Below are 71,227 nucleotides of genomic sequence, written 5' to 3'. Positions count from 1 at the left end.
AGAAATACACACACACAGAATCCAAAGCAGGCTCCGGGCTCCAAGCCATCAGCACAGAGCCTGACACGGGGCTGGAACTCACGAACCTGTGAGATCATGACTGAGCCACCCAGGCGCCCCTCAACTCCTGCACTGTTGACATTTTGGAGCTGAATAATTCTTTGTGGTGGGGGCTGTCCTGTGTGTTGCTGGATGTTTATGGGTATCCCTGGCCTCTGCCCACCGGATGCCAGTAGCACCTACTCCTGCTTGTAACAACCAAAAAAATGTCTACAGACATTGCAAAATCTAGGGGTGCCTGGTTAGGAACCACTGCTTTATGGAGAAGGCCTTTACCCCCGTTTACCTGGCCACCTCCAACTCATCCTTAAGATTTCAGGTTAAATGCTTCTGTTGTATCCCCAGCGTTAGCACCGCTGCTATATTGAAACACATAGATAATGAATCAAACAGCAGCAGCATTCAGTGCACCGGGACAAGAACAGGACTGAACAGGCAGAGGTGAAGGGAGGCCACATTAAGTGGTAGCAGGGTGGGTGGGAGGGTGAGAGTTATATAGGAAATTGGACGGCTTGTCGGTGAAATGATTGGGTTATAAGGTTGTAAGGAACGAGGAGGGAGCTACAAAAAAGAATGGATTGGAGTGCGGCAGGATGGAAAGAAGGAAGCAATGGGTTCAGACTCTGAAACGGTAGGCTGAGGTGCCTGTGGGACAGCCCTGTGGGGACGCTGGTGAGAGAACAGGAAACAGTTGTACTTTCTTCATATATATATATAATTTTTTTAAAAAAATTAATGTTTGTTTATTTTTGAGAGAGAGAAACAGAGCATTAGCAGGGGAGGGGCAGAGAGGGAGACAGAATCCGAAGTAGGTTCCAGGCTCCGAGCTGTCGGTCAGCACAGAGCTGGACTCCGGGCTAGAACCCACCAACCATGAAATCGACCTGAGCCGAGCCGAAGTCGGAGGCCCAACCCATCCAGCCACCCAGGCGCCCCTGTTGTACCTTCTTTCTTGCCTGGAGTTAAATCTGTGCCTTTAGAGAGACCAGCCAAAGTTCTGGTGGTACCTGCAAACTCCCTCTCCCTCCCGGCTCACCGCCTTTCCATACCAAACACGCACGCACGCACGCACGCGCATACGCACTTGATTCCTCTGCTTCAAAATCACGCATGCAAACGTGCTGCTGGAAGAAGGCAAAATTTTAAATGGGGTAAGGATAGGGCGAGAAGACGGGGAGAGAAGTGAGAGACTGAGATAGAGGGTGGCAGAGCGGAGAAGCCAACTTCAGACCCTGCCTTCTCAGCAAGGACCCGTGGAGCTCCCGAAGGAAAGCGTTGTAATCTGAACAGCGGGCGCCATCTAGTGGCTGATTCTTATAAGGAGTGGAACTGTGTTCGGCGGTGAGGACCAAAGCCCGAAAAGGCAGCCGGTGGGGTGGGGGAAGAGTTAGGAAAGTAGGGAAGGCGAGAGGTAATGATTGAAAAGTCACATATAAGCTGTTCTTCTGGGACCCAGGATTCACACATCCAGCTTGGAACAGGGCACCTGAACTGCATTCAGGCTGCCCGTTGACTGTCCTCCATCGTCAGCAGCCCCTCTCTTGGGAGGCTGGCTTCTCAGAGCCACATCATCGCCCTACGATTGTCTCCAGATCCCTGGTCCCTTTTCTTTGCTTGACCAGAAGATCCCTCACGTCTGGTTGATGCCGTCCCTTGCTGACGTTTTTCTCCTAATTATTAGCAGTCTTTAGTACTAGTGCCTGGATATAGTATTTCTTATTTGGAAATCCAACACGCTTTTAATTAGAGAAGCAACAGGAAGAGATATTAAGCTGTATTAATGCATCTGAAAACCCAGCACAGTTAAAAGAAAGACAATCTCACAGATACCAGCACTGTTGAAAATTACAGGAACAGCTTCCAGTAAATAACTAAATGGAAAATCCCAGAGAGGGTCAATTGTTGTTAGTTAATATTTGTAGCAAAGCACAGCACTTAATAATGAGGCTGTTTCTTATCCTTATGGGAGGCAAATAATCAGAATTGGGATTTCCACTTTAGATGGTAATTCTGGCTCACTTGTAAGGGCCCCAGATTTTGCAATAATGAGCCTCATGAAAGTTTGTCTTAGAAATAATCCCTCCACCATCAACTCTCAGAAGAAGGGCTTCTAAAAATGCCTCTCTTTCCAAAAAATTTCACAAAAATGACCTTAGATCAGGTCATAAGATAGACCCTGAAATAGATTGTTTGTAATAAAATGGCCACAATTACTCCCTTCTCTGTATTTAGTCCTTGAACCTGGGATGAATTTGATTTGTTTTGTCTAATAAAATGCAGTGGAAAACACTTACCAATTCTGATCCCTTACACACTTCAGCCCAATCTCTTGGAACCCTGACAGATGCCAAGTGAACAACCCCAAACCGGCCTCGTGGAACATGCAAGAACATACGGGGCAGAGACACGCCATTGTAGCAAGGCGCTAAGACATGGGGGAGAGCCCAACCAAGGCCAGCAAAGCCATCCACAGATGCATGAAAGGACCCAGCAGAAACTGCAAGCACTACCCAGCTGCTCCCAGCCCAGATTGCTGGTCTTCAGAATCATCACGAGCTAAACAAAATGGAGGCTTGGAGGTGGTTTGTGATACAAGCATTATGGCTAAATTGCATATAGAAAATGTGTATTTCCTGACTGCATAGGAAATCAGGATACAAAAAAAGGGGAGAGGAGCACATTTGAGGGATAAGCCAGATGGAAATAAGGATGTTGGCCCTTCTCATGTTGCCAGTCAGAGGACTCATGATTTCCTTCTGGGCTATCTAACCCCAGCTGAAACTAACTCTGTTCCTCATTGGTACATTCTAGTTAAGCAGACATGAAATTTTAATAAGCTGCTGTTCCTGTCGTTACCACGTTTGCCGAAATCCTCATTTCACATGGAATTTATTGTAGCAGCTGATTTTTCTTATACTAAATTTATTTCTATTCCAATTTATATTGTTGTCTACTATCGGACCAAGTGTTTTTTAATGTCTTTTTCTATATGTTGCTCCCCTCCTCAAAATGTTTTAAAATCTATTTCCTGTTGCATAAACAGGTCTCTTTTAATTTTTTTTTAAATTGATACATGAGACTTCATAAAAATTTCAGAAGTCTGTTCTTCCAAAGATGCTGTTACGAAAATGAGGACAAGCCACAGACTAGGAGAAAATATTTGTAAAACACATCTCTGATGAAAAACTCGTATGAAGATTTTTTTTCGAGAAACGCTCACAACTCAATAACAAGGAAACAGATATCCCAGTTGTTTTGAAAAGTGGGTTATATGAGCAGATATTTAACCAAGGGGATGATGTGAGTAGCAAATAAACAGATGAAAAAATATTCAGTAGTATAATTCACTAGGAAAATGCAGATTAAAACTGCAAGGGATGTCATTACACACCTAGTAGAAAGGCTTTTTAAAAAACTACCAATATCAGGTGCTGGTGAGGTTTCGGAGAAACTGGAACTCTCATATGTTGCTGGTGGAGATGCAAAATGGCACAGCCCCTTTGAAAAACAGACAATTTCTTGCAGACAGTAGGGAGAAATTATGGCCTAACCTGCAGCCCATTTACACCTTAAAATTGTGCACAGCCTTTTAAAATAGCTAATCACAAAAGCTTAAGTGAAACATAAAAAAAATACTGAAGGCAGATGAAGTATAAAAGAGAGAATCCATGATAGTATTCATTTACATAAAACAAGCACAATTTAAGTTGGCTAAAGAGAAGAAAAACTCAACTTGTACTATTTACATTTATTATTATTATTATTATTATTATTATTAGGTAAGGATCAATTTACAGATCCTCCCACGCGTGTCTGATCAAATTATTCAAAGCTACTTACAGCAGCATTTCTCTTCTCTAGTAGTGTTTCATTTTTTAACTTTTTAACAGTTTTATTGAGACACAATGCACATACCAAGCAATTCACCTATTTAAAGTGTACAATTCAATAATTTTTATTGTACAATTCGCCTATTTAAAGTGTACAATTCAATAATTCCAATATTTGCAACCATCTCCACAATTTTAAAACATTTTCATCATTTCAAAACACACACACACACACACACACACACACACACACACACAAAACCTTTTCACTATCATCCCTCTGTATTCACAGTCCTGCCCTAGCCCTAAGCACAAACCTACCTCCTGTCTCCATAGATTTCTCTGTTCTGGACATTTCATATGAAAAGCCATGTAATCTATGGCCTTTTGTGACTGGCTTCTTTCACTTGGCATAGTATTTTCAAGGCCCATCCCTGTTGTAGCCTGTGTCAGTACTTCATGCCGTTGTAAAGCCAAATAATATTCTGTTGTATGGCTGTACCACATTTGTTTATCTATTGATCAGTTGATAGACATTTGGGTGGTTTCTACCTTCTGGGTATTATGAATAATGCTGCAGAAACATTCTTGTATAAGGGTTTCTTTGCTCTTTATTCGTTCTCACTATAGAAATGTATAGCTATAAATTCTCCTCTAAGCTCTGCTTTACCTGCATAATATAAGTTTTTGGTCTGTTATATCTTTGTTTTCACTCATTTCAAAGTAGTTTCTCACTTCTTTTGATTTCTTCTTCAACCTGTAGGTTATTCAGGAGTATGTTGTTGAATTTCCACAAGTTTGTGAATTTCCCAATTATTTTCCTGCTGTTGATTTCTTATTTCATTCCATTGTGACTGGAGAGCATGCTCCGTATTATTTCTATCCTTTTAAATTTATTGAGGTTTACTTTATGGCTTAGCACATGGTCTGTCCTGGAGAATGTTCCATGTGTACCTGGGAAGAATGTGTATTTTCTTGTGGGGAAGAGGGTTCCACACATGTTAGGTCTTTGGTTTACAGTGTTATTCAAGGCTATGAATATTTTCAAGACTATGGCTATTGAACTATTTCCCCCTGCATTTCTGTCAGTTTTACTTCATGTACTTTAGTGCTCTATTATTCGATGCATATACATATGTAATCATTACATCTTCCTGACTGATGGACCCCTTTATCATTATACAATATTTATGTCTATGTGTCTGATATCAACACAGCCCCTCCAGCTTTCCTGTGGTTGCTGTTCACCTGATATACCTTTGCTCATCCTTTTATTTCCCACCTTAGAATCTAAAGTGCATCTCCTGTAGGCAGAATGCAGCTGAATCGTGTTTTTTAATGCAATCTGATAATCTCTACCTTTTGATGGAATTGTTTAATCTAACTTTTCATTGTAAGATAAATACAGATAAAGAAGTTATACAAAAATGTATAGTTTTAATAAGTTATTAGGTAAAACCCTCATAGCCAGCACCCAGAACTTTAATTAGCTCCTTCAGAAGCTACTCCGTGTGGCATTCCAATCACAGTCTTGTCCCTGCTCCCCAAATTAATGACTATCTTGACTTTTATAGTAATCATTTCCTTGACTTCTTTAAAGTTTTATTATACCAGTGTATATCCATAAACACTATAGTTTAGCCCCTCCTGTTTCTTTCTATCTAGTAAGTTTCTTCTTGTAGGCTATATGGTTTGGTTCAAGCTGGCCTATGCAAAATGAGAATGGAAACAGGATTCAGCCTTGTTAAGAAGGTCTAGGAAGTCAATGAGGCACCTGGGTGGCTCAATCAGTTAAGTGTGGGACTCTTGATTTCAGCTCAGGTCATGCCCCACGTTGGGCTCCTCACTGAGAGCTCAGAGCCTGCTTGGGATTCTGTCTCTCCTCTCGCCCTCCCCCAATCACACACGCACTCTCCCCTCTCTCTCTCTCTCTCTCTCTCTCTCTCGCTCTCGCTCTCGCTCTCAAGTGAACTAAAAAAAAGGTCTAGGAAGTAAAAAGAGAATCAAACGTCTTGCAGAACTGCAAAAGCTAAAAGTCTGCCACACGTATACTAAAGCCTGTCTGAACAGAGGCAGAAAGTGGGAATGCGGCTGGACGTAAGATTCAGGCTAGAGAACCAAAGAAATGGGAGACATAAGATCCTCAGCCCCCTCCTGCCCCCTGCTATCTGCCTGAGATAATGCCTGTTGCCATCAAGGAATGCCAGCTGGAAATGGGGTCTGAAGGCAGGAACGGATGGGTTCTACCCTCCCCCACAAAACACAAATGTATTGCTTAACCTTCGGAGGCAGAGGTCAAGAAAGTAGCCACCAGACTGGGATGGAAGTTAGAGTGAGAGCCTGTGCTAGGAGGCACAAACTGTAAAGGCAGGATGCCGACTCCAAGGCCACCATACAACATGGTTTATGACATTGGACAGCAGAGTACAGCGTTTCCAAGAATCAGATTGTCAATCAGCATTTTAGAAAATCCCCCAAACTGGTAAATGGGGGGTCAGAGATTACTAATCCCCAAGACCATCTCCTGGTTCCCAAAACAATGCCCACACTTAGCTGCTGAAGCATAACGGCACTTGGCGGAGCAGAATCCTCCTGGATCTTGCTCTCCAGCATCGCCATGGAAATCAAGGCACGAGGGAAGTCCCTCCAGGGTGAAGCTGAGGTCAGCTGCGTATGGCAAATGGTGGGTTGGGAGAGGAGGGCACAGAGAACCACAAGAATCTGGGAACACCATCCTTTTCAGAAGCAGCTAAGAAACATGTGCTGCCCGCAGTGTGCTCCCATTCCCCATGGACTATTTTCATCTGAGCCAGCCCAGCGCAAGTACCACTATGTCCTGAACCAGGTCTGGGCCATCTAACACTGGGAATAGCGGGAAGGCACTGGGATGCGGTGGAAACCCCAGAGATCCTCCTTGGAGGTGGGGAAATGACTTGCATCATGAGCTCTAACAACCCAGTGAGGAAAAGTTCAGGATGTTCCAGAAACATACCCGGCATTTACGGCGCTGGCCAGCAGGGCATGGCGTACCCAGCCCTCTGCGCACCACTGTGCTGCCCTATATGCCAGTCCTCGTGCTGCCACCAGAGACAGAGTCCTAGAGGACCTGGCCATAGGAGCAATCCTTCAGCGTGTGCTAATAAGAAAAACTCAGCTGAATAGAATCAGCTTTAGAAAATCAGTCCAACAGAGTCAGGAAGCTACTCTTACACATGTCAGTGCTGGGTGGTATTAGGTAACCTGAAGAAGTATAGGGCAGCATCCTTCTTCAGGAAGACTCAAGAGCTTTCAAGGAAGGAAAAGCCCCGTCTCTAAGTTTACTTTGGAAATTTGGGTGGGGGGCATTTTTGGATAATGACAACAATGAGAGCTGGAGCACAACTGGCATCTACTGGGCAGGGGCAAGAACAGTGGACATCCCGCAATACCCAGGGCAGGTCCGCACTCTGAAGAATTGTCCCACATCCTGGACAGCCTTCAATATCCTAAAGGACCTTTGTGTAGGCAAAAACATACAGGTTTTTAACTTAAAACCTGGGCCAGTATAGGTTTACATTCAAACCTGGACCAAGAACTCAATTCCTGTTTATATTTGAAGGCAAAGTATTAGGGGCGTGGTTTTAGAATATTTTACATTTCCCAGCAGAGCAACTGCTTTGTTAATCAGGGGAGGATTAAACTCTTGTCCAAAACTCTACTGGGATGTGTTCCTAATTTTAGATAATTGTGTCAATGACAATAGTTCTGCTGGTGGCGTTTGGGTCACTGGCACATCTCTAAGAGCCTGTCTTTGCAGCGGCTGTATTTATGGTGATACGATAAATATCGTAGATATGTATCGTAGATGGACAAAAGCATCTACTTCTTTATGTCTGCTATAGTGTTGTCAGCTGAGGGCTGACATGTACTTATTGAATAAATATCATTACAGTTTAATGCCCCCATTCTTTTTTATATTGCAGTTAGACCATTATATTGCTTTTTAAAAATTTTAATAAGTACATATGCCTACACATATAGACACATACACACACATATATACTATGTGAATTTCATTTTAGGAAAGTATAATGGATGCATCAATCATAATGAGCTAATTATGCTGCAGAAATTAACAACTCTGTGTTAATCTCTGCGATTTAAAACAGCCAAAGCTTATTTCTGGCACAAATGGCATTTCCGCCTTGATCTTTGCTCCAGCAGAGGGAACAAAAACATGACAGATCTCACATGGCTCTTGAATGCTTCGATAGCAAAGTGGCCCAGCTCACTTCTGTTCACGATTCATTGGCTAGTCCATGTCACGTGGCCATATCCGACTAGGGTGTATGCCATCCAATTGTGTGTCCATGAAGAGAAGGTTCAAAATATTTAGAAAAGCCCTAACAGCCACTCAAAGTGTTATGAGAAAGAAATGTTTCATAGGATTGATAACTGCTGCATTAGGAAGGTCCTATCCTACACAAATTATAGAAAAGAAAAAAGAAAAAAAACGTTGGCTCTAAGGTCACTCTTCCATCCCAGTGATCATGACAGCCTTTGTGGAAGAGGTGAGATTGGAAAGGTGAGTCCTTTTGTTATTGGGAACAAAGAATATTTCAGAAGTGAAGGGGGTGGAAGATGGGAGCTGGGGAACGAAATACGTTGAGCAGTTACTCTGTACAGGCAGGAGTGGGAGACTGTATGCTTAGAAGCCATTTGCTCTAAGTCACAGACTTTGGGATTCCACTGCAGGCTAGCTATCTCAAAAGCCCAGGGGTTTCTTTAAATTCCCCACACAGCCACTGAGCAGGAGAACAGGCTGAGAAAAGGCAGCAAAGGCTGGAAAGGGCATGAGGCTTGTCCAATGGAGAGAGGACTGTGGCCTGGCCTTTGGGGAGCATGAGTAAGGCAAGCAAATGGGGATTAAAAAGCGTCCTGGAAGTCACTCACTTCCACAAACATCACTCGTTAACTCCTGTGCAGTAAAATTGTTTTGTGCCCCATGGGGCATAGAAAGATGAATAAAACACACCCCTACTGCGAGAGCTTACAGACCAGTGAGAAGTTTTAGGTCTTAAGGCCACAGGTCTTCAGAAGGCTTATTAGATCAAAGGACAGCATATTCTCAGGACACTGGCATGGAGAATGGAACTGATAGCCATGCAGAACGAGGACAGCCTGGGCTCTCAGAAGGACCCAAGGTCCACTAGGTCACAAAGGCCACCTGCCTTTGTCACCAGGGCCATTCATCAGGTGACCAGAGGCATTCACTACCAGAAATGGCAGAGACTTGTCTCCTACTGGTTTACACCATCCCTGGTCCTTTAGAGGGACTCTTGGCTCTGAATCCAGAGACTAAATGAAAGACTTCAATGCCTTAAATGTGGAAAGCCTAGAGAATGTTCCGAGAAACCAAATACAGTGCTTGTTTGAAACAGTGTGGAAAACGCTCAGTGGTCAATGCCATGGTTTAAACTAACCATCCATAGCAGGAATTCTGGGAGTTGACACTGACTGAGACCTCAACCACTGGATGAAAAGAATTAGCACATTTGTCCCCATGGGCAAGTTTTTGGAAAATTGTAGGAAAGAAACTTGGTGACATTAACTAGTTGACATATTTTATTTTCACTACAGAACTTACTTCAATTTATCTAATTGTCCATCACTTGTTTTCTTGTTTCTTTCCCTTCCCACTAGACTGTAAATGCCAGTGATAACAAGACTTTACCATATTTGCTGCTGGGTCCCCAAGGCCTGGAAGCCTGCCCAGTTCATAGAAGGCACTCCGTCAATATATGTTTGTGGAATGAATGATCATGTCTAAAGTGCTCAAATCTAACCTAACCTTCCAGGCACATTTTCCTTATCCTAAAACTAGATATGGTCTGTCCTGAGCCTTTTCAATGGCACATGTTTTTATCTGGATTCTGTAGAAGCAGAGCCTGAAATGGAGAATCTGGAGCAAGTAACTTACGGAGGGGGGTGCCCTTGGGAGAAACTGTCGTGGAATGAGGAAAACAGGGAGGGACGGAGGAAAGGGATGGGCAGAGATGTCATTTCAGCAGAATCAGCCCCCTCCTGCCCCTGCACAGTGCCACACAGAGGCAAGGGACTGGACTGTCCTATCCCTCCATCCGTCAGTCCCTGGACACAGGCTTCACCCGATGGGAAGTATGGAGGGAGGGTGGTATCACCCCTTGGGCATCCCTCAGCGACCATCTGGAAAAGGGGGCAGGGACACCATCAGCAGCCCACACCTGCAGCATCTGGGCCTGGGTGGGTACCAATAGTGTCTGTTAAGGCACATCTCCCGGTTTGCCTTCTTAGTTATTTACTTCCTTACAAACAGCAAGCTCCTCAAGATCAGAGTCCTTACCTCTTTCACCTCCGTGTCTCCCACAGCATGGGAGGCAGGACACAGCAAACACCTCAGTGGAAATCTGAGGAACGAATGAATGAATAAACGCGTATATTCATGTTTACAACTGAGTGTGAAAACTCTTAGGCACGTATTTACCTCCTAAATGACACTGAACATATGTTTGTTATATTTTTGTGGTCTTCAGAAATCAGCTTTCTGTATGATGAGAAAAAAAAACATAAGTGTATTCTTGCCAACCAAAAATGCAGAGGGTTAAACCCAATGCAAAATCCTCTCTAGGCCACAGTCTCTCCGCAGGCAATTTAAGATGTAAGTTTTTCATCCCGATGTTAATTATAGTAAATATTTTAACTTGCTCTTGCCCTTCATTATCTCATTTATGAGTCATTGTGTGGAAACAAGTCGGGTTGGCAGAGAAATCCCTGCTGGGAAGGGCTCCTGCGATTTCCAGAAAGGAGCGTGGCGCTGCCTTGTTGATAACTGAGTGACCAGAAGGGGGCAGTGCAGACCCACGCACTAATTTTCCTCCCAAAGAACTCAAGATCAGGAAACGTGCCTCCAGATGTATTGACTGGGGGACAAATGGGCTCTTGGTTCCTGGGCTTTTTATATTTGCTCTTGCCTCACTTGCTCGTTCAGCTTAAATGACAGGTTGGGTCGTGACCTGTTTTAACTATTTCCCTGCTCGTGATGCAGATGAATGAGGAGGCAGGTCCACTCACTAGGCCACTTGCAGAGACCAGGACACCTGTCTTCTGCACTCTCTGTGTTTTCATGGTGCCTGCTTTATGGGCCAAGGCCCAGCCTCAGGTCCTGGTGCTGCTGGGGGGGGGGGGGGGCGGGGTTCAGTGCAGGCTGAGTCTCACTCCTTCAGCCTCTCCAACTGTTCTCTGAGCCTCTAATTCCCCCTATTAAAACTCCTCATACTTGGAATACCCATAATGGCTTCTTTTTTCCTGACTCCTGACTGATAAAGTCAGTGACATTAGAAGTTGACCCTTCTGTAACAGAACTCTTCGAGTCTCCCCCACAGTCTACCCTCCTCCTCTTCATCTACACTAATGGCACCCTCACCCCAGCCATTGTTCAAGAACTTGATCATCTTTCCCTTACCATGCCCAACCCAAGAGCAACTCCCACTGACTTGAGCTCCAAATGCCCCTGATCCAGTAGTTTCTCACCATGTCCACTGCTACAGCTCGACTCCAAGCTGAGAAATCATCTTTCTCATCTGGACAATGGTAGCTGCCTCTGGATGAGCCTACAGTCCATTCTCTACAAGGCTGCCAGAGTGATTTGAACATATAAAGTGCATGACCTCACTTTCTAGCTTAAAACGCTCCCAAGACTTTCTACCGCTCTTGAGAAATATTCCAGATTTCTTATCATGGCCTACAAGGCACTACATGACCTGGTCACTGCCTGCTTCTCAAACATTACGACCTTCCCCAGGACTTGCTGCACTCATTGCTTATTTCCACTCTTCTTATTTCCATCCCCTGGAGATTTCCCTTTCTTGCATTAGTTCTGCTATATTTCTAAACATGTACATATGTATACATATCACTCTTCGCCCATAATTTCTATGCATTTGAAACTAAAGTTTGCTTACCAGCCTTGTTAATCAGACATTCTAGCCACACTGGTCATTTTTCTGTTTCTAGGAACACCACAAAGTCTGTACCTACCTCAGGATCTTTGCACTCTTCAGATCATTGCCCTTTTGATCTTTGAATGGCCATACCCTTGTCTTTTAGCACTCAACTCAAATGTCACCTTCTTGAGAGGCTTGTACAGAGCACCCTATTAAAATCTGCTCTATCCCATTACCCTATTTCGTAGCACTACATATAGCACAACCTGAAACTATGTTATTATTTACCTATATTTTTTCTGCTTTTCTGATTAGAATGTATTCCCTACAAGAAAAAAAAAAATCTTATCCTTAACTCATGGTTTTATCCCAGGCATCTAAAACATATAGAACTTAATAGACATGCCATTAATATTTTTTGCATGAATGCTCGCATTCAGTAGGACTTCAGTACAGAATTCTAGGAGAAAATATCAGAGAGGATTTAGCCAGATTTGGGATCATGGAAAGATTTTCAGAAGAAAGTCAGTAAGTCTTTGCTCATACTACTTTTGCTGCTTTTAATGGTATTTCTTTCCTCTCTTCTTATCCATTTGTTCATTAATACTCAGACTTAAAAAAAATTCTCCTGGAAAAGTTGACTTACCAAACTCCTTCCCCAGCTATTAGCAGGTGTCTCTAACAGTCAAAATACTATATGTTTCAAGAGACTAAAAATGCAGCACCATGTCACATGTTGAGTAGTGTTAGAGATACATCCAGTTTGGGTTACAATTAAGAAATGTACTGTTGCTTCATTATATAGTTAGATTATTACTAAGCCTTCTAGGAATACTATTATATTTCATTCAGCATTACATATAAAAACAGAGGGCTAGAGATCATATCAAAATGTGAAAGTGTCCTACAGTGTCTGGCATTGTGACTCCATTGTTTGCGGGGAAACAAAGTTTGGCATATATGGGGCCAGGCACTGGTCTGTGAAAATAATCGTCCAATCACCAGATATGTAACATTTTAAGTGGAGGATTCTGTTCTTACTGGTACTGAGACCAAATTATCAATAGTAAACTACATATTTTATTAATCGTGTGACTAAATTAGATCTCAATTATCTGTATAGAGAATGATTTAAAAATTATCCAAAATAAGATATAACCAAAGAGTGTATAGCCCAAAAAGTAGACAAAAGTGTCATAGAGTAATTAATATAAATATTATACATTTTGGGGGGATTTTAAAATATTTGTGACAGTTGTCAAATTTTCTCATTCTAAAAAAGAACAGCTCATTGTTATAACTAAATTTGAATTTAAATTTTGCGTTTTTTACTAAAGAGCCTCCCCCCAATTATATGTGTTTCAGGCTCTATAAATCCCAGATTTGCCCTTGATCAAGTTGGATAAATTAGCCACAAAAAGATTTGACTCTCAAGTACTTATAGTATGTTGGAACTGTCTGTGGTGCTGGACCTGAAGTTCACTCAACTCTCTCCATAGTACTTATGGCACAAACCCCTGCCTTTGCCAATAGATTGTGCCTGGAGATGAAGAGTTGGGGTTCAACTCTTCATGACCAACTGAGGTCATGGTTAATTAATAAAAGTGAAAGTTTTCGCCCATGGAGAGAGTGTCTAAGACGAAGAGGGTTGTGGAAAAAATCACAGATGACTCTCAAATATCAGGAAACCCAAAACACAGGGACACAAAAAGGGTATTATCTCAAGGAAAATGTTGACCACCAGCCCATACCTGAATCTAGATTAAAGGCAGAGAGGAGGGACCCAGGGTGCGAGAAAGTAAGTAAAGAGATTGCAATAGACTGGAGGCACGGACTGTCTTGAAAGGAAACGAGAGAGAATGACTGAGAGGGGTAGCCTGAGAGTAAGCCCTGAGGGCCAAAACAAAGATCATTCCCATTGATGTGGTGGGACTTCACTCCTAAATCTCCATGTGAAAGTCTGTATGAGTTGGAATATATGTAAATGATGGTTTTAAACAAGTCTGGCATCCATGAGTATGTGTAGCTGACTGTCATTTTTTTAGTTTGCTTTTGCTTCTGCTTTGGAATGGGCACTCAACTTCTTTGAAAGCTGGGGTTATTTGGACAGTGACACAAGGTCAGTGTCTAGCCTTCCTGAATGAATTTCATCCAGCTTCACCTGTTGAGACTGGGCCCCCTAAGCGTTTTGATGCTGCTGTGGGGGTTGTGATCTGGCAATGGAATCTGAGGAGTTAGTCAATTTTCATGGGAAACATGAGAAATTCTCAGCAAAAGACCAGACCAGGACTGGGTGGGCCAGGGCTGATGCATGTTTTTGTTTTGTTTTTTTACTCGAATGCATTAGTGGTGCTGAGGGATGACTGTGGATGAGAGGAGGCTGTGACACCCACCTTTGCCCCACATTTCCATCATCAATCCCTACCTCTGCCAAATTATCAAAGCAGTGAATTAGCTTAACCAGTGAAGGTTCAAACTTTCTTGACCTTTGCTGTGCATTGAAACATGTCCCCTCAAAAGACACATTGAAATCCTAATTCCAGATACCTGTCAATGTGCCCTTATGTGAAAATAGGGTCTTTGCAGATGTAATTAGTTAATATGGGGTTATATTAGATTAGGGTGGGTTCTAAACCCAATATGACTGGTATCCCTGTAAGAGTGGAAGACACAGATACACAGACAGACATACAGGGAGAAAGCCATGTGATAACTAAGAAAAAGCTGGAGTGATGCCTCTCCAGGCCAAGGAATACAAGAATTGCCAGCAAGACAGGAAGCTAAGAGAAAGGTACAGAACAGATCCTCCTGTAGAGCCTTCAGGGCCTTTAGAGCATTTGGATACCCTGCTGACACCTTAATTTCAGCCTGCTGGCCTCCAGAACTGTGAAAGAATTAATTTCTGTTGTTTTAAGTGACTTGGTTTATGGTAATTTGTTACAACAGCCCTAGGTAAGTAGATGCCCTTCTTTGAATATGCATTTCACACTTTGGTGCATTTTCTCTTGCTGGTTCCTCTACATTGAATGCTTTTCCCTTTGGTGTTGCAGAGATCCACAGGGGATGGGTTAACGAGTCTGAGAGGGGACGAATGTTCAGGTACTTAATGTCTGCATCCTAAATAGGTCTCCCCTGGCTGGCCAATCCCAGTAGTCTCTACTTATCAATAGCTGTTTTCTTTATAACACTTTCTCTCTATCTGAAATCACCTCATCTCTCTCTTTCCTTATTTAGAATGTAAGATCTTGGAGAGCAGGGCCCTCATCTGTGATGATTACCAGTGACAGAATAGTTCCCGGCACACAGTAAGCATTGAGGTGATATTTGCTAAATGAGGAGTTAGATACTCAACAAGTATTTGTTAACTAAACAAATGAAAGGCACATATCCTACTGCCATCATCCATCTTCTAAAAACATTGATACCCATAAGCCTCTCCCATATAGAAATTTAGGAAACAATTATTTCAGAGGCCAAGGAAAACTATCTTTACATGAGCATTTACAAGATAGTATTCTAAAAATTAGAAGAGCTCTTTGTGACTGAGTTTCACACATCAAAATTATAATCTTGCACCTAAAACAGGAGGAATAAGCCATCTGCACACCCAGACCAGAACAGCAGCAATGGGCGTCACCAGGGTGCAGTCCAACAAAGTTGGGAAGCTCAGAAGTACCTCACCTGAGTTCACTTCCGAGCAACCGACAAAAATTCAAAGACAAAAAAAAAAAGTGAAGTATATAACTACATCACTACTCTGATGATCCCCCCAATTAAAAAGATATATAATGTAGAATCCATGGCAGAGCAGATCCACTCAGGAAATGTAGTCATGAGAGAGCAAGCAGGGTGGAGAAAACCAGAAACAATGCAGACATGCCCTTATGCCTCACACCAGAACTTCCTATGTGTGGGCATAAAAAGCTCCCTCAATTATGAGTGGGGCCCTCCAGAGTCCTTCTATGGACAAGGTTGGAGACTGCATCCCTCACTTTGTTCCCACTGTTGGAGAGTGGGACATCAGTGGGATCATTCAGCCTCTGGTTTTTCACAGGTGTGGATGAATTCAGTGACCACCACCTATGCGAGTTTGAGACTAGCACACAAATTACTGTTTGCCAGACGGTATCTACTCTCTGCTTCCAATTTTCTTAGGGGTGCATAATACTGCCTGCCTTGCAGTAAACTATGGCCATGTGATTAATTGTTGGCCAAAAAGATATAAGCAGATGTGAGGCTTCTTAAAACAAAATGAACAAATTAGGAGGAGGGGCATCTTGCCTACTCTGACTGCCCCTGAATCTGGTGATGTCCAGACCTCCAGGAGCCATCTTGAATCATGTGACCTTGAGACTGGAAGTCACACGCTAAGAATGCAGGAGCAGAAAGAGAGAAGTTTGAGTCCTCAGAGAGACCATAACACCACCACACCAACTTTGGAGTGTTTACCACTGGACTTCTTTAACGTGGTAAAAATTAACTTCTTTGTTAAACCACATATTTTATTTTTATGTTTTTATTTTATAGCCCACTGAAATCCATCCTAGTTGGTTCAGAGATGATCTTACACTTTGAGACTAAAAGTACATCTATGGGCTGATTTCCTCTTGGAACTTTCTGCCTCCTTTCCCTAAGACAGTGGCCTGGGAAGAAAAGTTGACTAAAGCTTATGCTGCTGACATCTGCATTTGTCCTCCCCACCTTGGGAAATTAATCATTGTCCAGGCCCAAGGTTCACAAAAAGGGACTGTGATGTCCAGCTGGTGTCCTTGGTAGAGTGTCTAGAACAGTGCTTCCTATAGTCTCCAGACCAAAGCAGCACCTGCACCTGGAAACTTTTTAGAAATGCAGAATATGAGGTAGGTCCTACTTCATACCTGCTGGATGAGAAATTTAGGTCCAGCAATATGCATTTTCACAATACTTCAGGTGATTCTGATGCATGCTAATGCTTGAGAACCACTGGGTACCCAAGAGGAATTTCTCACACTACCAGTAGCAAAGAACATCATCAGGAATAACTGGAGTTGAAGGCATTCTTTTAAGGGGCTTGGCAGAAAAGAGGTCTGGAATAGTTGATAGATTTGGTGAAATGGATAGGACAGGATTTAGTAGTTTGATGATCTTCACGGTTGCCAAGAAATTCAAGTCTAACACAGAATTCAAGGTTCCAGTTACTTCTGGCTCCTTATCTTTGCTTCTGGAATGTGACCTCCAGGAACGAAACATACGGAACCTCATTTTATCAGGGTCACACCAGTGACACTAGACACTAGACTTCTAGGCACTAGAGAAGTCTTCTTTCTGAGTGGTCAACAGAGTCTGACATGCAGAGATTGATTTTCACCCATTGAGGGTAGGTTCCATTTTGAAAGCAGCTCAAGATATCTGCTAAGTAGGTTATAAGACATAAGCCTGGTAATATTTTTTAGGGTTCAAGAAGAGGAAGACCTGGAGAGGAAAAAGGAGGGGCAATCCTAGGAAGCAGAAATAGCTGGGGAACACCCCCACTAAGATACCTGGTGCATTTGGCAAGAGGCCTCTCTGCTTGTAGGGCTCACATGTTATCTGGTTGGGATTTATCTTGTCATTGACTGACTTCTTCAGAGTGGCCCACCCAATCACTACAGGGTGCTAGGGCTTTCTGCCATAGCTGTAGACCTCAGGCCTGCTGTAATGGACATTCGCTATTTCAGGGCTTTTAGAAAATTCCTAGACTGGGGAGCCTGACTTACCCAAGGTAGAATCCAGAAAAGTCAAATTTCCAGCCTCCTTTGCAGCTGGAACACAGCCAATCTAACGGACTCATGTGAGGCTTCAATTCAGAAGTGAGAGACTTAAGAGGCTGCACGTGGAATCTGATTTGCTGGTGAGGATGGCAGCAAAGCTCCCTGCTCAGAACTGGTAACTATGATGAGGGGGGTCGCTGGTACAGAAGAGGCTTCTGGGCTGGCAGCAGCAGCAGCAGTCAACAGCTTTGTCACCAGTTCCATGGCATGCTCCAGCTTGAAACACCTTTGCTGTTTTTCTCCAGCCTCAAGAGAGTTCTAGGAGGTGCCCAACATCTTTCTCCTAAACCCCTTTTCTGAATTATCAGTCAAAATTATCTTCTGTTGCCGGCAACTGTAAATTCTGACTCATATAAAAATGGGCACTGGAAGTTGTGACAATTGGTAGAAATTCAAGGAAATGGAGGTTACCATTCATAATGGAGGTTATTCATTCATAATGAATAATGGAATTCATTAACTGGTCTGGCCTGGAATGATGGTTCTGAATATCCAGATTAGGGGGAGGGACTCTGGCAGCCAATGATGCACCTGTGCTTACCTGGAATGAAATGCTCACTGTAGGCAAGCTTTGAGGGATCTGGTAGCCGTGCTGATAAAACAATATGAAGGCCACGAGGCATCAGAGACCGTAGGGTGAGTTACTTCCATTTCTAGGAACCCAAAACATCCAAGACATCTTCATTCCATTCAGTTTGCATGATCCTAGGACCTGACTCTTCCAAGCCCAACCTAAGCTCATTTATGCTTGTTCTCACACCTCTCCCTTGGAATCCAGAAGGCCACAGGACTGTGTAAACCAGATTACTCTGGATGATCAGATTTCCTCCCCTCCTTACCTCCTCTCCTCCCTGCCCTCCACTTCTGCCAAGTTACAGCCACCAGGAAAAATGATAAGACATTTATTGAGTTATCTACAGCAGGTTGACATCCTTAAAATCCAGGACAAGGTTGTGAGCACAGCATTAATGGCGGCAGCAGTAGCAGTGAGGTCTGCGGGGTTTATCTTTATTGTGGGAGATGAAACACAGGTGAGCCTGGTTCCACAAGCAAGCCTGGAGCCACATCTGGGATGCTGGGGACTGCCCCACTTCAGCCCTCACAGGGCAAACTATAAAACACGGACATAAGACAAGACACAAATGGCCAAGCACAGACGCATCCCAGGACTTCACATTTAGGGAAAGAAGAAAGGGGCACATAGCCCACTTCAGGGATATCCCAGATCCTTGAAGGATTCCCATGCAGGTGACATGGAAATCACCACCCACATGAAATTCTCCCATCCTAACCCCAGGAACAAACTATTCAGTTGTTGGCAGAGATAAGCCTGGAATTCTGTGTCTGTCAGAGCCCACTGGCCTTCCCCTTACCCCCGGTGCTGGTGGTTTTACAAGTGGGGCAAAGGTTAACCCAGGAGGGCTCAAAGTAGTTGACAAACAGCATGGGATCCCTTTCAGGGATCTTCACCCCAGAAACCAGCCCCTACCTGCGTAGTTTCCAAAGCCCTTTTACACACAAGAATGTCTCATTTCAACCTTATCCCTGGCCTGAGGAGCAGACTGCAAATCATGTCCTCCCATGTCTCATATTAGGAAGCAGAGGCTCAAAGAGGCCAAGCCTCGGAGGACAGAGCAGGTGGTAAGGCTTGAACTACAACACAGGTCTCCCCATGCCACACTGACGCCATTGTTCCTCCTGCAATATGGAGTCCTAACAACTTCTGTAGCCAGAGCCCCTCTGCGCAAGGCTGAATGTTTTCTGTACGGACACTTTATTCTGGCTCACGTGCAAGGCTGGGCACATGATGGTGGGCCCACTTTCTCACTCAGGTTTGTAAAGCATATTGGATCCCAACACAATACAGGCACTGTGCTAGGCCTGCTGGTAAGTGATTTCTCATCAGCCCAACGGGGAGGTTTGACCTGCAGATCTCCATTTTCTTTCCCAGATCTAGTGCTTCGTGAGTCTCCCTGAAGATATATGGGGATGGGGTCAAGGCCAGGTCAGTGGCAAAGCTGGGAGAAGCCTGGGTTCCCCGCTCCCTGCTCAGAGCTCTTCTGGCTGGCTTCCATGGTCACTGGGCTCAGGCAGGAATTTACGATGACAAAGCACTCACTGCTTTCACTTTGGAGTGACCTTGAAGGGGTCAAGGGTACTCACAGAATCACAAAGAAAGCCTCTTCTAGCTTTCCTTCCAGGAAGGGAAAGGGTCAGATGAAGGAGGTGAGTGAGCACACTTGGTGAGTGATGATGTGTACTTCGAGCCTTGGGCCCAGCTCCAGCTGCCTGGCCCTGATCCGTGGAGAAGCTGGTTTGGGGAGGGGTAAGGGTCAGAGAAGGAATCACTGCAGGCCACTGGATATGTCAAGGAGGGCCACAGAGCTACCCACTGAGACAGGAAAAGTAGCCCAGCCTCTAGTAGGGGGTTAAGAAGCCTACAGTGCTGGGTACCACCAAAAAGCCACTGAACCCCTCCCACCTGCCCAAATCACACACACTTCCCTCTCAGATTCCCTGACAGCCTCAGCATCCCTGACTTGAAATCCCATTTCCCCTAGGGCTGGAGACTCTCTCCTAACACGGCCTTTCCCATGGCAGGACATTCATGGAAGAGGTTGAAAAATCGCTTCATTCCAAGGAGAATTCAGCCTCCCCTGGGTGACGGTTGCCCTTTAGGATTGCATAAAACAAGAAAAAAAAAAAAAAAAAACCTTCCTGGTAATGATCTTCTAGAGTCAAGGAGTTGGATACCTCTGCTCTTCTCCAACCTAACCATTCCCAAGACCTTCAAACCCCTCCTGGCTGCACAGGATTTCTTATCCTTTCCAGTCAGGCAAATACCACAATCCCTGCCTGGGGCCCATTCCCAGCAACTAGATGGCTGGTATTTAGACAGAGAATTCCAAACATGCACTGGGCTACACAAATCATCTCGTCTTACTTCCCATTTTACAGATTTGAAAACCAAGACTAGAGAGGGAAGGTTTTTACCCAAACCTTATGCTTCTCACCCACTGCCAGTGGCCTTTAAGCCAGCTGCCTAACCTCCTGGAACATTCGAAATACATTGGGTACATCTAGTTCACAAGACTGGCAATAACTCATTCAGACAGAAAAACAAACCACAAACCAACGGGAACCTGGAACCTCTACAAGGATGCAACCCAGGGCTCAGGTGACAGCACAGCACATGGAATTCAGGCCTGATGATGTTTTTGCTGATGACGTGTGTGTGTGTGTGTGTATGTGTATATAAAATCAAAGTCTCTTTTTCCACAGTGAAGCAGATCTGCTGGTGGGGACAGGGGTGAAGAAATGGGGTCCAGTTAAGGGACTGCTCCTAGGATCTGGAGGTGGCTACTATCCAAGCAGCCGTGGCACCCTGCCCTGGCTAGGCACACGGCTGGGTCAGCACATCACGCCCAAGGCACCTGTCCAATTGTCCCTGTCATGACCTTTCCCTCTGGCCCACCAGCTTCCACTGTGGTGTCCCAGTGGAAGAAACAGATGTTTCCTTTCTAAGAGAAAATAAACAGCATCCTCCCTTCCCTCCACATATACACAAACATGTACACTTCAAAACCTTAGATGATACACATAACAATGATGCATGCCCTTTTATCTGCTTACTTTTGAACTGGAGAATTCCTGAAGTACAGAGCCTAGAGAAGCTTTAGAAGTCCCTGCATCCCACAAATGGAGAAACCAAGGCCCAGAACAGGGAGCTGCATGTCCACAATATCAGTAGTCTGAGCCCAACTAGGGCAGATTCTAGGTTTGCCAAAGACCCAGGGACCCACAGTGCTTCACTGGCCACGGACACAGGGCTTGTCTCCAAACAAAGCAACTAAGTCCTTCTCCAGTCACTTTGAAGACCTCTCCAAAAACAGACCCCCAAGCCCCTTCCTCTTTATAAAACCAAGCTAAGCAGTATTTCCTCTCCACGCAAATTCCCCAAGCATTCCAGAACATGATCATGAAACAAGTCCACAAACACACTTGGACAGGACCACCACCAAAAGTTGACATAGAATGAAATGGACCCCCCACATGGGCCGTGGCACTCTAGCACTTCTCTCCATCTTCCCCCAACCCAGTTGCGCCCCATCTTGAATTCCTAGACTGTGGCCAAGCAATTTGCATCTGGAGAACCATAACAGGCATTGGGGATCTGCCATCGCTCCCATTTGCAGCTTCTGCTAACAGGCATGGCACGTGTGGCTTCCCCTCCCAACACTCTAGGACACTCTAGCGTCCGTGGTGATTCAATGTCAAGAATACACAGAGGGAAGTCTTTGCAAAGGTCTCAGAGATATTTCAGTAGCTGAGCCCAAGCCCAAAGAGCTGGTGGCTGGGATCCTCATTGTCCATGGGGGTGGGGTGAGGGGGAAATCTAGGCCCTGGACTCGGGCACATGGAGGCATAAGGTGTTTCAGGATTCACTGACATCACAGGAAGGCGGCTGGTTCATCCTAATCATGGCTTTAACTTAAGAAGAAATGAGGAGGGGGAAGGCTTAGGCATGGGTAGGGAGCAGTGTCTCTGAGGCATCCATCTCTCACAGTCCGCAGCTGATGCCTGGGGATGGGAGGGGCAGAAGGGAGGCTACCAGATGAACCCCCTCTCACCTTGAGTTGGGGGTAAAATAATGGAGCCAGTGAAGGTCTTCTTCCATGGGAGCCCCAAACTCTTTCCATCTCCTTTCCAATCACATCCACATTTCTGGCTCTTGGCAATTTTTCTTCTACCAAACGAAGAGCACCAGAACATTCTGGGACCCTTAGCCCCACACCCAAAATCAAGTCTCTGAATGGAAAAACTCTGGAGCTATCCCACTGCCCTTGTACCCAGGAGCTGGGCACCTAGACACCAAGATGCTGGGGGAGGGTATGAAGGAGTCTCGACTCAGGTCTCGCCTGCACTAAAGGATGCTCTGGGAGCCCAAGTTGGACCTCTGGCAGGCCTCAGACACTGGGCCAGGTCTGAGAAGGACCTCAGGTGGCAAGGAGATTCAAGGAGTCCACGCTGAAAGTCAGACACTTGGTGGGGGGGTGGCTGTTGGACATGCCCACCCCAAGCCCCCAAAGCACGGTCGTCAGCCTCAGTTGACAGGGCCTCACTGACCAGGTCAAGGAGATCACTGAGGCTGGTGGAAACAGGGCAGGGTAAAGCTGGGGACTTGCTTGAGGTGAGCAGGGACAGTGGGCAAAGGGGTAGGGAATGAGACAACTTTTCAAAATTTGGGGCGTATTTACATGTCTGGATCAGGGCCCAGCGGCCCACGGTGGGTGGGGCCAGCGCCAAACAGGGAGAGGAAATAACCCATCTGCGCCCTGCATCCTTCTCCCACCTCAGGGAGCCCAGCCTCCAGCCTCAGGCCTGCCCGAAGTGAGAGAAGAAGCACAACATGCGTGGGCCGGCGCCTGCCCACAAACCCCAGCCTGCGTGTGGAGGAGAGGAGGAGGGGAGTGCGGGCTCAGGTGGCCAGGTTGTCAGCTGGGAGGCCGGACATGCGGATCTGGGAGCTGCTCTTGCTCAGGATGGAGAGCTGGGTGCCCCCGTTCACCCCGCTGCTGGCCAGGGATGGGTGCCGGTGTTTGAAGTCCACGGCAAAGTAGCGGTTCACCTTCCAGCTCCGCCACTTACGCTTGATCTCCGCCTGTACCTGCAGGGAGCAACTTGGACAGTCACTTCCAGACAGACACCTTCTCTAGCCTCATCCACCTGAATGCTCTGCCCGGGACCCCTCCCAGGCTGGCCCTGCCACCTCCTGCAGTACCCAGCAACTCCCAAATGGCACTTGTAGCCCTCAAGGCCACCAATGGGAAAGAAGGCCTCTGAGGAGCTGACCTCAGCCCCTTTCCCAAGTCACTGAGCAAGACCCTCCAGTGGCTTCTTGTTCTCTGTGGGCCTCTGTTCCTGGGCCTTGGTGCTCCATAGTCAGAGACCAGCTCACAGGCCCTTGGGTCAGGGAGATCAGGGCAAGGAGCCCCACTCTCTCACACCATTAACAGTGGGCCGCAGATTAGAATTACCTGGAGAGCTTTAAAAGTCCAGATGCCCATATCATATCCCAGAACAATTACATCAGAATCTCTGCGGTAAGGCATCCATAGGTTGTAAAGCTTCCCAGTGGATTCCAATATGCAGTCAGGGTTGAGGACCACTAAATAATGCACTCTCTGGCTGAACACACCCCCCATGTTGCTGTTAGCATAGTTAAGTACAGGGCATGGCCAGTTTCAGCCTCCATATGCCCCCTCAGTCCAGCACATTTGCTTAGTGCATGAACTGCATGACTAGAAGTGAGTGGTACCAGCATCCAGCCCTCCAATTCCAGCCCCCACCTCCCCCACTAAGCTCCACACACTCCCACTTCCTGTCTCCCCAGCCACCCCCTGCAGGGCTCTGTCTCCTTATCTATCCTCATCTGACCTTCCCATAGATTGTCTTGGCAATCATTGAACCCTAACTTCTGGTTTCTCACATGCAAAAAGAGGGGGAGCCTGCTGAGGTCATGCAGGCAAGATGCCAGCACAGATGCAATGATTCCTGCCCACTCTCTAAACCCATCCCACCCATTCAGTCCCCATCCCTATCCCAGCACCTCTGTTATGGGCTCTATTCAAAAGCATCATCCTGGGAATGGAACAATACAAGAAGGTTCTAGGCCTCTCCCGGGGTCTCTTCCAAGTCCCCAGAGTCCCTCCTCAGCAGCCCTGCTCATCACAGCCTCATAAACTATAGGTCCCATTGTCTGTACCTCACCCTTCCTCACTTTCCATTTTTCTTTACTAAGGTAGTCTTACTATGCAAGCCCTGCCAGGAAGGGCTGTGCTCAGCAGGCAATGCCTTTCCAGGCACAGCTGATGCCTTGCACAGTAGGCAAAGTGGGAGAGATTCTGGCACGGGGTGGAGGCTGTCAGGAGACCCTAGCACCACTGCCTTCCCCCTCGTCCAGGTTCTGGGAGCCTGGCATTGCCCTGGTCTAGGGAATCAGCTCTGGTAGGCAGCAGGCGATGTCCCTACCTGCCTGCTCCCTGGCAATCCCCACCTCCATTGTTAGGAAGTCAGAGGGCCAGAGTCTTACCTCCCCATTCAGAAAACAGTAGAGAACAGCCACCACAAAACCCTAGGGAGAAAGAGCAAAAATAACCTGAGAATGCTAGCAAGGGACCTTGTGCACTGGGAGTATAGGAGGTGGAAGAAAAGGGGAATGACCCTAGAAGGCAGAAAAATATAATGAACTGGATAGGAGGCCATCTGCCCAGGAACCTGCAGTAAGATGGGTAAGTTCTGCTGAACCAAGATGGCCGTCCCCATGAGGCCAAATGGCTACACCCCGACTTTGGATCTCACATTTCCTAGGTCAGATCCTTCCCATTCCCAAGGGCCAGCTCTATCCTACTTTCTACAAGAAGCTTGTCCTAGATGTCCGTTGGATGTTCTCTGGGCCCCCTAACCAGTTTGTAGGACCCTGAGGACGGCACTACTCCAGGATAGAACAGACCTATGTCTCTATCCCTGATACCTCCCCATCCCACCCCACCTTGGCCAGATCCTCTTGTACACAGCACACACAACACACACGAGTAAATGCCCGGCACAGAGCAGGCAGCTGTCTATTCTTCCTACCTTTACGCATATTCTTTGCATTTAGAATTTTCTGTGCTTAGACAGAAGCCCTGGGTTCTGACTCCCAAGCTGGGGCTGTGTCTGTACAACTCCCAGCCTCACCAGGCTAAGAACTCTAACAGGTGAAGTGGCCTTGGGTTAAAATGGGGGCGGGGTGGGGGAAGAGATTAAGTCAGATACACAGAGTAACCTTCTGTGTTAGACCATCAAGAAGCTGGGTTAAACAGCTGGCTTAGGGAGAGGTGCTCAGTCCTGGGGACCCAAGGTTGCCACTGCTACTTTCACTGGCCACCTGGGCTGCCATCTGTTAATGCAGTCACTGTGCATCCTCATACCAACTCGCTCACTCCTTCCCTCACATACTGAAAACCCCACCTACCTATGCCTCCATGCATGGATTCATGGCTCCCCACTTGCTAGTCCCTGGATCATTTATGCATCTCTTTGCTCATCTACCTGTTCAGCTCATTCTGCTCTCTGTGGCCAGGTCCTGTGCTGGGGACCCCAACCGGGGTAAGACCGAGCTCCAGCGCTCAGAAGAGACATGGTCTGTAGACTGCAGTCAGGCTGTGGACACAGAGGTCTCTGGAGAGCACTGTGCTCACGTCCCAGGCTGAAGGTGAGGGATGGGCACCCAAGGGAGGCCTTGCTCAGAACGCCCAGATGCGGCAACAAGACATCAGTGTGTGTTCTCTTGGGAGCCCACAGGGTACACGGCAGAAGGGGCTCGCCCAGCTCCCCTCTCTTCTAGGACTCATTTCAGAGACAGAAACACGAGGCTGAGACTGGGTTAAAGAAGTCAGAACCGCTGGCAGGTCAGGGGCCAGGACCCTCCCTGGCTCTCCACGAGTTCCACCTGCCATTTCTGCCACACCTACCTGGAAGGAGCCCAGCCCCAGCTCAAACACAAGCCTCTCCCTCTTGCTGACGTTCTCCGGGGAGAAGGCGAATACCGTGTAGTGGATTCCAAATAGCGGGATGAGCAGCAGGGTGGACCGGGCTAGCCGTCTGTCGGGAGAGAACAAGATATTGTTCTGGGGAACTGCCAAGTCTTGATGCTGGAACCAGGGAGGGCAGAGACGCCGGTCCGAGCTCCCTGCTCTCTCCCAGGGCTGGGGCTGCTGTCCACAGACCCTCTTGGGATTCTTTCCTAGAAAGAATGGGGCCTGGGACGAATGGTGGCCAACAGAGCAGGCCTTCCAGAACTCCCTGGGAGGTTCTCGGGGAACATCCCATCCCTCTAGGCCATGTCCGTATCCTGTAGAGCCACTAAAAATGCACATGGGAGTGTGTGATTTACAGACACCCCTTGTGGGAGGTGCAAACCCCCTGGGAAAAGTGAAGTCGGTGCAAATAGAGGGATTGGATTCAGAAGGCTTGAATGATATCATGGACCCTCAAGCAAAGCAAACCCTCTCCTGCTCTGGAAGAAAGTTCCACGTGCCTAAAAAGACAACCCCCTAAGGGGCCACAGAGGCAGTGGGCTTTTCTGAGTCTGGGGTTGCCAGGACACTCATGGAGAGTGATGGGGAAGTGCAGCCCAGGGTGGGGCGGGGGGGGGGGTTGGGGGGACAGGTGCGGTGCACAGTGGGTGAGACCTAGGAGGGATCTTAGGAAGGATTTACTGACACTGGGAATAAACAAGCACCAACTAAGCCAGAGGAACCTGCCACCAGGGAAACAGTCAAGAGAGAGGAGGCTATCTGCTTGGAGCTTGTGGGTTAAAGAGAGACAGGACCAAAGGGACTTCCATGCCCCCTGAGGCTGCTGGCCATTGGCTGCTAAGCCCAGTGGGTGGGGCTCTGCTCTGATGGGCGGGGGCACAGAGCCATGGTATGACATCTGGAGGGTAAATATTGCATATCCTTGTGGGTCCTCTTCTATCAGAAGGGGTACTCCCAGGGAGTCTCCAAGAGTAGCACCCCATCTTCACCCACCCCAGTGTACTGGCTCCCTCTGGATCTTCTGGAAGAGCCAGCCCTGCCCTGCAGGTGCAGTCTGCCCCCTGGGCCATCGGAGTTGGGGATAAGTGGGAGGTTCGGCTCCCCTCCCTCTCAGTTATTGTCCACAGGGATGGACAACCGGGTGTGGGATGGCCCTTTGAGTTGGGACAGTTACATATGTACCCTGTCCTCTTCCCCATCCCAGCCTTTGTGGGAGAGAATGTTCTGTTGCATGTGGGGGCTCCAGATTTTAGGAGAAGGTGAATCCATGGAGTCTGAGTGAGGCCCTTGGCTTCCCAGTTTCAAATGAGAGGGAAGGAAGGAGGGAGGGGGAAGGGAAAAAAGAAAAGCAGAGAAGGCGACACAAAGGAAAGAGGAGGGGTAGCCTAAGAAGACCTTCAGGTGGACCACCACTCAGCCCTGGAAGGAAGAAGCCCCCCAGAGAGCCAGTGCCCATGCCTTCCGTCCCTGCTCACAGGCAGCCCGTTCTGTAGGACCCAGGTGCCCCAGAACCAGGGCTGGAGCCAACAGGATGTGAGGAGGTCCCACTCTGAGCCCAGGTGTGGTTCTTGAGTGGTCTATCCTCTCAGACTGTGGCTCCTTGGAGGTAAGCATGGTGCTTATCAGTTACCTTCCCTGGCCAGCACCCAGCACACGCCAGGCTGGGGGCTTCCCGCTCAGAAGGCACCTGCCTGCCCGTGAAAGGGTAAACGAATGTCCAGACCATACGAAAGCCTCAGAGCTCTGAAACCTGACCACGACCCGGGGTTCGGGTCCTACTCATCTCTGCGCATCCAGTGGCTAGCACCAGAGGCAACAGGGAGTGATGGCTGAAAAATGAAGGTCCAAAAAGGAGAGGCAAGTGGCCTGGAACTGAGGTATGTGGGCGCCTGGGGAACCACTCTGCAACCCTGCCTAAAGTGGTTACTTTACAAGTGAAGCTTAATTGAAGGGACTCAGGAGGGAAGGCAGCCCTGGGGCGTGCCTGTTGTCCCTGCCCTCCTCCTTCCCTGCCTCCTCTACACGTGTGGGCCTGTTTGCAGGGACTTGACCCTACAGTTCCAAAGTGTCTTGGAAACCAAAAGGCCAAGCCTCTCCAGCTTTCATGGTGGCAGTGGATGGATGGGCCCATCGTGTGAGAAGCAGGGCCCTTTCAGACACGAGCTCAAGTCCTTCCAACTTCCTGGCCATGTGGCAAATGGCAGCAAGGGCAACACTTTTCCTCCCTGGTGGTCCTGTAGCCGTCCCCTGGAATGGACGGGGACTTCTGTCAGGGACCCAGGGCATCTCGGTGACCCCTTTGGTAGACAGGGCAGAGAGGGCAGATGAGGAGGCCACTAGGGCCCATATTTCTGGGACCTCTCTACTTCAGAGCTGACCAGAGGCCATGGAATAGGGACATATGGTGTGAGCCTTGGGACCCCTTGGAGGTCAGTCACAGAATCACCCTATGATCTGGTTAAGCCACAGAGACAGTGACACAGGCCTTGGCCTCTGTCCTGCCCGAAAGAGGCATGAATGGGCAGAGAGCCTAAAAAATACCAAGAAGACCTTCCAATTTGGTCAGAGCTGCCCAAATTAGAGTGGGTTCCTCCACTTCAAGCAATTTCCAAGTTAAGACTGAGCTTCACTTAGAGACACCAACTATGTGACCTTGAGTGAGTACTTCACCTCTCTGTGTTCCGTTTTCTTATCTGTAAAATGGCGTTTCTACAAGAACCCATCTCACAGGGTCAGTGTGGGGATTAAGCCACTTGGCACATGAAGCGTGAGTGAGGTTCCTCAGGGTGAGGGTCCTGTCCCGTGCAGGGGGACAGTCTCTGAGAATTCAAGCTCTAAGGGTCTTAGAACTTGATTTGGCAGCTGCAAAGACGAGCCCAGGGAAGTGGGGGATTCTGGGAAGACCACACGTCGGGGCGGCTGCAGGAGAGGCTTCCAGGCCTCAGCCCTGCCACTCCATCCCCACAACCTCCCCCCACCCCACCCCACCCCGCCCCGAGGGCCTCGAGGCTGCAGAGAACTCACAAGACACACAGACAACAACATGCAACAGTGCAGAAAGGGCCAGGCTGGAGGCACAGGCTCGCTCTCCGCTCTCGTCCAGCCGGCGGGATGCAAGCTCCGGGCAGCGGCAGCAGCATGCGGCCCCCTCCCCTCCGGGCCTCCCGGCCACAGCCACGCCACGCACACTTACAGAGTTATGGTGGACAGTTCTGACATCTTGCAAGGGTGCTGCTGAGCCCGCTGTGGCTTGCAGTAGCATTTCTGCACGCAGCTGCTGGGTGTGACAAGATCAGCACTTCTGTCAGCTGGGGGCATCGGGCAATGAAGAAACTGAGGTGGACCTGGAGCGCCAAGGCTCAGGGGAGGGCAGAGGAGCCCAGGGATGGAGACAGGGCTGGGGCAGTGACATGGAAGAGGATGAGGAAGCCAGGGGCCAAGACATGGTCAGCTCTGGACATAGAAATGCATGCCCATACGTGTACAGGTGTGTGCACGGACACACGTGCACGCAACGAGCGCTCACGCTGGGTCCACAGACAGGTAAGGGGAGCTGGCGGGAACGTGTGTTCCGAAGGTGGGGGCGGGGCTGGGTCTCAAGCAGGGGCCCCAGAAATTGGCTGAGTCAGGTCCAGGCTCAGAGCACGGCCTTGTCGGAGGTCACTCAGCCAGGTGGGCAGCTGGAAACACAGCCCGTGGACCTCGTGCTGCCTAGCCCGGGCCCACCCAGCCTGAATCAGGCCAGTCCTGGGCTTGGGTGTCCACTGGTCTTTCTCCTCTACACCTCTCACTCTTCTGCCTGCACCTCGTCCTCTCTGAGCCCCCAGGCAGTTCAGTGTGGGCATACGGGGCGGGGGCGGGAGGGGGAAAGGCAGGATGGCTGGAAGAGATTGTTAATTGGTCTCGATCTGCACTGTCCAATAGGACAGCCACTACCCATCGGCAGCTATTGGAATGAAAATTAAATCAAATTAGAACTCCGCTTTCCTCCGTTCCCCTAGCCACCTTGCCAGGACTCAACGGCCACGTGCAGCTAGTGGCTCTCATACTGGAGAGCACAGGCTAGGACATTGTTGTCCCTGCTGAGAGGTCTACAGCACAGCACTGGGCTAGACTTTCTGAAGTTCAAAGGGCAGGGGCTGAAGGCTGAGAAAGTCCCCTTTTGGGTACCGCCCCACTGCCTGCAGAAACACCGAGGCATCCACAGGTGAGCCCCGGGTTAGCCCTACTAGCCTGGGTGAGGCACTGAGAAATTCCACCCCCTCAGAGAGGTCAGGCGGAATTTCCATCTGTTCTAGCTCATCACGGTCCTGCTTCTGCATGGGTGGGGACAAGCCACAGACACTTCTTCTCCTTCTCTGATAAGCGTGTAAGACATGGATGAAAAGCTGTGTTCTCTCATCAGACCTCAAAAGAGCAGCCTCCCTCACGAACCCTCCTCAGGCACCATGAGGTACCGAGCTCCTGGCACCTGCTGGTGAACGGATCTATCTGCAGGGATCTGATACACATGAGAACAAATACACATGAAGAGACCAGACCTTGGACATTCACTGATTTGTAATCTGTGATTCCTGATCTTTGAGAGGAAGTCTGAAGGTCCTTGACATGTGGAGACATGTCATTTTGCTGAGGCACGAATGTGAATCACACACTTCAAAGAGGAGGCAAGCCGAGGTCCACCCAGGACCCTTGCCACAGTCAAGCGTGGTGTTCCCACTTAAAAAATGGCACCTCTCAGCTCACACCCCTCTGTGAGGGCACTACTGGCCCACTTTACAGACATGGGATGTGAGGTCCTGCGTGAGGCTCTGCTATCCAGATCAGCGGCATCAGTACCACCTGAGAGCTTCTTAGAGATGCAGAATCTTAGGTGCCGCCCCAGCCCTGCTGGCTCCAGATCTGCATTTTAACAAGGTCCCTAGGTGATCCACATACAACTCGAAGCTCGAAACACACTGTCATGAGGAAGTCCCATATTTGAGAAGTTTTTTCATGTGTCCTCAGTGAATGTCAAAGGTCTGTTTCATACACATACGAAGAGACAGATGGACACATAAGTATGCTTTTTCTCACAAATTAAAACAACTTAATTGGGTATTCGGGAATGGGAACCATTGTAGCCTCTAAATTTATTCTCTACCTGGTCCAGATTGAATGGCTGGCTACTTTCTCCTACAGCCAGTGGCCTGATCCCTCAACCATGGCCTAGCTGAGGGCCCAGGAACCCAAACTTCAGATGCCGCCCCATCCCCACCAGGCTTAAGCCCTCACCCTGAATTCTAAAGCTTCAGCTGCTCTCTTCTGAGACTGTTCCGTCTCTGAGCTCCCAAGTTGTCCCTGATGTTCCTGGGCCCTGGACACAGTAAATACAAACTCCTCTGATTTCCTTAGAGGCCACTTAGTTAGCTGGGAGATCAGGCCCCTCATAAAGATGTGGGTCTCGGACAGGGAAGGGTAAACAAAGTGGGGGGACCTGATGCCTGGGAGGCCTCTCGGGAGAAGGATCTGGGCAAAGAGGTAAGTGGCCTTCTTCCCAAATACTCCATTTCTCCCAAACCTTCAATGGCTCTGTGCAAAGGGACCCACTGAAATGACACAAGAGAGGGGCAGAAAAGCCAGATATAGATGTGAGAAAGGAAGAGATGTCATGACCTCTAAAAAGTCACTACAATTAGTGAAAGGAATTTAATCAAAAGGAAGACATAAACCCAGACTGGCTGGTGAACTCAGTTCTGATTTGGACCCAAGGGAGGATAAGACATTCAGACAAGGGTGCTGGGCGGGAACTGACTCAGAAGGTAGAGATCCCCATGGCAGGTGCAGGGCCCACGGCTGCATTTGGAAACCAGGAAGCCCTGGCTCCCGGGTCTGGTTCTGCCAAGGCTTTGCTGTGTATCTGCAGGAAGGTCAAAGCCACTTCCAGGTCTCAGCACTTCAGTGTGTAACCCAGGGAGGCAGCACACGGTTTCTTCGACCCCTGTTTTGGTCACAGGCTAAACTCCATGGAAGCTTTGGAGCTTTGGTGACTTTTGTGTGCAAAGCTGCTGTAGCCCCAGGAAATGCCGGACCGAATGTTAGACCCCCATCCTGTGGTGGTGGGGGCGGCTTTGAGGCAGCACCCCTGTCTATTTCACCTTGTTCCTAGTGATCACTGAAGCACTGGGATAGTTGGCAGGCCTACAGAAGGTCTCAGTCTGAACCGAACATTCTCCATAGGGTCCCTCATGATGGCAAGATGCTGTAAAGCCCCAGAACCCTGGCCCAGCCCCCAGGCAAGCACTGCACACCGTGCTGGTACTCTGGCCGGAAGCTCAGCTCAGCTCAGCAGATCTTGGAGCTTCTCTGCCCACCTCTCCCTCCTCGCCCACCACTGAGGACAAGCTCACCCTCTGTGCCCCCTCCCCAGCCTGGGGGGTCAGGGCACCTGAGCTCAAGGCTTTGTCTAGACACTGACTTGCTGGGTGGTCTCAGGTGGTGTCACTTTCCTTCTCTGGGCCTCAGTTTCTTCATCTGCAAAACAGGAGTAACCATTCCCCCGCTGCTGATCCCTAACAGGAGTTGTGAGGACGGGGCCCTCCTAGACAGAGGAGGGGTGCTTTGGAAGTGGGAAATGAAGCCCCATGTGAACTGGAAGCCTTAGGCTGTGGGCTGAGCTCCTGGACTGATGGCTTCCTGGCTGCATTTCTGCCACCACAGAGCCTGTCTGTGGAGTCGAGGTCACCCTTCAGACGCTGGGTATGTCACAGCCCTGCTATCTACATCATGGTATCTGCTCTCATCTCCTTCCTTCACCCAAGGGGCTGTGCAGACCTGCTCTGCAAGGTCCCTGAGGGAAATACAGATGGGGGTTCTCTCCCCGAGCCCAGACCCAGCTTCCAATGTCCATCCTGTAATGGAGAGACAGCTGGGAGTAAAGCCAGCTCCTGGAGACGGTCTCAGCACAGTCCATGTCTGTGTGGGAACTCACCCTCCCTTTTCTGAGCCAGCCGGCTTCTCGCAAAGCTAAGGGCAGGAAAGAGCAGACTAACCCTGATCCCAGCCTCAGGCTGAGCCCTAACCCCCACCCCAGACGACAGTGAGCCAGAGCACATGCCAAGCCCTGACCCAGGCCCACACTCCACACCTGGCCCCTGCCCAAGTCCTGGTGCCAGCGACTCATTTCATCAGGAGCACCAGGTGAAAGAGTGTGGGTGGCTCAGTGCTACCACCCCCTGCGGGGATCCAAGCCTCCAACAGAAGCGCCATCTCAAACCCTTATCATCTAAGCAGCTGGAACCAACCTACAGGAAAGGGAGTGAATGCTGGTCTGAGGGCACAGGCAGGGGGTCCTCTCGGGCTTTCTTGGGGACTCCCAGGCTTAAATTTGTTCTGGAAACAGAGGAAAAAATCGGAAAGCTGTTGTGGGCAGATCTGAAGGGGCCTCTCTGCCCCACACATAACTCTGGTGGCCCAAGGGGACTCAGGCACAGCCCTGAAATCTCCTCTCCCACCAGGTCCTGCCCCTTCCCATCCCCCCGATAGTCTCCCCTCCCCCCACAGCAGACACCTCCCAGCCCAAAGCACTCTGGGAGGGGGGCAGTTCTCTACAAGGCTGGATCCCATTGGGGCTGTTTCTTCCAGGAAGCCTTGCTTATACACTTATTGAACACCATCTCTCATCTGTCATTTCCTCGAGGACAGGAAAGATGGTGTAGTCAAGCTTAGAGCCAAGGGCTGGCGGCACCACAGCTATGGCTTCACTTGCTCCTACTGGATTCATTGCACTACACTGACAACTAGCTCCCTCAGCTGTAAAAAGGGACGCTTACTCAGCCCACCAGATCACTGGGTGTTCGTGGGCACTAAATGTGCGTGGACGGAGTTGCAAGTGTTGGCAAAAAGCCTGCAGTCCTCAGCAGCACCGTCTCCTTGATTATCCCTCACTTTCCACCAACAGGGTCTCCTTGACCCTGGAAACACTCATGTAGGTTGCTAAATGTCAGGGGATCAAGGGCCCCTCATCCTGTGTTAGCCCTCCCACCTGGCTTGCCAACCGCACCTGAGTTTTTTGTCTTTGGGGCTTGAGACTAGCACCAAAGAGGATTTTCTGAGATTGCAAGGGGATTTTTTTGTCCACAGCAGAAGCAAACCAACCAGCTGGTTCTTAAATGTACTTAAATGTATAAATCACTCTTACAAATGGTTGTCTATGCATTAGGAAGGCCGGACAGGATCCTACAGCTCCCAGTCTGGGAATATTTCGGAAACCCTGACCCCACACTTCCCTCCCACCAGACCTGGGGAGCTTCCGGCTGCCTACCACAAGATGTCTAAGCTGGTGAAGTGTGCGTTGGGGTCAGTAGAGTGTCCTTATTAGGTTGCAGTTGGACCCCTGTGTGTGTCCCTGTGGGAGGGAAGGAAGGGGAAGCCTCCCAGAGAAGAGATCCCAGAAACCCCAGAAGAAGAAACCCTTCCCAGCAGCAAGCAGAGAGTAGGGGGACCAAGGCTGGAGCTCAAAGGAAAGAAAAGGGCAATTTAGCTGCCAGTAGCTTCAGATGTCAGAAACAACTGCATGGGAGGCATTCGGCCCTAGAGCAGTCCACCGTGTGGCTAGACATAGGACGTGAGAGCTGACGCCAGACAGGGAGGTGAAGGGAGCGGCAGGGCTCTGTTTTGTGGGTGCTAGAGACTAAGGTAGGAATGATCCCTCTAGGAAAGTTAGTCAGTCACAGGGAGCCAGTCCCACTGGTCCCCCAGTGCAAGGCCTTAGAGACTTTATGACTTATATGCATGACAAATTTTTGACTACATAAACACATACAGATAAGCAGGGGTTGGTAAAAAAACAAAAACAAAAAACACTTGCAAAAACATGAAAAAAAAAAAAAGACAGTAAATGAACAGCAAAAAAAAAAAAAAAAAAAAAGGTAGGGGGTCTTTTCCAATGAAATGTAATCATCCTTAAATGCAGGGAAAACAAGGCTGACCAAGCCAGGCCCTATGCAGATCCCCCAGCCCCACGGGAAGGACTTCTACAAGGCAGGCGCCCAAGCTGACCACACAGACCCAGGGCAAGTTCTGCATCTCTGGGGAAGCCCTAAGGATCTGGGATGGGTCTCTGGGTAGTTCCTGCCACACCGTCTATCCAGGAGAATGGCCGGTGAGGAGAACCCTCTGGTGGGGTCTCTCTGCTGCTCTACTTGTCCACTGGCAGCCATCAAGGTTCTGAGCCCCACTGGGTTGGAGTCTCCAATGAAAACAGGACCAAGCCCCCACTGACGCCATGCGAATACCTCAGCTCCTTCTAATCTGCTCTTTTCTTTAAAAACTAAAGAGGCAACACATATGGCTTCCATCTTGCCCATGGACAGACCCCAGAGAATGCCCTCAGACTTTCTGTGCCCATCTGACCCCACCAGCCAACCACAGGGGTTCGACCTTCCCCCCCGGCAGCAGCAGTGTCCCCACACCCCACACACCCAGCTGGTCATTCTCCTGATCATGAGGCAAGAAGGGTGAAATGGAAGCTTCCCGGTCTGATTCAGAATAAGTGGAAGGCTGGGAGAGGGGTGGCAGAGCAAGTGGGGCAAGCTGTTAGGGACGTTACTGCGAAAAGATTTGTAGGAAGCAAAGCCAAACAGCCATGGAGGTGGAGAAAACCCTACACTCAATGGTAAGTGTTGCCTGAGGAACCCCAGCTATGTCAAACATATCAGCTGTCCCTCTGGTCAGGGAGGAGGGAGTTATAGGAGGAAGACCAGGCCCGAAGATAGAGCTTCCCTGAAAGAAGGTGGAGAAGAGAAAAAATCCCCTCTTCCAATAGCCAGCAAGAATGTCCACCTGGTTCGCTAGTCGGGGCTGAGCAACTTGCTCAGCCCCACTGGGCTGGGGTGGGGACATCAGGCAACAGTGCATCCAGTGGCATTCATGAACTTCCCACAGAACCAAGATCCCCAAAGGAAATCCAACTGTGAAACAACTAAGACCCTAACTACCCTAAGGAATCTGGTGTCTTCCATATTGCTTTTCCTCATGTGACACAGGGTCTGACCATCTCTTCCTCTCTCTCTCTTTTCCCTTCCATGTAATCACCATGTGGATTAGCTCCTGGGCTGGCTAAAGGACAGGCAAGGCAACTACATTTTAAAGGCACTTTAATCAGAAAGAAGTCTTGCAAATGCCGCTGCTGGTTTACCCTGTCAGCAAAACCTAGGCCTTCTCCTGTGACCTCAGTGCAGGGCCCACATAGCTGTTGGAAGTGACTATGGCATTCACACAATGGTACTTACAAGTAGATGCTGGACTCGTTGCCTCCCATGTCTGGAGACTGAAGTTTCTGCACGAGGATGACGATGATGCCAATGAAGAGCACAAAGTTAACCTGAAGAGCAAAGAAAAGACAGAAATGATTCTGGGCAAAGACTTGCCACAGCTCTCGCTTCTGCATGGACTGTTGCTGCCCCAGGAGGACCCTCTCTGATCAGTCAAAATCCCATCTAGACTTAGAATCCAAGATGGCAACGTGAGAACACTTGTTTGCCTCCCATTTACTATTGCTGAAATGACAGAAGAGATAGAAGAAAAAGAGTTTCATAAGAGCACTGAGAAAAACTGAGTATTTCTGGCTCATGACTGAGCCAGAAAAGTAGGCAATTTCTAGAAGAGAAAGCAAATCGGATCGGGGTGATGGAAAACAATGCTAAACAAACAGAGAAGAGGCTCCTGCCGAGGTGAGAGCTGTCCTCTGGAGAAACTCCAAGCTCAGAGTAACTGAACATGGGGAACCAGAAAGGACAACCATAAGTATTATTAATTAAAAAGCTGCCTGGGAATGACAATGACAGCATTTACCTTCAGATGAAGATCAGGGACAAAATCTCTCTAAACAGAAAGGGGAGGACAGGGAGCAAACTAATAGAAACAAGGTGCAATGAAAGGACCATACAGTGACATCATCTGGATGGAGCCAAAGCAGTGCCTGGAGAAAAGAAAAATGCAGAACTTGACACTAACTTACTAAAAACATAGTAAATATCGACTATAATATAATGAAGCATTCAAATCAAAAGCTAGGGGGAAGTGCCACAGTTTTAACTTACACAAGAGGGAAATTAATAAAGATAAAAATGCATTATAAAGAAATAGGAAAAAGGTAGACGATCAATAAAAACTTTATTTGGGGGCTTTGTTTTTTTGTTTGTTTGTTTCCACAGATCAATTAGAAAGATAAAGCATGCTCTATGAAGTCAGGGTTCTCTCAATGATCTCCACTACAAGCCCAGCGTCTACACAGTACCTGGAATTCAGCACAGAACACTGCTCACTGCAAATGTTAGTCGATCCAAAAGGAGAAAATACAACTAAACAAATTTAGGGATCAGAAGGAGGACAAGACAACAGATGTATAGAATATTTTAAATCACAAGGGAAAATCAAACAAAATGGGAAAATAGAAATTAACAAAATCGAATCAAGAAGATATAGAGGGGGGCGCCTGGGTGGCTCAGTTGGTTAAGCGGCCGACTTCGGCTCAGGTCATGATCTCACGGTCCATGAGTTCGAGCCCCGCGTCAGGCTCTGTGCTGACAGCTCAGAGCCTGGAGCCTGTTTCGGATTCTGTGTCTCCCTCTCTCTCTGTTCCTCCCCCATTCATGCTGTCTCTCTCTGTCTCAAAAAATAAATAAATTTAAAAAATAAAAATAAAAAAAAAAAAAGATATAGAGGGTGCCCGAGTGGCTCAGTCAATTGAGGGTCTGATTCAAGTTTCTGCTCAGGTCATGATCTCGTGGTTCATGAATTTGAGCCTTGTGTGGGGCCCTGTGCTGGTGGCATGGAGCCTGCATGGGATTCTCTTTCTCCCTCTCTCTCTGCCCCTCCCCTGCTCTCTCTCTCTCAATAAATAAACTTAAAAAAAGTTAAAAGAAGATGTGGAAAATCTGAGTAGAGCAATGTCCTTAGGAGAAATTGAAATAAACTAATCAAAGATGCATGCACTAAAAGGCATTAAAATGCAGATAACTTTACAGACCAGTCTCTTAATACCTTCAGGGAAGATGTAACTTACAAACTACCTCATTTGCTTTTGTTTAAAAGCAAATAAAAAGAAAACCTCACAAATTACTTATTAGGCTAACAAAACTCTACTCCAAATCCCGGACAATGAAGAAAGCATATAAATACACACACATACACACACACACACACACACACACACACACACACACACACACACCACACACCTAACACTAGAGAACATACAAAGAACAATGCAAAAACTACAAACAAAATGTTAACAAATAGAATTTAGCAGTGTATTAAAAGAACAAACAGATCGTGTCCATAAAGGTTCTACACCGGAAGTTCAGGGGGAAAAAAACAAATCTACTAATATTTGTCACATTAACAGATTAAAACAATAAACTACCCTTCTCCCCCATAAGATTGGTGAATAGTTCAGTAATCAAAACATCAACAAAGACATGAGAAATGAGCACTCTTGTATTCTGTTCATTTGATATCTATGAAAATGTTAAATGTACGTACCCTTTGTCCCAGAAATTCCACTCCTAGAGATTAATTCTAAAAGATATATTCACACATATTCAAAGACACACACAAATATATCCATTGTAGCATTGTTCATTAGGAAGACAAATTGGAATATTATAAACGTCCATCACGAAGAGAAGGGATCACTCCAGAAAATGTTTCCAAAACATATTGGATTTCCTGATTTTTAAAAAATACACACTAAAACAAGCCAGGAATAGGAACTTTCCTAGCTCAATGAAGAATAACTTCCCAAAACTATATAGCAAACACCATCCTCATCAAAACCTAGGAATAAATGATATAAATACTAGAAAGAGTAAAATTATTTTCATTTACAGATTATGTAATATTCTACCTAGAAAACCCATGAAAACCAACTGAAAAGGGACAGGAACTAATAAGAGAGTTTAAAAAGGTAACCGAGAAAAGGTAACCAAAAATACACAATAACTAATAGTTTCCCTATTAGTAGCCCACTAGAACATACAATGACAGAATGAGTCCCAGATTCAATACAAGCACAGAATGGAAAATACCTTGCAGGTAAATTGGACAAGACAACTAAAAAGCTATACAAATGACTCTATGAGAAAGGCTGAATAAATGGAGAATCATGCCATGTTCTTGGAGAGGAAGATTACAAATTTTTAAGAAAATCACTTCTCCAAATTAATTTATAAATTCAATGCAATTTCTCTAAAACTCTTGACCAGACTCTTTTTTTTTTTTTGCAATTTGACAAGGATATTTGAAAGTTCACTTGAACAAGTAAGTGTGCAAGAAAATTTTGAAGGAAAAAACAATAAAGAAAGGGATATTAACATACCAGATCTCAAAACCTGCTACCAGGTTAATAATAACAAACACAAGAGGGCATTCACCATGGAAATAGCCTAATAGATTAGTAATATAACATAGAAAGTCTGGAACTAAATACAAGAAGAATGTATTGAATGTTCATGATAAAGTAACATTTTAACATAATAGAGAAATAATGGTCTATTTAATAAAAAATTAAAAGGGTGGAATGTCTATCCAACTGGGGGAAAAAAACTAAGGAAGATTAGATATCATTTTAGATTAGACAAAGAAATAAAAATTTAGCTTGACTGGGGTGCCTCAGTGGCTCAGTCCGTTGAGTGTCCGACTCCTGATCATGGCTGAGATCATGACCTCACAGTTTCATGGGCTAATGTCGAGCTCTGTGCTGACAGCATGAAGCCTGCTTGGATTCTCTCTCTCTCTCTCTCTCTCTCTCTCTCTCTCTCTCTCTCCCCCTCCCCCACTTGTGCTCTCTCTCTCTCTCTCTCTCAAAATAAATAAGCTTTAAAAAATTAGCTAAATTAAGGACATATATATAATAATCCAACCCATAAAATTGTTATAAAACAGTTAAAAATACTTTTATATCCTAGGATGGGAAAAGACTTCCACAAACAAGAAATAAGTTTCAGAATTCATGAAGACAAAACCTGATAGTTTGACTGTAATAAAATTATGCAGTCTTGTAAACACACTTACAACGTGTTTAACCGACAAAGCATTACTATCTTTCAAACAGTTAGACAAGTGATCAAAGCAAGCAAAAGAAAAACGAGCAAAAGAAATAAACAGGTAATGACCAGAATAAAAACAAATTTTCAATAAGTGCTTGGAAAAAAAATACTTCACTGCACCAGCAATGTGGAGAGATTCACGTTAAAACGATGAGCTACCATTATTCCCCAGAAGAGTATGCAAAAATGTAAATGTTTGATATTTTAAGTGCAGACAGTGATAAGAGGTACTCGTTCCGACCCAGCAATTCCATTTCTAGAGATTTATTCTAAAGAAATACTCATGCTCAAAATTATGCACACAACTGCTCCAAGTAGCATATTTTGTTATGAGGAAAAATGAGATAATCCAAATGTCCAACACTAGTGGGATAGCTAAATAACTTGTGTATCCATGTTCCAGAATATAATGTAGCCATGAAAAGGAAAGAGGATGGTTTGTAAAGCAACCTCTGTATTTCTCCTCTTCTCCTGTTTTCTGCCCAGGCCCTGTCTCTTCCCCCCTCCTTGTCTCAAGGATACTCACCATTATGGAACCAACCACAGGGCCTTTGATCACCCACCACAGAGCTGTGTTGTCATTCATATCCCAGCAGCTGAAAGACAGAGAGAAAGAAGAGAGATTAAGCTCAGGGCTGGGATGCCCACAGGACAATGCCCCTGGCCCCACTGTGGCACTTTTCCCCTACAGCTCTCTGAGGAGGGGCTGGCTGGAAAGAAAGTGCTCAGGCATGCTTGCAGACCCAAGCCCAGTTCTGGTTCTTCTAGTGCCCCGGGACTTCCCTCTGCTCCCTGTCAAGGCAGGAAGTGGAGCACAAGAGTTGGAGTCACCAATGGGCTCCTGGGCAAGGGCCCTGTTCCCCCTTCAGGCCCAGGGCTTGTGGAGGGGTGATCTCACCCCCAACACTCTTCCTCCTCTCCCTGAAAGGAAAAAAGACACTCAGAGCTGGGCCCAAAAGTAGAAAGGGACTCCGAAGCCCTGCACATTCTCACTAGGTTCTGGCTGAGATGTGACCATGTGGTCCATCTGTGGTAGGGTCAGGGTGTGGGGGTGGGCAGTCAATGTTAGGTCGGAGCAGCCACTGAGGCCCGTCGGGGCTCTCGCCCTGGCCCTCGGGTATGTACTCACCCTGTGTTGTCGAGGTAGAGCCTCAGCACAGCCCACACAGACACACACACGGTTGGGGTCCCTGGGAGAGCAAGAAAAGAAGCTCGGTGATAACAGGAAAACCCACGGGCCCTGGGTTCCCCTCAGATTTGGGGCTCCCAGAAGCCGCTGTCCCCACTCAGACAGGGGGTTCTGACCCATGGGGCAGGTCTCCCTTTTAGATCTGGAGTCTTGGGGACCCTAAGTGCCTCCTGGGGGTTCATGTACCCGTAAGACCCTGGGCTATCTCACTTCTCAGAAGGACTCCTGAGCCTATCACCTCTTTCTGATGGTGGGTTTCTATGGGCAGGAAGAGCAAGAAAGGGTCCAAGAACCAGAAGCACACCATCAGCTGCAGGGCAGGACAGGGCCTCCCTCCTCTGACCTAACACACCCTGACCGCGGGACCAAGGACGTACCTGGCCATGAGGCCTGAGCCTGTCCAGGCCACAGCCAGTGACCTACCCCAGCCTATAATGGTGTACCAGTAGAAGTATCTCCTCTCAGGGAAGAAGGTCTCCACCAGCAGGGTGAAGAGGTATAGGCCCTCGATGAATAGCCAGAAGTAGTTGGACACGACACAGTAGTGGAAGAAAACCATTATGGCCTTGCATTCCACCTGCAAAGAGGGCAGGGAGGGTGAGGGAGGCATGAAGCTCCCACTGCTGGCCCCCACCCAGCCCTGGAAATCCAGCCCAACAGGACCGGGTAGAATCCTGAAGGCCCTACAGCTCTGACATGCTGGGATTCAAACACCCCATGGGGCTGAAAGACTCAACATTCCTGGATTCGAAGAGTTAAAAATGTAGCATCCTATGATTCTGAGTCGAAGCTGCCCATGGAGGCAACTCTACACATGCCAGAAAAGAGTTGGGCTGGGGGCGAGCACAGGACCCTCTCCCCTCCCCAGGCTCATTCGCCCAGGTCTTTCCTGCTCCTTCTCCAGCCCCTCCAGGTAAGGTGGATATAGAGGACCCTGCAGGAGGCTCCTTGGTAAAATAAAGGTTTTGGACATCAAGGGGGAATGTTCTTGGCCCCCAGAAATCTCAGAGAGACACTGCCCCCCCCACCCCCGGCTCCAAGTATGCCCTCCTGTGCTCAAGACCCTGTGCTCTGGGATGTTCTTTCCATCTTATTCCATCAAAGCCTGTATTTTCTGCTTACCTCCAAAAGGTATGACAATTGGGGAGGTAGTCTGGAGAAAATCCAAGCCAAGCAGCCCCTTGGCTCTGTCATGGGTTAGTTAAATGCCCAGGGGCCAGGCCAGCCCTCTCTCTGAACCTAGTTTCCTTCTTGGGCAAGTGGGACTTGGCATTTCCACTCTCCCTTCCACATCTGTTCTGCCAAGTACATGTACAGAGAGAGGGACAGGAAACGACATCATACGGGGATCTCACTGGCTACTAGCAACCTCACGGTCATTCCCGGATTTCCGCATTCACTGGGGACAATGCCTTAACCTGCAGAAAAACACCTGGATGACCGGGTGCCGCAGGGAAGGGAGTCCTGGGAGGGCAGGAAGCCTTCCTGCCAGGGCCCAGCTCACTCACGGTGGAGATGAAGCAGTGGTTGCTGTCCTGCTCCGCATAGAGGATCCAGTCTTTGATGAAAACGGAGATGGCCCTCAGCATGAATGACACGAACAGGTTCATGTGGATGAAATTGCGGGTGCAGTGCAGCTTCCTACGCCAGCAAGCCAGGGGAGGAAGAGGCCTTGAAGCAAGGAACCCGTTCCACCCCTCCACTCTGTGGTCTGCTTTGGGCCAACTCCACGGTTTTGTCTCAGGGGGGTCCCCACCTTGCCACCTCCTTCCCACCTCTCTAAATCCTCATTCGCTGCCAGACTTTGTTGCCTGGCTCCACTATTCCGAGAGGCCAGACTTTCCCCTCCTGTGAGCTCTGTCTATCTAGGATAAAAGTGAGGAACATAGGTCTACCTTGCTGGTGGCCCTGAACACGTCAGTGGCTGTCTCTGGGGTCAAGTTTCCCATCTGTTAGCCTAGGGGTGGAGGAAATGTCCTTGCCCTCTAAGGGACCTCCAGGGCTGATATCCAGGGGCAGGGGTGGGGGGTGGGTGGGACAGAGAAAGGGCTCTGAGCTAGGGTGGGCTGCACTAGCTCAAACACTGCTGGGGGAGGGTCTTACCGGAAACGACACAGGATGACCATGGCAGTGGTGAGGGTGACAAGGGATGTGCTGTAGCCAACTGTGTACAGGGCCTTGACCGACAGGTAGTAATAGTCCTGGAGCAAAGCATAAAACACTCAGCGTTCCACACGGGGCTTGCCCCAATCCCCCAGCCCCCTCAGGTCAGGGCTTTCCCACCTCGGGGACCACTACCCAGCTCCTCCTTTCTTTCTTGCCTCCTCCTCTCCCTCTACTACTCTGCCCCTCACCCCATCCCCCATGAGTTTTTTACTCCCCTCTGCAGTGTCTGTATTGTGCTGACATTCAGTAAACACTGGCTAAATAGAGGGACACCAACCAATCAGAATAGCCTTAGCCTGGAGAAGTGTCCAGGAGGTCCCCTGCTGAGCCCAGCATCAACCTTTCAGTTGTCGGGCCACAGGAAGGATGAGCACCCTAGAAGAGTAGCCAGAGAGGTAGGGGACATGTGGTGGGGGCTGGAGGAACTCAGACAGCAAACCAGATGCTTCTTGGCCCAGAATAAATGAATAAAAGTCTTGCCCTCTGTGTATCTGCCTTGGGTACACAGCAGGTGCTCGTGGGCTGCCTGGGGACCTGAGCTTCCTGGAGTCCCAATAGGAGCCAAGGCCTTTGCTGGGAACACCCTGCCACGGGCCTCCTCGGCTCCACCCCTACCACCTCCAGGTGGGGACAGATACTCACCTGGTCCCCGGTCTCTGATTCATATTCATCGAACCCACAAGCATCCACATAATGAGGGAACGGCTCCGACCATCCATCCTCAGTGCAGTTCCGGCTCACCACCCTCATGTCTGCAGTAGAACAAAAACTCAGTGAGGCATGGAAATGATTTAAAAGGACCCTGAAATTCTCACTTGAAAATTACTTCTTCAGTGGGAATTTCTGGAAACCCATATGCCCATCCGGGAAGCATGGTGACTGAAGGTTCACAAAATCTTCCACTGTCTGAGGGAAAATAGGGATTGCTGGTGCCCTTAAGCCTTTACACAAAGGACACTGGGGAGGACCAGGCACTGCAGATCTCTTAACAAGCGGTGAGGGGACTGAGCCAGGATGAGTCCAGCCTCCTCCTCTTCTGGAACTGGCAAATGCTCACCCGGGAAAGGCCTGAGCCCCTTGCCTAGGCCCTGCATCAGCACTTGTCAAATTGCAATGGGCAGAAAAGAATGATGTGAGGTCATCATTGCAAACCCCGCTGCGTTCCAACCCCCAGATTCTGGTCCAGTAACCACCTCAGGTGTCTGTGATGTAGGAGCTCCTGTCATACATGGGGAGCTGCGAGCCTTCCAGCAGCAATATCCGCACAAAGGGGACACACGGCTTGCTTAATTAACAAGGACCAGACCTCCATTAACCTAGCGCCAGATCTTATTAAGATATGTATTTAAGTTTAAAAAAAAAAAAAAACAAACTTTTGTCTTCCCAGGTTTAGAGGTCTGTTTTCTGTCACTAATGCGCTTTAATTTTCTTTTGATAGACTTTAAAGGCCATTTTGTAGGACACCAAAGCAGAGGGAGTCATTTCCTGTCTACAGAGTGGAATCTAGATTGGTTTTTGCCCTGCCTGGGGCCTTTTAGCCTTTAATGATTGCTCATTTCATCCTCCCCTCTCCTGACTGTCTGTAAGGGTGAACCACAGACACCCCATGGAGGGGGAGAAGGCAAGCAGCCCCCTCCACCTCCATCCCTGCACTTGAGTGTGGCCCCAGGCTGTCCCCTGTCCCCAGACTGGCTTTCTGGGAGCTTACCTGGTGTATTAGGACACATGGGAATGTTTTTTTTCTTTTACAGGATTCAGGGGCCAGAAAATTGTGTACAACAGGTAACATCCATGGAAAAGGGGCCTCCAGAACCCATGTTTCTGGAAGGATCCCCCTGCTGTGGCCAAGGCCACCTCTGGGGAGCTCAGGAAGCAGGAAAGGGCAGAGACCAAGACCAGAAACCCCTCCGCACTTTTCCAACCTCATGTCCTTGCCAGTTGAGTTGGAAGAGCTGGGGCCAATTCTTTTTTACCAAGAGAGTCAGAAACATACTTCCTGGGACTCTGGGAAGCAGCAGAGGGTGGGTGACCCCTTCCATAGAAGACAGCTCTGCCCCGAGTGGGGGATTACTGGTTTCCATTGCTTCTCGAGTTTGGAGTCCTGTGACACAGGATGAGGAGGACGTCTGCCAGGCCCAGGGAAAGAAGGAGTCACTTCTGTCCCACATTTTGATGCCAAATTCTTTCTTCCAGCAAATCCATGTCAGGCTGTTACTGGCTGGCGACCTCCTTCCAAGTCCCACTGAAAGTCTGCATGTCCTGGGGGAATCAGGGCCTTGGCCAAGTCCCTTCTCATTTCTGGACCTCATCTCCTCTCTGCTTTGCCCACATCAGGGTGGTGGGAAGAGGAAAGGGAAGCTGCTTTGAAAAGCAATTTTGTAAAAGTGTCCTAGAGGTAGAAGCCATTTCCTTTCTTTTATTTTCCTTCTTTCTCTGTTTCTTTTTATAAGACAGTGTGGGCACAGAAGCGTATAAACCATTTTGTTAAGAACTATTCCACGAATTTGCCACTCTATTGTTCTGATGGAAATCTCCAGAAGATGGAGTACTCTCCAGAATGTCAAAAACTTGTAGTGGCTGTGCCTACTTCACTAGGCTATTTTGCCCCAGCAATTTCATAGGAGCACAGAATTTTAGGGCAGTAGTTCTCAAAGTGGGCACCCTTCCCAGACCAGCCCATCAAGCAGCAACTGGGAGACTGGCTAGAAATGAACATTCTCAGGCCTCACCCCAGGCCTACTAAATCAGAGACTCTGGGGGTGGCGTCCAGGAATCTGAGTTTTAATAAGCTCACTAGGTGACAGATCACAGTGAAAGTTCAAGAACCACCACCGCACCTTCGGAAGTTCCAAACTATCAGGGGCCATCTGATCTAGGGGATCTGTACTTGGGAGTCCACAATGAGGCTTCGAGAGATCAGCACTCTCGGAAATTATATGCACAATGTTCTATCTGAGCACACGAGTGCAAGTTTCCCTGGAGAAAATCCACAGCTTTTTCAGAGAAGGAGAGCGACCTGTCAAAGATCACACAGCCACAGAAAGGCACTGACTGCCCTGGAATAGGGGCCCCCAAGCTCACGTGTCAGCAGGTGCCCTCCCTCCAGCCAGCCCCTGGTTGGCCCCAGCTTACCCATAACCTCACCTGAGAGATCCAAGGAGTTACTGTCAGGGAAATCGAACTCTCCTGCAAAGCACAAAAGTGGGCATGAGTCAGCACACACAGCCATCCACGTGTGGAGCCATGCATGGTACACTCTCCACCCTGGTAGCCCAAGGCCATCCCTGGTCCAGATGACAGAGGTGGGGTCTTGGCCAAAAGGCCTCAGCGCACATGGCAGCCACACACCGCTCTGACACACCATGCCTTCTAGCATCAATCTCATTTGCTTTGTATTTCCGTGATGCTAATGATGGCCCATGACTCAGTTCTCCCCACTGGGCAACAGGAAGTGGAAACGGGATATTGTCAGGAAGGTGGGAGGGCCTCTGGACTGGGAGGGGAATGGAAAAGGATGACCGGCCCTTTTCCAGAAAAAGGCAAGGAGCAGCAACATGGGTCCTGGCCTTGGGTCTCTTCTTTGGTCTGCAAGCCTCCATCTCAGCCCCAAACCTATCTCATCCTGGATGAGCCCAGGACTTCATCCTCAGACATTTTTTTTCTTTCTCCTGACTCTTTATTCTCACCTCCATCCTTTCTTATCAAGAATCCCCTGCTGGCAATGAACCCTCGTTTCCTTTCCACTTCTCAAAGTCCTGCTTTTAACACGTAGCTGACATGCCACCCTCTCCAGGAAGCCTCTCCGGACCTACTCATTATCCCACCTGCATGCTGCATAGCGAGGTCTCCCATGCTCTCAAGCCTGCCCTACATTTCAACTTCACAGCCACCGAGGATGTCAGTATCTACGTGGGCTCACACACATTCAGGCCTGTATGTATGCTTGGGCACACGGGTAGGCTCATTTTCCAACCCCTCCATGAGTGTGTCTCATACTCCCAAATCAGCCCATGAGCACCCAACACCAAGGCACCTGTGCCTTCCATCTGCCTGTGTCCCCCACCTCCCGGATGGCCAAAGGTGGCTGGTGTGGGGAGAACCTGGTCTCTGATAAGCCTCTGCTTCCGCCCCCACCCATTCCCAGAAGTCAGAACTGGGCTCTCGCTGGATGGACAGATGGACAGACAGATGATCAGCAGCCTGTCTTCTCCAAGGTTCCTCTTACCAATGGTTTCCATCTCCCACACTGAAACAGAGAAAGAGAGACAACACAGAGGTGAACAAGGGGGCTAATGGTGAGTCTGCTCTCACTGGGTCCTGTCGATTTCCTCCCTCTCCCGCTCCCTACTCCCAGACTCTGCTGGGGATCCAAGGCCATGAGGACTACAGGCTGGGGGTGGGCCAGACACGGGACCCAGTTAAGGAAAAATGAGAGGAGGAGAGAGATCAGTGCTCTTGTATCTTCAATAACCTGCAAAGCAACAACTACTACAGCGAACAGATTCAGCCTTGGAAACCGCAAAACAAAAGGAGAAATGCCATTCTCAACTTTCTAAGTATTTAAGGCAAATCTCACTGATCCAGCTTTGTGAACAGAGATGCTAAAAGGCCCTGCCTTAATGAGCCATTAAGAATCAGGTGTAAATAACACATTCATCGTGCAATTGCCAGAGGGAGGGATATAGTGCGTAGGTCTTAAATCTTAAAATTTTAATTTACTGCTGATTCATGTTGCCTTTTTTGTTGTTGAAAAGCAGCAGTCTTGCCATGGTACCTGACTCAAAGTGGATGTGTTAGAAACTTCAAGTAAATGATGAATGAGAGGAATACGTGCACGGAGGAAGTGATGAAGGTGGTTTCCATAGGCATGCATCAGAGATGCGGCTGAGTCACCTGCGGTCACCACACCTGATGCCCCGCCATGCACATGGTACCCCTCACCCCAGCGCTTCCTGAGTTTGTCTCCTCTTTCAAATTCATTTCCTGTCCTGCTCTGGGTCACGCCCAGTCCCCCAGTTTTCAGGATGAGACAGCCCAACTGCCACCCTCCCCCTGGGCTGGCAGGTCTGGAGGTGGGAGGTGTGGCTGAAAGCTCCACAAGGGGAAGTGGGGCAGGGGGGAGGTGGGGCATTGTAGCTAAACCCTGCTTCCGTGGTCTTTGCATGGGGCCTTGCACCCCAACATACTGCCACCTTCTGCAAGCCCCTTCCCCTCTGGGCAGGGTCAGGGGTGTTGTAGAGTAAAAGTCCCAAGAGTAAAAGAAAATATGCCTCTGCCTCTCACAGACAGGGTGGGGGACGGAGGTAGGCAAGACTCCCTAGTGGACTGGAACTTGGAACTCTCCAGTTCTAGAAGGACATTGGCCTAAGCCTTAGGCAGGTGAAACAGGAAGCTGAGGGCCAGGTGGCAAGGTCCTGTGCATGACCACACAAGTGACTCAGATCCCTCTAATCCCTCCATCCTCCTCTAAACAAGGTTCCAACCCAGGGCTCAGCAGTCAGTGGGCCAGTTCTCAGGATATCACCTGCCTAGAGTCCAGCCCTGCTTCTTCTCCCTGCCCCTACTACCTTGGTGCCCTGCTTCCCTTGATGGCCACAAGGAGTAGGGTGAGGACCAAGGTCCGGCTATAGGCCCCTCCCAGAGTCAGTGTGGACTGGCTGGACAGCAGCCTTTCTTAGGAGCTACAAGGTCCCAGCTGAAAGGTGGGAACTGGCCTGGAAAGCCCAGCAGACTCACCCCCAAAGAAGAGATCTGCATGATCCCCTTTTCCTCAGACCCCCGCCCTTGGAGATGTAGTCATTAAGGCCTTGTGCCTTTAGGCAGAGCACTGCCCCCTCCCCTCTGCCTCCTGTCCTTACATCTTTTTTTTTTTAAGTTTATTTACTTTGAGAGAGACAGAGACAGCGTGAGCAGAGGAGGAGCAGGGAGGGAGGGAGGGAGGGAGAGAGAGGGAGAGAGAGAGAGAGAGAGAGAGAGAGAGAGAGAACCCCAAGCAGGCTCCACATTATCAGCGCAGAGCCCGACGTGGGGCTCAAATTCACAAACTGTGAGATCATGACCTGAGCCAAAATCAAGAGTTGGATGCTTAACCGACTGAGCCACCCAGGCACCCCTCCTGTCCCTGTGTCTTGAGTCATACAACTCAGCCACTGCCCACCCCTAGGACTCTCAAATTGGTCTGGGGCCCCTGAGTATCTCCATAGCATATCAATGGCCCCCCAAGACCTGAAACACAGACATGTCCCAAACTGAGCTCTTTGTGACAACATACCCAGTATCTAAGTGGGTATGTGAGTGTGGACATGGGCGAGAGTCTTACATCCAGCTGCCTAAGGGTGTCTTGTTGTGTGTCCATATCTGGGTGTCTCTCTGAGCCTCTGAGCATCCGTGCATGAAGTATATTGATAGTAACACCAACTAACATTATTGACCATTAAAATGTGTCAAGGCCTGGACTGAGTGACTACCACATGCGTTCCTCCACTGATTCACCAGTCACTATGCCACATTCCCATTTGACAGCCTAGGGACAGAGGGGTGAATTGCTTTGCTCCAGGCCCCACTTGGGTAAGTGATGGAGCCCACATCTGAGAGCACATTGCCTCACGCATACGGCACATCTCCACGTCGACCTGGGGGCCCGGTCTGCAGGTGCCTCCGTGGCCCCGTGTGGACCAGGGTCTGTGGTTTCACCCTCCCACCAGTATGGGAGCTCTGGAGTGGGGAATATCGGCCTTCAGGGTGTCCCAGGTAGGTCGGGGGCCCAAGTGTGGGGAGCAGACTAGACCAATCGAGGCCTAAAGAGGTCCCAGGGGAAAACTCACCTTGGTCTGGGTTGAAGATTCGGAAGAGTTCAGGGCAGCTGACGAGGACCATCTCCCCTACACGGGCAGGCTTCCAACACGTGAGGTTGTCCCACATCCCGGGGCAGCCTGTGCGGAAGAGAGCCGTGGTGAGGGGGGCCCAGCCCCACACATGCACATGCACCACACACACGCACACGTGCAGGAGTTCACATGTGCACACATACACCCTCGTGAGCCAGGCCCTTGCAGTGGGAGGGAAGAGTTTCCTGGAGGGAAGGTGAGGCTTACTGTGTGAGGCAGGGCTCAGCCTCATCCCTGAACACCCCTCAAAGAGGAGCTGGGACATTTAGGAGTTCCTGGGGTGGGGAGGGAGCTCTCATCTGACTTTGCATCTCCCACAGCCCCACGGTGCTGGCAGGACTGCAGGGAAGAGAGAAACAGAGCAGCAACAGGACAGGGCGGGATCAGTAAGCATGAGAGGCCGGGGGTCTTTACAGCAACCTCCCATCATCCCGCACCAGCTCCCCCCAGTCCTCCAGGCCTCCACTATCACTCTGGGGGCCAGCTTCAGCTCAGCCTCCTTGGTGGGCCTTCCCTGCCCCTAAGGGGAGGGCTGGGAACTGGCTGGCCTGAGGGTGCTGCTCCAGGGCCGCACCTGCCTTCCAGATGGCAAGGCTCTGACACCTGAAGGAGGAGGGCAGAGGCATCCAGGCAGAGGCCTGCGTGGCCACGGCCCGGGACTGTGAAGGGACGCAGTGTGGGGGCAGGGGGGACACAGGCCCAGTTCAGGCAAATACTGAGAGCTGGAAAGGGAGGAGGGAGCAAGGACAGGCTGAGGGGTGTCTGGGAATCATCCAGATTTGGGTCTCACTAGACATGCACTGCTGGGAGCAAGAGAAAGATGACGAACTTGACGACCAGATATTATTTGGGGGCTCAGCAGACCCTCCTGCCCCTCTGCCCACCACGCATCCTCTCTCTCCTTCCAGCTCCCGCACTCCCTGTGGCCGCTTTCTCACCTCCCTTCATGCCCCACCCTTTCCTGACTCTACCTCCCTCTCCACTGAAATGTCTCCGGCCTGGGCCACCAGCCGCCCACAGCCCACCTCGTCACCCTGGCAGGGCTTGCCCTGCTGACCCTGTGTGAATGCAGGTGCTGGCGGCCACCCTGGCCCTGGCCTCTCCCCTCTCACCCTGGACAAGACCACTGGTTCATGGACTTAAGGACAGAGCTACACACAGACAACCTCCCCGTCCCGAGTCCTGCACTCCCTGAAAGCAGCCTCCCGTGGCTGGATATCCCCAGCATAAAGGGTCCGGGGCAATCCAAACCCAGCATGTCCAAGACTCAACTCAGCATCTCCTACTAAAGCCTGATCTCCTGTCTCAGCCCCAGCTAGACACCTAGACTTGACGTCGCCTCGGTTGACCCTCTGGCTAACCTAGTCGTCTTCAGACTTTAGCAAGCACCCTTAGCCCGCATAATTAGCTAAATCTCTCTTTGTAAATCTGTAGATCACGCATTCTTTCTTAGAAAAGAACAGAGCCCTTCTGCATGTCACCAACCTGGCCAACCTCCGAGCACCATAATGTTGTCTTTATAGCTGGCACCATCCAGTGGGCATGTAATCAAGAAATGTAACAGACCAGTGCACTCCCTTAACTGATTAACTGCCCTATACCCATTTAAACAAATCCCTGTTGGTGGTGGGGGTGGGGGGGGGTTGCCTCGGAGGCTCAGCTGGTTGAGTGTGTGACCTCGGCTCCGGTCATGATCTCACAGTTCTGCGAGTTCGAGCCCCACATCGGGCTCTCTGCTGTCAGTGCAGAGCCCGCCTCAGATCCTCTGTCCCTCTCTCAGCCCCTCCCCACTCATTTTCTCTCTCTCAAAAATGAATAACCATTAAAATTAATTAATTTAAAAAATAAAAAAAATCTCTGGGCCAGGCAGAAACCTCAGAGTTGGCCTTTGGACAAGGCTGCCTTCACCCCAGTGGCCTTTGGACAAGGCTGCCTTCTCCCCAGTGGCCAGCTTCCTGAACAAAGCCTATATTCCTTTCCAATCAAAATTCATCTCTCGACCATTGGCTTTTTGAGCAGAGGGTAGCTGAAGTTGGGTTTCGGTAACAGACCACCCTTGCTGTGTCTCCCTCTCCTTCTTGTTCCAGGTCTAACTGAACACCGTATCCTGTCGGTTTGACTTCCAAATATTTGTGGAATCCATGCCCTATTCTCCATCCCCCTACCCCCTCCTAGTTAAGGGGCAACCTACCTTTCATTGGGGCCATAGTCTCCTCCACCCCACACAGCTGTGACAGTGATCTTTCCAAAAGGAAGATCCAGCCTGGTCATACAGCCCACCCCACCTCAAGTCCTTAATATGGCCCCCAAGGCCCGGCCCTCCCTTTCCCCTCACTTTTCCCCTGGCAGTTCACCCAGGGAAGAGGCATGAAGTGAGAAGGGCATGGAGGAGGGAGCCCCAGGGAATCCCACATTTACCAGGTGGTCAGTAGAGGTACATGTGGTGATGTAATTACTACGAGGGGACAAAGGTGGAGGAGAGAGGTGGCTGCATGGGGGGGGGGTCTGACAGAATACAGTTTCAGGAAGAGACCCACATCCTGCTGAGGGGTCTATAAATAAGGGCTTTGGAGAGGGCTTCTCTACCAGATAAGAGACAGCCAGTGGATGACCCACAGTGTCCCACCCCACAGAGCTGTTGTGACGACTCATGAGTTCATACATGTAAAGCTCTTAGAACTCCAGGCTCACTCAATGCACGTTCACCGTTGTTACTGTCATTAATATCATTATTTCAATTAGGTGTCCCTGAGAATCAGTCCCCTGAGACAGGCCCAGGCAGGGAGAAGCAGCAGAGCCCTGCAAGGTGAGGAGAAATGCCAGTGGGGTGCCACCAACAGGTCACAGAGGATGCCTGGGCAGGCACTATCCAGGACAAGGGTTCTAGGACTGGCCTCATGTGCTCCCAGCCTCTCTGTTGGGGCCCATGACAGACTTATGGGAGGCGTTTGGACAAGAAGGCACCCAAAGCTTCCAAGTGCAGAAAACCCAGTCTCTCAGAATTCAGATCTGACTGTTTTGGAATTCACACCCAGTCACGTTGGCATATAGTCTCCTGCTCCTGGAATGACCAAGCTTGGGAGCTGGAAGCACCATAGAAAACTCTGAAAGGTAACAAACCAAGAAGACAAGGACACTGGGGCCAGAGGGGAGCAGGGTCCCAGGCCTCACTGGGACCACCGATAATATCCAGTGATCGCCGATTCCTGTCCACCCTTCACAGCAGGACATCCAGCCGGCATGTGGCTGCTTATGACATCATGTCCTTGAAAGAGACCCAACAGCACATCTTTGGCTGCCACGGTCCATGCTGATGGTGGAATGGCTGTGGAGTGTGGCTGTGTCTGGCCCATGCCCTAGAAGCCCCAGCCAACAGATGTTCCCTTAATGTGGAACATTAGGCCCTGGCAGTGCCAGCTGCTACTGCCAGCTGACATTCCCAAGGTCTCAGACCACTCTAATTTCTCTTTTTGTTTTGTGTGTGTGTGTTTATTTATTTATTTTGATAGAGAGCAAGCATGTGCAGGAGGGGCAGAGAGAGAGAGAGAGAGAATTCCAAGCAGGCTCTGCACTGTCAGGGCGAGGAGCCCAATGAAGGGCTCAAACTCACGAACCCGAGAGATCATGACCTCAGCCAAAATCGAGAGTTGAATGCCTAACTGACGGAGCCACCCATGCGCCCCTCAAGCCACTTTCAATAGAGGGAGCATAGTCCTGAGGGCTGAAGGGCAGGGAAGGATACAGGGCTCAGGCAGAGGTGCCAGGAGGGGAGAAGGGGACCCCCAGGTTGGAGGCCAGAGGTGCACAGGCATGGTGGGAAATGCATTCTCAGTCCGGGACTGCCCTCCCTGGCCCCATTGCCCCGACAAACATCTACCAAGGGGTATCTGCCAAGGTGTGCAACCCTTCCCTGTGGCCTGCCACACTATCAAAGCCCTCCTCATGCCTCCTTAGGCTCCCAGCATGGTTCCCCTCCAGGGACTAAGGGTCCTAGGAGCAATTCCTACAGCGTCAGGGCAGATGGAAAGACTAGAACTAAAATCCGTAACTCGATTTTAGTGACAGAGCCAGACACGCTCCACAAACTGGGCCCAATCCCAGTACCTGGACTTAGAAGACTGTAATATCATGATATAATAAGAACTATATGTTTGGTCTTCGTCCCAGGTCCCAGGCAGAGCTCCTAAGTCCTTGGAATTTCCTCAAGAGGATGAGACTGTCTTTTGTTATTCATAAGCCCCTTTCAACAACTCCTGAGTTTATGCTAATGAGGTGACTCTTGGCTGCTGTGGCTGGTTGCCAGGGGAACCAACCACGTGATTTCAGCCGCGCCCACCAACCTCAGAGGAGGAGGGGCTAATCACCAATGGCCAAGGGTGTAGTCAATCATACCTACATTACAGAACTTCCATAAAAACCCTAAACAATGGGGTTCCAAGAGTTTCTGGGTTGGTGAACACATCCACATACTAGGAAGGTGGTGCACCCCAAACTGCACAGGGACAGAAGCTCCTGCGCCTGGGATCCTTCTGGACTTTGCTCTGTGAACCCCTTAGTCTGGCTGTTCATTTATATCCCTTACAGTAAACTGGTAAACATGTTTCCCTGAGTTCTGTGAGCCATTACCACAAATTATTGAACCTGACAAGGGGGTCATGGGAACCCCCAATTTGTAGTCAAGTCATACAGAAGAGTGTGTAACATGGGGACTCATGATTTGCAAAATTGGTGTGTGAAGTGGCAGGGGTGGGGTGGGGGGGCAGTCTTGAGACTAAGACCCTTAAACAGTAGGGTCCGTGCTAACTCCAGGTAGTTAATATCAGAAGTGAATTAAATTGTAGGGAGACCACCTGGGGCCCACAGAAAACTGGAGAAGGAAAACTCACATATTCAATGTCAGAAATGCTCTGAATAGAGACACAGTTCTCCTTTAGGGGAGAATGTCTCTGACCCCATCGGGAGCTCACAGACCTCTGCCCACTGGGGGCAGGAGGAAACTCCAGTGGCCACATCAAGGCTTCCCAGAATGCCCATGCACACTTCTACAGCTCCCCCTCTCAGCCCGTCCCTGAGGGAGGTGGTGTGGGCTCTGATGGGGCCTGCTCTGAATCCCCCCCAGAAACCCTTTCTGGGGAGATGAGGACGATAGGATCTGGGCTCTGGAAAGAGCCTTGAGTTTCTCTAAGTAAGGACAGCAACTCGTTTTCCTCCCACCCCCACAGAATATATCCAGCTTCTCTATCCCCATCTGTTCGGGATACCGAAACACCTTTTCTCCTTCTCTTCTCCCTCCTCCTTTTACCCTTTTTTTTTCTTCGCATTCTCCCCTTACCTTCCCTTTTATTCTCTCGTTTATTCAAGAAACTCTGTGTCTGTTAAGAGTCAGACGCTGCAGAGCAATACAGGAGTGAATAAAACAGCCCTAGTCTCTGCCTGCACAGAGCTTATAGTCTGGGGGTCATGACAAACATTTTGCATTTTATGCTAAATGCTAAGAAGAAGGCTCAGATGATGAATTACCTTCCTATGCTACTGCAACAAAGCAGACTCGGTGACCTAACTGCCCCAATTTCTTACAGTTCCGGAGGTCAGAAAGTCCAATATAGGCGTCACTGGACTGCAATGGAGATGTCTGCAGGGCTGCGTTTCTTCTGGAGGCTCTAGGGTGAGTCCATCTACTTGTCATTCCACATTCAAGACATTCTTTGCCCTGTGGCCCCTTTCACCATCTTCAAAGCCAGTAGCAAAGCATCCTCAAATCTCTCCTTCTCTGACCCTCCCGCCTCCTTCCTTCCCTTATAAGGACCTTGTGATTATATTGGATCCACCTGAATAATCCAGGTAACTCTCCCCATCTTAAGATCCCTAACTTAATTACACCTGCCAAGTTCCTTTTGCCATGTAAGGTAATACATTCACAGGCTTTGGGGATCACGACGTGGACATCGTTGGTGGGGGCATTGTTTTGCCTCCCACAGAGGCACAAGGAGTCACATGGTCTGATTCAGCTGCGTGGGAAGGTAATACATTTCAAGAGCAGCAAATCAAACATGGAGACATGTCTGTTAGGATATGGCAGAAGTCCAGGGGATGGCGGAGGGACTTGATGTGGAGCCAGGACAGCGGAGATGGAAAGGCATTCTGTGTAGGTGAGCTGGGAGGCAGAACGGATGGGCTTGGTGACAGACAGGCCAGACACGGCTGGCAAGTGCACTCATCCACATTATGCGGCTGAGTTCTCACCAACAGTATGTGGAGGTGACGAACTGCTCTCAAAGGCTCCCCTCACATAGTCCGCGCCCTTTCTCTCCCTCTCCCTTCTCTGTAGCATCCTTGGAGGCCACACGTTGAGGGTGGCAGTGTCCTGAGATGGAAGGAACCCAGATCTCTGAACGACTGTGCAGAGTCAAGCCCCACCTCCCACCTCTGCCAATCACACCGGCCTATGACGTGTGCAAGCAATCGAGACTGGTGTGCTGAGTCTCTGCAACTTTCAGGTTTTTTTTTTTTCAGTTGGTTGGTTTTTGGTTTTTGTTACTGCAGCAAGAAGTCTAGGCTACCTTGACTAATGCAGTGAAAGAGAAGGAGGTACCAAGGATGCTACGTGGATTTCTGGCTTGAGGGTCTGCGTGGCTAGAGAGGTTCGCCATTCCCCACAGGGGAGAGAACCGAGTGAGAAGCAAACGGTGGAGGGTATTGGGCTGCGGCTCAGGAGTCCCGTTTGGAGCGCGTTCAGTTTGAGGTGGTGCCAAGAGCCAAGTGGAGGTAGATTTCAAATAGGCGGTTAGATAAAAGTCCAGAGTGCAGAGGGGAAGTCGGAACTGGAAGCAGGGAACAGGGAGCGGTTGGCACAGGGGTGCGTGGTAGGGCCACGGACCTGGATGACAGGTCCCGTGAGGCGGTGTGCATTAGAGAAGAAAAGGGAAGACAATAGGGCCTGGCCTCAACAGAAGAAGGCATGCCAGCATTCAGAGGAGGGGCTGGCAAAGAAGATGGAGGAGGGGTGGCCAGAAACATAGGGAAAACCAGACGTTAGTGACATAGCAGCCAGGAAAGCAGGCTCCAAGGAGGACACGGTCAAGTACATCATACACTGCTTCCCTCCCCTCCTCCCCCGTGCAGAAGAAGTCAAAAATCAGAATGGCTCCTATCCCCTGCGAGAGTTCTTTGCTTTGACGCCCCCAAGCCTCCCGCTTCACCTTTCCTCTGGTTCCCCAATTCTACGAAGTCCACCTGTGCCCTCCTGGCTCAGTCTGCCCGCCCCCACCCCCCGCCCCAACTCAAAGTCTCTATGGCACCACGTCAGAGGAATTCAGACACCTCAAGTTTCCTGCTCCAGGGGATAGCCCTGTGCACTCTTGGGGAGCTGCTCCCACTAAGACACTGCACAAAGCAGCCAACGAGAGGAAGTGCCTTGCAACAGCAGGAGGGGAAAAGACCACTTGGGCACACTGAACAGAGAGAGAACACAGGGCCATTAGCCTCAACTGGAACAAAATAAGGAGCTAATCGCAGGTTGTCATGGTGATGATTTCGTCCAGTTCCCCACAGTGCTCAAAACCCATGAGACCAGGGGCACCAAAGGGACTCAGACAAAGACGCCGTCCTCCCTTTGAGGATGCTTGGGTATTGTTAGAACAAGCCCCTCATTTTAGCACACAATTCAAGGGTAAAAAATGATTCAATTTACTGCAATTTACTTTACAGCCAATATTTCTGATCCGTAAAATGGGGACCAGCTGTGATCTCAGTGCAAGGGGCATCGGGGGTTGGAGACTGAAGATGCAGCCCTCCCCTCTGGAAGTCAGTGGTTCTCGAAGTAGGGACCCCAGACCAGGAACACCATAGAGAACTTGCCAGAAATACAGATGTTCAGGCCCCACCCAGCCCCACTGAGTCAGAAATTCTGGGGCTGGGTCCAGTAATTCTGTGTTTTAACAGCCTTCCAGGAAGTTCTGATGCAGGCTCAAGTGTGAGAACTACAAGACTAAAGAAAAACCAGTTTGGACAGAAACGGAACACTTTGTCAGACAGGGGCAGTAATTTCCTCCGGGTGAGGGTCCCTGTAGACTCCACTTCTCATGCTGGGGGCCCGTTCAGTCTCAGAGCGGCAGGGAGGTGCAGTCAAGAAGCTGATATTGCTCCTGGGGTGAGGAGCCTGGGCCCAGCCCTGAAGTGGCCCCCCTTCCTCCGGGCCTCTCCTCTTCTGGTGAGAGTGGAGGTGGGGGCTGGGACGCAACACTTTGCACCCAGGACAGGCCTCAGGGACTGGATCAGAATAGCAACAAGCAGGCTTTCTCATCTTCCCTCCAAGCCTCCTCCCTCCTGCCCCAGCCATGGCCACCGTAGGCCTCTTCCATCTTTTCCAGAGTAGGGGGGACCCCCGAGGAGGACCACACCCAAAAAGCCCACGGAAATGTAGAGAGGGCCTCCAGGCTGTGGAAGCCCACAGCCCTGCAAAGGGGAGGTGCTGGCTGGACTCACCCTGCACAGGCAGGCCACTTGGGCTGAGCAAGGAGAACAAAGCCACCAACCCAGCAGGCTGCGCCTGTGACCTGTGTGGGTCCCGGGGACTGTCAAGAGTGGAGACACCGTTCCCACGCACAGGAGTCCTTTCTCCTTCTCTCTGGGCACAAGAGCACTGCGGCACAAAGGGCACCCCCCGGCTAGAAGGGCAGACCTGGGTCCTGTCCCAGAGCTGGCTCCAGCCTTCTGTGTGACTCAGCCAGTGACTGCCACCTCCAGCCTCGACCTCTCCCTGGGTCACGTGACAGAGCTGGACTCAGTGCTGTCTCAAGCCCCATTGAGCTTTCAGGGCTTAGGATGAGGTACAAAACCATTAAATATAGCTCCTCAATAACAGTCTCAATAAACATCTTTAAAACACACCAAGGACGCTGTGAACAAAACCACGTAGTGGTCCGTGGCCTGACCTGTATTTTCTACCCTCTTCAGCTGTCTGCTGAGCTCCGGTACCTTTCCCCGCTACCCCAATCCCACCCCTACATCTCTCTGTCCCTTGGCTTCTACTCCGAAGGCCACTCTGTGCATTACCATGTCCTCTTTGGGGTGTCCCAGGGACAGACAAGGATTTGACCAGAAACAGCTGCCTTCGTGGGAGCTGCCCACAGCCCCAACCACACACGCACGGTAGCATGGAACAACCTCACCTCCAGCAGACCAGTGTCTTCCTTCCAATGCACTCACTTCACTGGATTTACAAGATGATGGGGAAACATACGAAATACATATAAATATATTTCTAAAACAGGTCAGTGCATTACTGTGAGTTCACAACTCACAGTTACTGGAACAAGCCGACAGATCTTCTTTTTCCATTTGCAAGTGCATCGTGCGCTTAGGGACAGAAGGGGCAGGGGAGGGGCAAAGAAGGAGTGCAGCGAGAGGGCTGGCCTCTCTCAGTTCACCCAAGCACGGACTGGCAACCCCATGCCAACTGCCAATTCTCCGTTACATCTGACTCTTGGCTAAGAATGAGCTCCCAGCCTGGCTTGCTTGTGCTCTGGGACCTGTTCCCTCATCCAAGAAGACATGGGCACCCCGTGGATGCTATCCTCTGCCCACACCAATGGTTCTCAAACTTGGATATCCTGTAGAATCATCTGAAGGCTTTTAACACATACTTTTGATAACTTCCCTCCCCTGCCCTGTCCCCAAATGCTGATCACATGGGCCCGGGAAGGGCCTGGATATCAGCATCTTTAAGTGCCCCCCGGGGTTTCTAACGCACTGCACACAGCACAGAGACGAACTGCTGCCTGTATTTCACAAGCAGGCTGAATCGGAAGGTCCAGCAGCCTGGCTCGGCTGCACAACAACAAGGATGCCGCAAGGACCCAAGGCTCAAATGGAACACACTGGGGAAATGAAGGGGCTAGCAAACTCTCCCCTGTCTGCTGACAGCAAGACCGGTGCTCTCCCAAAACTTCGACACTAGAAAGATGCCCAGAGGCCACATGCTCTGAAGCCCCCTGAGGAGGGGTTCTCCCAACCTCAGCTTGTAGGGGAAAACCCCTGCTGACCACGGGCCTGCAGTGAACCGGGCTGGACACTCCTGGGTCTCTCCTTCCACGGCACTGGCGCTGGGGCCTGGACAACCCGGCCAAGCGGGTCACTGGAAGCTGAGGCCTCATGCTATCCTGGCCCCTAGAAACACAAATGCCCTTTAGCCTTTTTGTAGCCAAGTGAAGTACAGGCCTCTGGGGGCACGTTGAAGGCCCTCCTCACCTACCTCTCTCTCCAGCCTCATTACAACTTCCTCTTGCCAAGTGATATTTCACTGCACAAGGCAGGGTGTGGTTCCGCACCTCTTCTGAGCCACAGAACAATGTAGAGGTTAAGAGCAAGGACTCCAGAACTACCAAAGGCACACGCCGGCCCCTCCTTCCCTGGCTGCGGGACTTACCAGGTAATGGGCTAACAAGCTCACTTCTGTGAGTCTGTGGAGCCTCAGCTGTAAAATGGGAGGGAAAACTCTGCCCAGCCCATGGGTGGCTGAGGTTACGTGAGCTACACCATGCAACGATGTGCGAGGGAAGATTCAGAAGCTGCCCCTGGTATTTAAGTGCCAGCTGTTACGGTCCCCACCCACCCTACTCACTGTTCCCTTCCTACCTTTATCGGGTCATCCCCCACCTGGAGGTCTCTCTCCCCTTCCCATGCTTCTCCATCGGCCTTCTGCAGCCTGGATCTGGTTCCCAGCCCCTCCTCTGGTCTTCCAGAAAACCTTTCCAGATTGTTCCAAAATGCACTGCCCTGTTTGCTGCAGAGACTTCCACACTTCCCCAGAACTCAGATCTAGCAGAAGATGGGAGGGACACCCTAGAGGCAGTCCACACTGTAAGATGACAACTCTAAGTAACTATAACATACATCTCTGCCGAGTACTCAGCAAATGTCACATGTCACCCTTAGCACTTTCCACGATTGGCACTAAGTGCAATAATCTTATTTGATAGGTATTATTTTCTCCTCCATTTTGCAGACCGAAAAATGAAGGTGTTAAGTGCCCTTCACAAGGTTACTTGGCTGGTGATGGGGGCTAAGGCCTCAGGGTATCCTATCCTTCTTCCGAGGCAGTGTATCCCAGTGGTTGAGGGCACAGAATGCCTGGATATAAGTTTCACTTCTGCATCTTATTGAACTGTCTCTAAGCAAGGTATAAAACCTCCTTGTGCCTCAGTTTTCTCATCTATAAAATAGGGGTAATAATAGGCCCTACCTCCTCGGCTGCTGCAGAGGGAGAAGAAAAGCACTAGCACAGTGAACAACACAGGGTAAGTCTATATAAGTATTGACTATTAACATGATCCATCCCACCCCCACGTTTTAATAGAGAATGTTCTAAGCCACAGAGAAAGAAAGGGCCACAGAGATGGTGGTCCAGCTGGGCCCTCAGCCTCCTTTTCTTTTCCACCTGTTGGCTGCCTTTTGACTTTGCTTAATAAGGTTTCAGCTTATCATGTGAGTTGAAAGAATGAGTGAGTGAATGAGTGGGTGAACGAAATAAACGAGAGTGACTGAGAGTGAATGAGTGAGTGAATTAGTGAGTGAATGAATGAGTGAGTGAATGAATGAGTGAGTGAATGAATGAGTGAGTAAGCAAGTAAGTGAGCAAATGAGTAACTGCCTGAATAAGAGAATGGGTGAGTGAATGAATGAGTGAGTGAATGAATGAATGAATGAATGAATAAACAAATGAGCAAGTGAAGGAATGAATGAATGAGTCAATGAATGAGTGTGTGGGTGGATGAGTGAATTTCTTCCACAGACCTGGGGTCCCTCACCCAAGTCCAGTTTTGAGGGTGACCTGTGGTGGGTCCTGACTCACAGGGCCCCTAGGACTCTCAGCCAGACCCTCTCTGTAGCCCACCCCCAGCCACCCCCTCTCTGTAGCCCACCCCTCCAATTCAGGGTTCCAGATACAGGAAGTTACCAATTCCCCTCCCCCTCCTCTTGCTGCTGGGGTCCCCTCAGCCTATAATGTTCTTGCCACTCATCCATCCCTGGGCTTTCACCTGCCATCACGTGTCTGCTCCTCCCTAAGCCTAGCTTACAGGTTTCAACCTCAGGAATCACCTGAGGAGCCTTTAAAAATCATGACTATAATGAGCTGTGGTTCTGATTTAATTGGTTTGGATTGTGGCTTGGGTACATTTTTCTAAAAGCTCCTGGTGATTCTGATGTGCAGCAAGGTTTGAGAACCAAGAATCTGGTTTAAATACCCCCTTTTCCATAAATCCTTCCCTACCTTCCCCACAGAGAACTCCTTTCCCCCTCTTCTGAGCATCACTGTGTGGGGGACAGTGAGACCCCCTCCCCCCACTGCCCCTGGGGAGGGAGTCCATCGCTACATCTGTCTCACTCATGCTTCTTCTTCAAGAACACCCCTGTGGGTAGGCCTTCATGTCCTTTCCTAACCCAGGGCTCCCCAAATTGCTGTACAATTAACCTGCACCCCACCCCACCTCCACCTCTACTCTTCCCTCCTGGATGCTTCTCATTGTTCAACCCCAAGTGTATCTGAGACCTGCCCTGGGCTGGGAAGCAGGGCACCTCAGCCTGATACCCACTCCCACCCCTGTGTGGTCTAAAGAGTCCCTGCCCCCAGGGCTCCCCGCCTCCCATCTCCTGGACTAAAGGCTTGGACCAGATATTCATTTGGTTTCCTGCAACTGTTGTGCCCATCTGGGCCCCCTGCTTCAGCCTCCCTGGATGGCGGGGCCTAGAATACACTTTCGGCCTTGGTTAGGGCTAAGCCAGAGCCCGGCCCAGAGGGAAAGGCCAGCATGGCCAGGAGCAGCTTCATTACCAGTTAATGTTCACTGACTGTACAGGGAGCTCAGCCCAGAGGGACCGTTACATTTAACTGGGCTGCCGATTAATCAAGTATTTAAACAGATGGTGCTCAGAAGAGCTCCTCATAAATGGGGAGGATCCAGAGGGAAAAGTGGAGCCCTCTAGTCTGGGCAGAGAGCCCAGCCTCCAGCAACTGAGGTGCAAGTGAGGCCGGCAAGACCTCCAGGGATGCCCCCACCCCCAAATCCCCAAGCTCCCACAAAGACCCTCTTCCTGGCCCCACTGGGACTCAGGAAGCTGAGGGTGCCTCGGCCCCATGGGCCTCAGTGTCCCATCTGCAATGGGGAGCTGGGAAGGGAGGGTTACACAGACCCCTGGTTCTCAGCCAGGGGTCATGCCACGCCCTCAGGACACTTGGAAAAGGTGCAAGGGATTTTGGGTTGTCACTGGCATCTAACGGAGAGAGTTCTGGCTGCTAAGCGTCCCGCAGCGCACAGCCCCATCCAGCACCAGAAAGCAGTACCCACCCCCCCCACCCCCACCCCACCACAATGCTAACGGCAGCCCCAGGAGAAGGACTGCAGCCAGCAGTGGGGCTCCTCCTGCAGCCTTGTTCTCTGGCTTCTGATGGAGTGAGCAGAGGAAGAGGGAAATGACCCCACATTGCCTGCCCTGGGCTGCCCAGGTGCTCTCTGGCTCAGCCACTGGCAACAGCTGTGTCCCTGCTGCCACCAGGCCCGGGCTGCTTGCTAATGAGCTCTCTAACGGCAGCTTCCCAGCTCAGACACCAGCCCCCATGGGAAAGAAGTGGCCACAGCCAGCCACCCAGAACAGCCTCCTCCAGAATGAGACATCCAGGGCAGGCTGTCCCCGAGGAGGGAAACCTGAGGGTCCTGCCCAGAGCAGATCCAGGACTCCTCGCCCCGAAGGGTTTTCAGAAGGACCCAGGTGCCTGAACCTTCCACAGTTCTCTACAAAATGGCCAGAGGCTGGGACGCCAGTTTCCAAAGGTTGGGCTGGATACGCTGGGGACGCCAAGCCTTCCTCACCACCCTACTCACCTGGGAAGGAGTCATTCAAGCCCATCAGGTCGTTCACCCTCTGGATCTTCTCCAGGCACATGGCTTGCTCCTTCTTGAAGATGCAGTCAGAGTGCATGGCAGTGACCTGCAAGGGACACATGGGATGGATGGTAGGAGCGAGCCGGGAGGTTCATGTACAAGCCCTTTTACCTAAGCCCCAGGGGCAGTGTGTGAGGGATGGGGAGCAGAAGCAGGAATAGTGCCAAAGAGATTTCCAGGCCAGCAGGGGCCCTGGACTCCACTTTACCACAGATTCCCTGAGGCTCTTCTTCACCAATTCAATGTGTGGCCTTCAGTGGACTCCACCCCACCCTGGGTCTCAGTTTCCATGTGTTATAATAATATTAACAAACACATAACATTATATTATGCACATGCGTTATTCTGTCATATGCATGTACACCTCAAGAACACTACAGAGTAGGTACTATTTTCATCATTCTCCATTTGACAGATGTGAATCTAAGCACAGAGACATTAAGTAACTTTCTCGAAGTCACACAACTTAGTAGACCATACAGCAAGGATCTGAACCTAGAGCAGTCTGGCTCCCGAGACCACTGAGGCTATTGGTGTGCCTTAGGGAAGCAAGTAGGGGGTGGGAGAGAGAAGGGGCTAAGAAAGCGCATCCTCTCTCTCCTCTGGGGACTCAGAAAGGAGGTGCACTCCCAGGGGCGGCAGGCAAGGGAGCAGTGGTTGCATTCAGCGGGACCTACTAGCTGCTCTCATTTAGTCCTGCCCACATTTTACAAAAGCAGAAACCAAGACTCAGAATATTAAAAAGTTCCTGCCCAAGGTCATACAGCCAGCTAGCGGCAGGTACTACATTTAAGCATAGGACCAAGTAACTTCAAAGCCCATGCATTACTATCATGACAGCTGTGTTCTAATGCTATCACTTTAACTTAAAACTCTGGGGCAGGGATGGTTCTTCAAAGGGATGTCTGCAAATACGGAGGCAGGCACAAGGCATGTTGAAGGATCCAGTCTAGTCTTGACTATTCACAGATGTTTTGGCTTCCGGGGAGAGGGGCAAGCTTCTCCGTGGTCACGCAGTAAGGCAGGAAAGAGGCAGGATTGGCATCCAGGGCTCCGAAAACAGCGCATCCACTGCTGGTCTAAATTCCCAGGTTGAGAGGCAGAAGCCAATGCCTAGGAACCCTCCTCCCTGACCCTTCCCGTGTTCAGGAAGAGGCATGAGCAAAGAGCAGGCTTCTGAGCTCTAACCTAGCAGAGACTCATGGGCTGGGGACTGGGATCAAAATACTTTCTGCCGCTGTGACTAGGGCTCCTGCATACAGTCAAGCAGGTTGTATACTGCACAACTCTAAAGGTTGCCACACATGTCACCAACATAATAGATTTATAAATTATGTCACAATTTCTGGCCAAATGAGTACAGGGTCTTGAGGAAGGGGCACCCTTTGTAATTCACACAAAGGCACTGAATGGCCCAGTGGGGGTTCAGGCAGAGATACCAGCCAGGTGAACTGAGCTTGGCTAAGGGTATACAAAAGACGCAGCTTCTTCTCTGGGATGAGGGTTCAGATGAGCCTGGGGCTCCAAATGATCACAGAGGGGAGGGTCCTGGGCTCTTACCACAGGCAGCAGGAGGAAGGCAGCCAGAGAGGCCTGCAAGATGCTGGCCATGACGCTTCTCAATCTGGAAGGAGGCTCAGGCCAGCACTGCTCGCCTCCCACTCAGAGCAGCGCTGGGCAGCCCCAAGGTGTCTACAGGCTAGAGAGAAAGGAAGGCATGAGTCCCGTGGGTCCAGTGGCAGAGGAGGGGCAGGGACAGCCCTTCTTCTTGACACCCCCCCCCTTACCTGTAGCAAGGCTCTCAGTCTCCAAGGGTAACCCACCCCCCGCCTTTGTCCATGCATTCTTTATTCTTCTATCAAACAAACACCTGCTGGGCTCCTACTCAGTGCTAGGCTCTGGGGATGCAGTGGGAACATACCGGCTCGGGCCCCCATCAGACTACCAGAATGGTCTGGATGGCTTTCCCCTCTGCAGGGGACGACTGTCTCCCCCTATCTCCCTCCACTGAGAGTTTTAGTTGGCACATGTGTGCCCACCCAGCAGGGTCATTTCTTGGTCCCTCTTGCTCTCAGGTGCAGGCATGCGGTGAAGCTCCCACCTATGGAATACAGCTGGCAGGGCCACGTGTCACCTCTGTACCACCTGTCCATAATGCAGCACGAGCTCTCCGCTTCTGTGCCTTCACCCTTTCCCGGTGCTGGACCCTACAAGCCTGGAAGGCCTACCTAGCGCCGGACTGCTACGTGAGAAAGAACTTCTCGCCACAGAGGGTCACTGTGTTCCAGCTGCCAAGCCTGGCCCGCTAGCAAACAGAACCTCCTTTCACCCTGCCTCAGCCCACCTGACCTCCAGGATAAAGCCTCTGCCACCGCGACATACAAAACCAAGTGAGTGCTGAAAAGCATGCTCCAACGGCGGGGGGGGGGGGGGGCTCTAGAGGACTGAGGCTGCTGGTGGGCACCAGACAGGGTACAGGGAGTCGAGTACAGAGGGCATGGGAGCCCTGGCACATTCCCAGGGGAAGAGCCTGGTCTGCTTCTCAAATCAATCGTAAACACATATTCCTTTCACCCTTGCAATTCCGCATCTGGGTATCTGTTGAGAAATATTTACACTTGCCCAAAAAAAAAAAAAAAAAAAAAAAGCACATGCAACAGTATTCACTGCAGCATGGCTTAAAATAGCATCAACAGCAAAAAACGAAGCAACAAAGCATTCATCAAGCAGGCACTGTTAATAGGTCCCAGTAGCCATGCAATGGAATACTACACAGTAATTTAAACATTGTTATTTTTATTACTATTAAATTATTAATAAAACAATTCCATAGGCCTGTGTCAGGGCCACCACTAACCCATAGGTGCCTGGTTCAGAGACCCATGGGGGCTGCGTCCTTAGTCACTGCATACACCCCCCCACAGTGGGCAGAGCTGCCGTTACCCCCACTTCCTTTGTGCCCCTGGCCCTCTGCGCACCCACGCATCCTCCTCTGCTGGCCTCTCCAAGCGCAATCTGGTGACAAGCAAGTACCCACAAAAGAGAAAGAAAATAAGCCACAGGAACGTGCAACAAAAGGCAGCCCTGTCTTGCCCGCCTCTTGCTCGACCTACTCAGGGCCCACTCAGAGATGTTGAGGGAGGCCTTGGGTATCCCCAAGATATTCTCTGAGAGGCCCTGGGGGCCCTGAAGGTGCTGGTGCAGGCTCTCCCTCGCGGGCCAGGAAGGACTGGGAAGGCTGGGGAAGCGCTGATCCCATCATCCCCAGGCGTCCCGGGGCACCAGCTGTGCTGGACTCGCAGGCTTTAATTTCTGCACCCACTCCCAGGGCCCTCCACACCTCTGGTGATCACGGGCTGCTTCTGGCAATGACCTGGCACTGGTAGTCCCCAGAGGGCTCGGGCACCTGCACCATCCGTGGGAGCCTACAGCCCTGTCTGCTGAAACAGGAGCCGACACTCCTGCCCGCCTGGCTGGAACAGAGGGATGCCTGGCCCCAAGCCCCTCAGCACATGCTTCAGGCCAGCGGAGGGCTCAGAGAAGCCACCGTAAGGCAGAAAGCCTCTGAGATCTGAGCTGCCTCTTCCGCACCTACGACAGTGTCAGACAGGCTGGAAGGCTGGTGAGATGTGAAGGCAGGTGGGCCTCCACCCCAGGTAGCCCCGGCACCTGCATCAGCCCTTCTGGCGGGGGGCCAGCAGCCTCAGCCTCCAGCAGCCAGCCATCATCTAGACCACGTGCTTCTGTGGGTCTCAGCTTTCTTAGCCAAGAGGAAGGTGACTCCTCACCTCAGCTCCCTCATGGCCAGCAGGGCCCAGACAAGAGCCAGAGAAGGGAAGTGAATATACAGCCCGTGTCACCAAGTGGACGTAGTGCTCCTTCCTCAGGGGCCACCTCTCCTATACTCCCAGCAAGGCGCCACCACAAACATGAGCTAGCTGCTGCTTCAGCCCTCTTGGGGGAGGCCTCTGCCCTGGGGCACAGAGCGACGTTCCTGGAGGAAGACAGCGGGCAAGAGCACTCAGAAGTGAAAGCAGAGAGCTCCCTGCTGTCAGCGACACCCTGAGACGGCAAAGGCACCACCAGCTTCCTTCCTTCAGGATGGGGCTCCCACAGGCGGACACTTGCTTCCTGCTCCCCGATCCCCGACCCTGGTCCGCAGGTATGCTCACACTCAACCGGGATGCCCATCAGGACCACTGAGGAGCATTTAAAACTAGCCCTGGCCTGGGGCGCCTAGGTGGCTCAGTCGGTTGAGCATCTGAGTTTTGGTTTTGGCTCAGGTCATGATCTCACAGTTCATGGGATCGAGCCCTGCGTCAGGCTCTGTGCTGGCAGTGCGGAGCCTGCTTGGGATTCTCTCCCTCTCCCTCTCTCTCTGCCCCTCCCCTGCCCGTGCTGTCTCTGTCTCCTTCAAAATAAATAAATAAACTTAAAAAAAAAAAATACTCCCGACCCAACTGAGTCAGTCTCTCCGGGGCCGGGGCTCTGACATCAATGTTGTTTACAGCTGTCCAGGTAACTCTCACGTAGAGTAGGATTTTAAAGGCCCTGTTTTGACCTTTATTAGAACGAAGAGAGCTGGTCCGGAAGAGCAGACAGCTTCCACGGCTCTGCTTGCTCTAGGGGCAAGTGGGTGGTAGCAGGCAAGCAGAGAATGAGTTCATGTTTGAGAGCAGGCTGATTTCTGATTATCTCCTCTCTCTCTCTCTCTCCCTCTCTCTCTCATACACACACACACACACACACACACACACACACAGGTTCACGGAGAAGAGCATAAACACCTGTCAACCCCACAGAGACAAAGAGAGATGTTTATCCCCAGGGTACCCACTGGAGGCATCAGTACACCGCCACATGTGGAATACACAAAGGTGGAAGCTCCTTCAGGGACTGCCAGACAACTCCACACGCATTCACACACTCCTTCACAGAAATGCAGAGGCACATTCAGAATGCAGAACAAAGGTACGCACAGATGCGACCACACAGCATCGCAGAGATTCACGCGTGTTTATCAGATTCTTGATCTGTGCCCCAATACACACACTGATTCTGCAAAGGCATCCAGATGTACAGAGGCAGTCAGAAATGTCTGGATTCAGGCACGGGCACACACGCACAAACATGCACACGCTCACGCGCTCGCCCGGGGACGCCAGACTTGCAGGATGCTCACGCCTGCTCTCCGTAGGCCAGCTCCTTCCTCGGCCACAGCTGCGCTGAATTAAAAACAAGCTGGAGCAGAGGCCCTAGCCCAACCATCCCCCAGCTCTGCTTTGTCACCAGGCTGCTTAGGCGATGATGTGAAGCAGCCCAGTGACACAGGGTGGAGGGGCTGGGGTCTTCTCAAACACAAGGCCTCATCTGGGACTCGACCAGTCTTCCCGATTCCCACTGTTGCCCTCTTTTTTTTATTGAGATACATAACTGGCATATAACGTTATAGTGATTCCAGGTGCACAACATAACAATTCGAGATTTGCATGTATTATGAAATGATCACCACAATAAGTCTAGTTATCATCGTCACCACACAGTTACAACATTTATTTTTCTTGTGACAAGAATTCCTAAGATCCACTCTCTTATTCACTCTCCCTCCCCCTCCGACCCACTACAGTCCGCCCCCTGCCCAACTGGACTCACCAGTGAGAGAGAGGGTGGGAGCTCCCAGGCCTTGATCTTCCCATTCCCTCACCTCAGCTGGAGACCTCAGGGATCACCTCCTCCAGCCTTTGCAAGACGAAGGTCTCCTCAGCCCCTCCTGGCACTCCTGCCCTCCCCCCATCCATACCCTGACACCCACCTGCACCACCCTCGCTGGACGGCGCTCAGAGTCTCCAGCTGTTGGCCACCTGCCCCAAACCCGCCCCTCTTGTGGGCCACATGCACGGTTCCCCTGCCCTCTGACACGCGTCCCTTGGGTCTGCCACCTGCAGCCCTGTCAGCTGCTCCTCTTCCCCCTCGTCCCGGCTGCCTCCCTCCTCTGCACTCCTCCAACCTGCCAGTGACCTTCACACAGGACAAGGTCAGGCCTGGCCACTGTGGTCTGGGATTGGACTCTCCCCTCCCTGAGCACGGACACTGGGCTCTTTTGGCCCAGCCACACGGTGGACTCAGGATGACCTGGTCACTGATATTCCCAGGTTCGCTTTCCTGGGTCCGGGCTCTGCTGGGGCCACTGGCTTTTACAACTGATCTGAGAACAATTCAACTCTACTCCCTGGCATTTATTGTGGTGGACTTGGGGACCATTTTGCTAGAGGTTTTAGCCTTAGGACTTCAAGCGAGCCAGTTTTGCTGTGCCTCAGTTTGACTGTAAAATAGAAATAATCATAATACCTACCTCAGAGCTATTACTCTGCGATACCACCAGATTCATGTAAGTAAACCACAGAGTATATAGCATAGCCTGGTTCCAGTGAGGGCTATACCTGCGTTAACCATTATTAAATTTCTTACTACCTGTGTCCAAGTTTTTGCACCTCTTGGTATCACCTCTATCCCCATAGCCCTGTGTGACATTCCAAACGGGAATGGCCAGACTGCTGCACCTTTATTTGCTAATGATTAACATTTATTAAACACTCAGTATGTGCCAGGCACTCTTCCAAGTGATACATTTGCATTAACTCCTTTCACCTGCTCAAACCTCTGAGGTAGTCACTAGCATTATCCTCATTCTATAGCTGAGATGACTAAGTCACAGAGAGGCTAAGTAACTTCT

The 71,227-nt window shown here is 49.8% G+C and overlaps 1 protein-coding gene across 4 annotated transcripts; it reads right to left on the bottom strand.

Annotated features, from left to right (window-relative positions):
* Positions 1 to 23,119: 23,119 nt before the first annotated feature.
* ADCYAP1R1 (ADCYAP receptor type I) lies at positions 23,120 to 66,150 on the bottom strand. 4 transcript variants are annotated; one of them, XM_047096519.1, is made up of 16 exons: positions 66,055 to 66,150; positions 64,435 to 64,540; positions 50,492 to 50,599; positions 47,893 to 47,913; positions 46,812 to 46,853; positions 44,310 to 44,419; positions 43,605 to 43,702; positions 43,010 to 43,142; positions 41,925 to 42,078; positions 41,442 to 41,502; positions 40,839 to 40,908; positions 36,494 to 36,585; positions 29,416 to 29,499; positions 26,157 to 26,286; positions 24,734 to 24,775; positions 23,120 to 23,308 (listed from the first exon to the last, which is right to left on the bottom strand). In XM_047096519.1, exons 1-16 carry the CDS (start codon positions 66,103 to 66,105, stop codon positions 23,120 to 23,122), a joined length of 1,491 nt encoding a protein of 496 aa, XP_046952475.1. In that variant the 5' UTR covers positions 66,106 to 66,150. The 4 variants fall into 4 exon arrangements, with proteins under 4 accessions (XP_046952475.1, XP_046952473.1, XP_046952476.1 ...); XM_047096517.1 differs by having other exon boundaries at positions 29,416 to 29,496; positions 66,055 to 66,105; XM_047096520.1 differs by lacking the exon at positions 29,416 to 29,499.
* Positions 66,151 to 71,227: the final 5,077 nt, after the last annotated feature.

The sequence above is a fragment of the Lynx rufus genome, unplaced genomic scaffold, assembly GCF_022079265.1.
Source record: "Lynx rufus isolate CCGP_SWC_20201006 ecotype Redwood Valley unplaced genomic scaffold, mLynRuf1.p SCAF_4, whole genome shotgun sequence".
In the NCBI taxonomy this organism is placed as follows: domain Eukaryota; kingdom Metazoa; phylum Chordata; class Mammalia; order Carnivora; family Felidae; genus Lynx; species Lynx rufus.
Note: the sequence above shows the minus strand (reverse complement) of the source record. Positions and strands in the feature narration are given on the sequence as shown.

What these genes read in the sequence shown, in the direction of transcription:
- ADCYAP1R1 (XM_047096519.1), bottom strand. Translation starts at nt 66,105, where the DNA reads ATGGCCAGCATCTTGCAGGCCTCTCTGGCTGCCTTCCTCCTGCTGCCT. An exon ending in CTTGAATGACTCCTTCCCAG is followed by an intron (nt 50,600 to 64,434) that starts GTGAGTAGGGTG and finishes TCTTCCGCACAG; the next exon opens with GCTGCCCCGGGATGTGGGAC. An exon ending in TAACTCCTTGGATCTCTCAG is followed by an intron (nt 44,420 to 46,811) that starts GTGAGGTTATGG and finishes GTTCTACTGCAG; the next exon opens with ACATGAGGGTGGTGAGCCGG.